Raw genomic sequence first — 72,089 nt, forward strand, 5'->3', positions numbered from 1 at the left:
AAATACAAATTAGCTGTAAAGTACATTTAATTTAAATTTGGACTATAGATTATATAATCACATCAATGTTAAATTTTCTGATTTTGGTCATTATATTATGGTTATGTAAAAGAATATCTTTGTTCTTATAAAATATGCAATGAAGTATTCAGAAAGGGGGACATGGTAGCTTTAACTAATATTCAATTTGCTCAGGAAAAACTGGAGAGAAAGAGAGGGAGGGAGAGAGAAAGAAATGAGAAGGAGAACTAAAAAACTGGCAAATAAGAAAAGGGTATAGTATTAGGGGTCTCCAGAGAAACAGAACTAATATGATATATAGAGATATAAACAAAGAGATTTATTATGAAATATTGACTCACATGATTATGGAGGCTGAAAAGTCCTATGATGTACCATCTGCAGGCTAGAGGCCCAGGAACACCAATGGTGCACCTCCAGTCTAAATCTGAAGGCCTGAGATCAAGGGTAGTCAATAGTGTAAGTTTCATTCTGAGTCCAAAGGTAGCCAAGAACCAGGAGCACTGATGTTCAAGGGCAGGAGAAGATGGATGGCCTAGCTCAAGCAGAGAGTGCAAATTTGTTCTTCCTCTGCCATTTTGTTCATTTAGGCACTCAACAGATTGGATGGTACCCACCACATTATTGAGGGTGATCTTGTTTACTTAGTCTATTGATTCATATAGTCATCTCTTCCAGAAATATCCTCATAGACACACCCAGAAATAAGGTTTTAGCAGGTATCTGGGCATCCCTTAGCCCAGTCAAGTTGACATATAATATTAACCATCCAAAGTATACAGAGTTTCTTGAACCATTCTTGTGATTGTTATATCAGTTTAAAATTATATGAAATAAGAAGATTTAAAATAAAGACCTTCCAAAATAAGCAAAAAATGCAAAAATCTCAAGAGATTACTTGACTTGTATTGCTTCATAACATTTGGCTATAATTATCTGCACAACACAATAGATTATGTCACATTACTAAATGGATTGATACATATTTTAAACTCTTAAATGTGTTTCTGAGAACTGTCTGTTATTCAAACCTCCAAGTGGTTTGGAGAATAGAAATAGAAAATATCTAAAACCTACTACCATATTTTTACCACTAGAACAAGAATATAAATTCCATAATTCTTAATGTTCACTTTCTTTAGATTATAACACAATAGAGGCTGGCCTGCATGAACCTTTCAACAGCAAGAGTCAAGAAGCACATAAGGTAACTAGTTTATATTGCAAGTATTCCAGATGTATTTTATTTGAGTCAAACACTGGTCCAAGAAATGGCCTTCTGATACTAAACCAAATCTTAATGTAGAGTTGTTTAAGGTATAAGGATTTCCGTAGGTGGGTTAGTAGGGAGGCTCCCTAAAATGTGGTACAAAGAAGAATAAATGCCCTGAAGTTCCTACATTATTTAATAAAACACCCCTCCATTTTGTGAAGGTGTTCAGTAGGACCACAAGAATTACTTCAAGCATTTCTTGAAGTAATAATAATTTCAGAACTGACATATATTAGAAATTTGTAAATTTGTAAGGACTGCAACTTTGCCATCTCTATATCAAAATACTTACAAAAGCCTTGTTATGCCTTATGTTTTATTCCATTCAAGCTTGATTTTTGCTGAGGTCTACCAATAGTGCATTTTTACACAATTTTGACAATGAGGAGTTTCAGGTATGACAAATCAGTGGTAAGTACATCCCACCTACCTTGTCCTCACTGATGAAAGACATTGCCCAGAATTCACAGCACTCTCTGGAGCCAGCTTCAAAACCCTTCCCAGCAGAGGACTCTAGACAGCCAGCCATCATGAGCTGCTATCTACTTACCTTCTTAAGAGTGGGTGGAAATCTGCTCTTATGAAAACTTATTTAGTAAGATTAGTTGAACTATATTGGTAGAATTAAAGTAATCCTTTGCCAGTTTTCTGGACCAAAATTAAGAGAAGATGAGCATCTCTTTGTAAATTTGTCATTGTAAGAGAGTAATTACTAATATTCCAAAGAAGCATGCTCAGGACAGGCTCAAGCCTAGAAGAGATCTCAAATCGTATCAAGTGCAACCTCCTTATTTCCAAATAAGGAAAACTGAAGACTAGAGAAGTGAAGTAACTTACAGAATGAAACACACAGGCATAGGGAGATAGAATACAGGATTCTTCCTTTTTTTGATTCCCAGCCTAGTATTTTAGCCCTTACAGAGTACAGCCTCTGATTTAAAAAAATAATAATAATAAAATAAAATAAACACATTGTTTATTCTTCCTGATGTGTGTGAGAGAGAGAGAAAGGGAAAGGGCAAGGTAGAGGGAGGGAAAGGGAGGGGAGGAGAGAAGGAAAACAGGAAGGGAGGTAGTGGGGGAGAAAGGAGAAAAGGAGAGACAAGAAACAAAAGAGGAACAAAAGAGGAACAAAAGAAAAGAGGAAGAAATAGAAATTATTTACTTAGTTCTTTGTTTGATGTATTCAACTATCCACCTATCAGCTGAATTCACATTGGTAGGACTCAATCATTTAAAAAGAACAGGAAAAGGGAGTAAAATCTATAGCTAATAATGTACCCAATCCTCTTGACCTCTAAAGTTTCCTTAGCTAAGGGGTAACAACCCCGAATGTCATAGGAGGTGGTAACTGCATTTGAGTAATGCTTAAGATCTAATGTAATACTCCTCCACAGAACAGTGGAAAGAGTTAAAATATAGACATTTCAAGATAAGTTTCTCTCTCAAGCAGACTCAAAAAGTCAGAAGATTTGAAAGCTATTAAGACTATGATAGATGATCCTCTTTCAGACACCTTTCTTTTTCACTGACAAGTTGCTGTTAAAAATTAAAGTAAAAAGAAGCCTCCTTTTTTGCTGCACATTTTTAATGGACCTGAAGCCAAAATAAGTCAGACTAAATTATGGGAGTAAATGACCTCCCGGGAAGTATTATACCAAATTCCAAAGTACTGTAAAGACTTTCCTTTGATCTTTTTAGCTTCACAGCCTGAAATTCAAAATCTGTATTTAATTTTAGATTGCACGTACCAGCTTTTAAATTTTCTTTCCAAAATGATATATCATTTTAAATGATAGAACACCTTTAACTTGTATTACTTAAAACTGCTGACTGTCACTTCTTTATTCTTTTACTCTATAAAAACAGATATAGATATAATTAATTGCTAGAAGTATTCGGGGTTGGGTGCTATAATGGATAAACCACTGACCTTCACTTAACAGACAGCACTTTAAACTCAACCTTAGTTCCTACATGATATGACTGATCCAAAATGAAGTTTTTAGTTCACACCTGAGGAAGACACTGAATACAGAAAAAAGAACACTAGAAAGAGATAAATCTTTCTAATTCCTGCTTTTAGGACTATTTTTGGGTAACTGCATCTTATCCTTAATACATCTTTTAGCAGGTTGCAAGCAGGTGCACTCATTTTCAACACAGACCTTTCTGTAGCTCCACACATGCCTTAATTGAGCAGCGTTTCAACAATAATGCATGTCCATTAACACCTGTAAATCATTCTGTATTCTTAAACAGAAACATCGCACTCTGGTAGAGAGACTCTCTTATACTTTTCCTGTACATGCTGACTGCAAATGTCTTTATTACCACCTTTGTAGAGATTAGCATGGCATCTGCTGAGCTTGAGAAAAAGAAAAAAGAGTATACAATAATAGTTTGATTTCATAACTAAAGCTTGTTAAGCTAAGGACAGAATTTAAGTGTCATCCATTAATTTAAGTTCAAGCCTGATGGGTATGGTAGAGGTTAACAACAACAGCAAGCAATAAAGTCAATATGTACCACCCAAAAACAAACAAACAAAAAATTTTCTTTCAGGTCATGGAGTGTGCTGGTTACATGAGGACTGATCTTGTGAAATTTACTTTTACTGTCACTGCTCTAAAGTACTCACAGGGCTTTGATCTGAGTTTTACTAGCATTGCCCATGGTTTTCTGATACTATCCTGCTGGAAACTATATTTTTGACCCAAAAGATAGTGCATCCTACCCATAATTACCAACACTATTTTCCTTTTTTTGTTAGTCTTCTAAGTTTCAATGTGACGTTAGGGAAATTACATTATCTTTCTATGACTGTTACCATGAATCATAAGAGTAAATTTGTTCTTCACACTTCATACGTAGGGCTTAAAGTAAGATGAGTAAGGCAGTTTAGTGCACAAAATTTAAGGAGACACTCACTCCCAGGATTTTACAAGTGCAGGGATTGACTATTATACAACTTTGAGAGTGAGGACTTCCATACTTAGCACAAACTCAGAATTAAGTGCATCACTTACCCCATTCAAAAATGTTCGTTGAACACCAGCTACAGAGCAGGAATAGGGCTGGTTTTCTGATTTAGTTTATTCCAAATTTTTTATCTTCCTGAGTTGAAGTATAAAAGCTGGGCAAAACACACATACACAGAGGGAGAGAAAGGGACAGAGAGAATGCACTACTTGAGAGCATTGGAAAATAACCAAGGTAATAGGGATTTGAGAAGCCTATTTACTAAGAAAAATGGAAATTCATAGGGAAATTTCCTAACATTTACTAATACATTTTCTTCTTAAGACATTCACTGCTGTGCACAGTGGCTCACGCCTGTAATCCTAGCACTTTTAGAGGCTGAGGAGGGTGGATCACGAGGTCAGGTGTTTGAGACTAGCCTGACCAACATGGCGAAACCCTGTCTCCACTCAAAATTCAAAAATTAGCCAGGCGTGGTGGCGCGCACCTGCAATCCCAGCTACTCGGGAGGCTGAGGCAGGAGAATCACTTGAACTCAGCAGGTGGAGGCTGTAGTGAGCCAAGATCACGCCACTGCACTCCAACCTGGGCGACAGAGCAAGACTCCATCTCAAACAAAAAAAAAAAAGAGAGAGACATTCACGATTCACATCAAGGAGAAAGGAGGCCAATGATACTTTTATTAGTAGATATAAAATATAATATGATAAAAAGATGGAGAATTCCATCATAGATTATAAAATCATAATAAGGTAAAAAATAGAAATTGTAAAACAAAAAATACAACTAAAATTAAGAACCTATATATGGATATAACAGCCAATTAATCACAGCAATATAAATAAGAAAATCCAGAATGAAGCACTAAAGGAAAAAAGGATGAGACAGATATAAAAGAACATAAGAAGCATTAAGTCATGGATAAAAGGCCTGAATATATGCAGCTACAGTCTAAGGAGGAGAAAAGCAATAAAGGAGTAGAAGTCATATTTCAAGAAAAACTGGGTAAAAAATTACCCAAACAGCTACAAGAAGGTCTACTAACCTAAGAATAATAATTACAAAGAAAATCACACCTATTAACATCATGTTAAAACTTAAGAATGAAGGACAACAAGAAATTATTAAAGTAGGTGAGAGAAAAAGCCATTACCTGCAAAGGAACAGTAATAAAAATATTTGACTTTTCAACACAAACAATAAAATCCAGCAGAGAAGAAATGACGTCTTAATTTAAAACATCAAAATAGAATTGCTGCCAATCTACAATTACTTATTCTGTACTTGTCTAATAATTGAGCTGCTCAAAAAATTACTTTGGCTGGAAACTCATTTTCATGTTTTATATGTGTGAAGAAATTCTTGAGGAGATATTTCATTTTAAATTTCCTAATTTTTCTTACTGCTGCTTTCTTGTAACTTGTGAGTATTGTGATGAATGCTTAGTCTTATAATGCCCATGTACACAGTGTTCTTTTAGCACAGCTACTGTGTCACTGCTATAAGCCACAATGTTTTGCCATCTAATTAGATTTTAAAATAATAGTCCGCACTTCACTGTGCATTAAAAGCATGATGTTCAAAGTCCACCTTTCTCTTTTTTTTTTTTCTTCTGCCATGGTGGCTAAAGAATTTAAATGCTTTAAAAAATTGTTTTGATGTTGCAGTATGGCAATATGTGTGGCACCTGAAACCCTGTTGAGTTAAAACTGTATCACTACAATTTATAGTAAACCAAGCAGCAGTGCAGTGATGAGAGCACCATATATGGTCTCCATGGCAATGACTGACTCTACTATTGCACTGGGAAAACAGCCATAGAAAATACATAGTGAATGAGCATGGGTTTTTTTTTTTAAATTAAACTTTATTTATGGACAGCAAAATTTAAATTCCATATTATTTTTATATATCTTAAAACATTGTCTCTTTTGATTTTCAGCCATTCACAAATGTAAAAACCAATCTCAGCTCACTCATGTGTCATAAATAAACAAAACAAAACAAACAAGAAAAAAACATGTAGTGGGACTACCAGTTTAGAGTGATGATACGTGGAGTGACAGATCTCAAGCTAACTCACAATCTTAAAACTTTTAAAATTCAAAAAGTTGGAGATTCAAAATGGGACTATCCATTATTTCATGAATTAATAGCATTTTCTATTTCAAGGATCATCTGGAATGTGTAACCTGTGAGGCATATTTGATCTCATTAGCCAATGTGAAAAAAGGGTTTTCTCACCTAAAAATAAAGTGTAAAAGAAAACTTTCATTGTTTTTCCTACTTTTTTTGTACTTTTGACAAAATGTGCATATGGGAGGGGCATAAATTAATAGACCTTTTCTCCATTTAAATATGATGAGGATGCATATACTACATGGATCTTGTAAATGGATTTATAAAAATTTCATACACATTTATTGGTGACTTATTTTGCCAGATTTTTATCACATTAAAGATAAAATGCTTGGTATTATGAAACAGTTACTTGAATTTCTGTGTTTCTTTCCTAATGGTGTCTTGGAATTCTTTTTTCTTGCACTATTTTCTTTAACAGACATTCTGTGTTTTAGCTTTGGGGCTTAATATAAACAATCTATTAATATGAGCAGTGTTCAATGATGCACTGCAATATATCACTGCAAGCAGTGTATCATTGAACTGTTATGGGATCTTCCTAATCTGGTTCTGAACTACTGGGATTATTCTCGGTAGGAAAAACAGTAAATATGATTTAACAGAAAGAAACAGGAGAAAGGGCAAGCAGGAAGAAGAGTAGAAGGAAGAATAGAGAGAAGGAGGGGAGGGGAAAAAGAGAAAGAAAGGGTGAGAGAGAAAGAGAAAGGAAGAAAAGAAGGAAGGAAGGAAGGAAGGAAGGAAGGATAAAAATAAGAAGGGAAAAAGGAAAAAAGAAACTTTTGTTGAAAGACAGGAAACTGAAAATCTTATTAAACATCTTTTATGCAAATAATGTACACTACCCATAGCACTTCTTTCTGGTCTTCCCTGCTTCTGACTGACCAGATTCACTTCACTATCTTCCATTAACATAGATATTTTGTCCTACCTTTGCCTATGTCTCTCTCATCTTCCATCATAGTATTTTCTGAATGCTTGTCTATGTAATACAGGGCATATTCACTTGGATAGATGAATGCCACCTCAAACTCGACAGTCTACAGATAAAGCCATCTTCACATTTTAAACTATCACTTCTATACCATCCAATCAATTGGCAGCCAGATCACTCCTTTTTTCTCCCAGCTTTATTGAAGTATAATTGGTATACCAAAAAATACATATATTTAATATGTATACTTAATTAATATACACAAATTGATGAGTTTGGATATATGTATACGTTTGTATTAACATCACCACAATGAAGGTAATAAATGTATCCATCACCCCCAAAAGTTTCCTTAAGTTCCTTGTTTTTTGGTTTGTTTTTTTGTGGCAAGAGCAGATCACTTATAGTTGTCCAAAGCCAAAATCTGGAAGTCCTCTTTTAGCCTTTGCTACCCTAATTTTATCAAATTTGCTATTATTGAATAATTTTTTTCTTCCACATTTCTTACGGACTTGTCCTTTTATCTCCATCTTTGTTCCCATGCTTTCATCCTGTTCTCACTGTCAATTATATCAGCCTCTTGGCTGGCCTTTCAATTTTACCACTGTGGTAGCCAGTGTGTAAGTTGGCTCCTAATGATCTTCAACTGGTATTCACACCCTTGTATAGTTCTCTTCCACATATTATGAGTTGGTCTTGTGACCAGCAAAATATGGGAGAAGTTAGGTATATGATTTCCACTTTTACATTGTGAAAAGACTTCAGCTTCCATATTGGTTTTTTGCTCTCTCTTTCCTTCTATAAGATCACTCACTCTTGGATGACTAGCTCTGGTGAAAACCAGTTGCCATACTGGAAAAACTTTCAGGCAGTCTATGTAGACATCTAAGTGGCAAGGAATGGAGGCCTCTGGCCAACAACAGCCAGTGAGAAACTAAGGCCTGTCCACAAATACGTGACTGAGCTTAGAAGTGGATTTTTCCTGGCAAGCCTACAGCCCTGGCTGACTGCAGCCTGTAGCTTGACTATAGCTTTGTGAAATAATCTGAGCTAGAACCTTCAGAAACTGTGATATAATAAATGTATGTTGTTCTAATCTGCTAAATTTGTTACACAACAATACATAACTAATACAACATCCATATGGCAGCCATTTACTCATATTATTATCCTACTTAAAGATCTCCAAAGACTTATCATTACCTGTTACTTCAAGTCCAGATTTCTCTGAGTATATTACAGCCCTCATATTATCTGACACCACCCTATTTAACATAAGACCTATGAATAATTACAACTTCTGTGAATCTAACTGCTTTTTCTAATGTTATCCTTTGCTTATATGGCTCTACCCTCCTGAACATCTTCTTTTTTTTAAATCTCTCTTTATCCAATATATTCAAGTACCAGGTCATGAGTAATTACATTCACAAAACCTATTCCAATGGCTCTGTCCCATGCACTGAGTTTTTCCATAGGTTTGACTCAATTTTGCTAGAATTATTTCATATAAGTTGGTTCACCAGAGTTCATTTCCCTAAATCCATTCTCCAACCTCCACTACCTTCACAATGTTTGTCTCATCTCACCCAGTTTCCAGAAAACCACTAATTAATTGGATATTTAATCCTGCCATCATTCATCCTTGTAAGGCATTTTCCCCAACAATGTTAAATCACAGTGTCATTTTGAAACCAATGCTTGTTTCAGTGATCCTGATGCTGCTGTTATTATTATCTCATCTAATTGTTCAAATGCTTAAAAATGTTATTAATATCTTATAATGAAGGAAAGTAGTCAGTAGATTAAAAGCACACCAGTGGAAGTCTGCAGAAGATACAGTCTAGTGGCCTTCTTAACAACACAGGCAATTTGAAATAATGACAAGAGGAAAATATTTTAAAAGAAACGCTGATAGATATATTTACGTTTTAATACTTAATTCATGTAAAATCTAGAAGAAAAGTTGAAAAGAATCAGGTAATCCAATAAGACAACTGTATTGAAGTGACTAGATGATACTATCTGAATCCTGTGAAGTTCTTTCACTGAAATTAGTAGACATTCACTGCATTAAAATAGTCCATTGCCATTGAATCAATTTTTTTTCTTTTTAACCTACACTACAGTGTCTAAGTCGGGGGGGTCCTTGGAATTATGTAGCAGAAAGGCAACTGCAGGTTCTTTTTTATGGAACTGCTTCGTTTATTTGGGATTGGTTTTTTTGGGTCAGGGTTACAATCTTTTTATCTGCTTCATCCGACAGTGCAATATCATATTTGTACTCCTGTATATTTGTATATTGAAGCTAGGAAATCCCAAAATAATTTTAAAAAGGAAGAGGTTTGTATCTCTCTGAATTTGTAGAAGGACTCTTGGAAGTGAATAAAAAAATGTCTACAAAACAAATGAAACCTGGAGCAAAATAAATTTAGCTCTAAAATCTGGTCCAAACTATTCTGTCTTAAAATAATTTCTTAGATAAAGAAATCTACCAGAGAACAATGATTTGGGACTTTTGAGACCTAGCTAAGCTTTTTTCCCACCAATCCTTTGTATAATTTGTAAATAAAATTATATTAAAGGAAGATCCATTTTAAGATAACTATCAATGTGTCTTTATTCCAAATAGAAATAACCAATGTCATTATACAGGGAAGTATTTTCTAAATCCATAAAGAGTTTTGAAATTCTAAATAAATAAATAACTGGAAATTCCAGATGAATTTAGGAAAAACTAGAAGCAACAAAGAAATCTCAGAACCAATGTGAAATGTCACCTTTTCAAAGTGAAATGTTTTATTAGGATGCTGGGAGATTTCATGCTCAATGGTCAGGCAGGGATGCTTTTGGTGAAATGAAAGTCCAAGGAGACAAAATAGACTTAGGACTGGTTTTATAAAGGCTAGATGTTTGCTGGAAAGGCTCATTTGCTCTTCATTTATTAATTCAAAAAAATTATAAAGAGCCAATAATCTCCCCAACACACACAATCATCCAGGCACTCATACACACACACACACACACACACACACAGAGAGAGAGCAAGAGAGAGAGAAAAAGTATATATTTTTTAAATGGCAAAAACCATAGTTACCTTTGTACCAACCTAATACATATGTAAAATCTCACAGTAGTACATTCAAGGTATGAGTAAGGTACCACAGGTGCACAGAGGGCCTAGTATTTAACCCAATCTGAAGACATGGAAGGAAGAAAAATGGAAGCCTGATGAAGAAAATAAAAAAAAAAATTGAGCTGAGTAATGAGGAATGAGTAAGAATTTCCCAGGTAGGCAAGAGGCAAGGAAGGCACTGAAGCAAGCAATAGCATGGTTCCTCCCAGGGAATGAGAATAATTATTCTAGATTGGAGCACAGAGTGCCAATGTGGATAATGCAAGGGATAGGGCTGGAGGGAGAGCCAGGGGCTAATCATCAAGGGAAGCATTTCCCATACTGAGACTTCTAAACCTAACAGTGATGGAGAGCCTCTAAAGAATTTTAACACGGGGAGCAATGGGGTTTGCACTGTGAAAATGCAACTCTAGCTGCGAAGATAAATTGGAGTGGGGGTGGCCTACGAAAACAGATTAGAGAAGTAAAGATAATCCTAGTAAGAAATTACAAAGTCCTGACCTGATGTAGTAGAATGGTGAAGGGGACAGATTTGAATTAGAAACTTTTTAAGGAGGTGTAGTGGCACTTAGTGACCAATTAGATATATAGACTTAGTAATTCTAGGATGACTCCCACATTTCTGAATTGGGTGCCCAGGTAAATGTTACTATTCTGAACCAGATCATGGTTGACAGAGACAAGGAGCCAGCAGCACACTGTTATTTTGATCTGATTATGGTACAATTTGGTGAAAATAGCCAGTAGACAATTAGATATTTAGCTCAGACTGGCAAGAAAGAGGCCTCAGTTCAAGCTATAGGTTTGAGTGACACCAACATAGCTAATAGTTAGATAAGATGTCCAAGGGACACTTACTATAACATAGTTGCCATTTTTAAATCAACAGGGATAATTTTTCAAACTCTACATATCCAGGTCTCTATGCTAGGCACTTTCATATATCCTTCAGGAACTATCATAGAACCTTCAGACAGAAATGATACTTGAGATGGAACTGATCATTTGACCAAATGACTGAGCTGACTGGGCTGGAGATGGGGGCACTGATGAAGATAGAATTTGGTCAATAATAGATCATGAGAAGTTTCAGTGGAGGGATAGGAAGAAGGGAAGAAAGTCAGTAGTGCATTAGGAGCAAAGTGAATGTAGGAAGTGCATTGAGAGTGAGGAGAAAGGAGGAGGTGGAAATCATCACTATTTCAAGAAGTTTAGTTGTGGAGGGAAGGAGATAAATAAGTTGGTAGACAGGGTACTGAGAAGAACATATATTTGAAAATGTTTATAGGCTGAGAAATGGAAACTGCCAACAAAGTTTTTAACCTACATTAACTATTGACTCTTGAAGTAATCAACCAAATAGAGAAAAGAGTTGTTTTCAGGAATTGTCAGTCTAGCTACTCAATTGCCCAATGGCCAATCACTACCCAAGTTTATTATTTGGTTGGCATCCTTTGAATATTGCCTGTTGATTTGCTTTCAAGATGAACTGTACAACTGGAAATTTTCACATACATTTTGGAAGGGAAGGATTTTACCAATTCTGTGTTTATTCAAAATATTCACTATAATTTAATTAAGTTTTACTAGATGTTCATCTCTCTCAAACAGCTAGTGGTCCAACCATATACTCCTCATTAAATTGTTGGAGGTGGGGGAGTGGTGAAAAGATGGCAAAATAATTTATTCTCAGATTGCAAACAGCAGCAAGAGAATCTGTTATTTTTCCCCAGGGATGAGAGAAGGAAGAAGAGAAAGAAGGAAAGAAGCAGGAGAGTAGAGACATAAAGAGACTTTTTTCCCAAACAGTATAGTTTTTCTAATGTCTAGAAATAAACAAATTCAATAAAAAGAAACCCCTAAAACATTAGTTGTTCACATCTGAGACCTATTTTTTGCTTTGGGAAAGGAAAGACCCTAATTTCTGAAAATTACATTCCAAAGTTCCAAAGAATGAGTTCTTAAAGCCAAATATCTTTACATAAGAAAATAATTAATAAATAAGTTTATAAAAGAATATGGACATTTCAAACTTTAAAGTTGATTTTAAAGTTGGTGAAATCAAGAAAAATATATTACAAATTGGTTTATTTCAGTTTTCACTTTCTAGGAATCCTGTTAGGATTTCTGAAACAAAGCTTTGATCTAGCTGTATGAGAGTATTTACATATTCTTTACACAGTGTTTGTGATACCTGATACCTGTGAACAAATGGGAAGTGTTTAATATTTTACATTGTTTGCATTTAATTGAAGGGAAAACAAATCATCAAATATGACAAAGTAAAGGGGAAAAAAAGGATCAGGGTGCAATGAAAGATGTCCTAATCCCTTCCACAGGTGCACCTATTGAATTGTCTGTGTGAGCATCTACCCACATGCTTTGATAATTCAGGGGTCTGGTGGTACCTTGTTGCATGAATGTATCTTCTGTGTTTTCCATTAGCGTTAATGGGGGTTACATAGGCAAAGGAAGAGAAGAACAGATTCCAGAATCTGTCCATGATTAGTAACAACGGTGCTGTTCAATCCTGTGATGTCTTCCTTGGAAAGCAACCTATATTATCCATTTAGTTTTACAAACTAGACTTCACACACTGAAAAGGTAAGGATTCAATCAATCTAAATAATAGAGATAAAAACAGGTTTGCAAAGTGGAGCTAAATGTTCTTCAAGATCCAGTTGTCACAGACCTTGTCAACAGTTGAGGCTTCTGTCACAACATTATAAGTACTAAATGGAACCCTTTCTAGGTTCTGAGGCACTGGGTATCATCTGCATTCACCAATTAATACTCCTTACTAGTGTTTTGGTTGCTTTTTTCCTTTGGGGATGAGTGGGTAGGCAGAGAAAAGGATGTGCATTCGGCCCATGGTAACTTCAATTAGTTGCCAACCAAAGATTTTATCCTAGTAGCAAAACCAGGAGGAAAAAAAAATCTTTTAAATTAATTTGAAGATGCCTACATTTCTAGAATGGCATTGCTTTAACAGGCCTATGCAAATGAGTCCAATTTAGCATCTTGTATTCAGCTGGAAACCATTGCTAAATGATCAGGATAGCCAGTCACAGATATTAAAATGAATTATATCTAATCTGAATTTTAGTCACGCTACATTAACTAATAGAAAGTTATTAACATTTCAAGAGAAAAAAAGCTTTTGCCTGCAAAATTAACAGTGGCTGAGATGTGACCTGTGAGCCATGAAGCCTGATCACTGTAATGACAGTGTAATGGCATATTTACATTAAAATCTCTGCAGCTAATATGGGATTCAGAATTGGACGGTAAGTCGAGGATTATTTAGTCTGGCCTGTTGGCCTTTCTCTAAGTAGTTTTTTTTTTTTTAACTTCAATACAAATCTGAAACTTTTTATTTCATGACTATTTATGTGACCAGTTTCTACAGCTCAGTCTCTCCATCTTTATATGACTCGTGTTCTCTTTCATTTTCTCTCTTCTTTTTCAGAATATTTCTTTCTGTGTATCTGTTTTTCTCTCTTTCTCTCCCTCTCTCTTTTTTCTTCTTTTCTCCCTTTGGCTTGATGAACTTTAAGAAACCAGTGCTCAAATGCAAACCAGTAAAGAGAAAGAAAGCAGTTCCTTAATCATTTTTACAACTATTTGGCTCCAAAAATCAGACAATTTTGATGTTTTTCATTTCCACTTTTAAAATTCACATTAGAAGATGCTGCTTTGCAACAAACACTAATTTGAAATGAGTAACAATGTAGCTATTCTTATCAATCTTGAGAAATGTGGGAGGTGTTCCCATTCTCAGACTGTATTTCCTAAAGTTAGTTTAGAAGTTGAAGATTCAACAATATTATTTGCAAAATCTACAGCACTCATTTACCTTGTAGATTCAAGTCATTGCTGTTGTTTCCTTTCTCTTTCTTTTTTTTTCTTTTACCTACAGATAGAGAATAAAAATACAAATAATAGGAATAACAAAATAATAGGGAAGCTAAAACTGAACATTAATTTTATAATTTTATAGGTGTTTGCAGTTGAAAGAATCTTTTTTTTAAAAAATCAAATCATCTAGAGAATGGCATAGAAATCTAGACAGCAGACAGCTAAGTTTATAAGTTCTCAAATATGTCATTTGTAGACTAGTCTATTTTCTTAACCTGTAAAATTTGCAAATATTGGACTTTAAACAGAACTTTGATAATGAAATTCAATGGAGATGCATTCATCTTTTTTTTTCTTCTTTTTTTTTTTTTTCAGAAGTTTTGCTTTTGTTGCCCAGGCTGGAGTGCAATGGCACGATCTTGGCTCACCGCAACCTCCATCGCCCAGGTTCAAGTGATTCTCTTGCCTCAGCCTCCTGAGTAGCTGGGATTACAGGCATGCGCCAACATGCTCGGCTAATTTTGTATTTTTAATAGAGATGGGGCTTCTCCATGTTGATCAGGCTAGTCTCAATCTCCTGACCTCAGGTGATCCGCCCACCTCGGTCTCCCAAATTGCTGGGACTACAGGCATGAGCCACAGCATCTGCCTGCATTCATCTTATTTGAAAGGAAAGAACAAAAGACAAATAATGAGTTCTTTTAATGCCATTTATGTTTGACACATATTTTGCACCAATTTTGTTTCAAAGATTAATTCAATCCATTCTTCTCTAATCATAACAACAAATAAAGCAAATACATATTTCTAAATTGTAACTTCTAACCATTTAGCATTTTATTGCCTTTTACATTCTTAAAGAGAGTGTTAAATTTCTATTTGTGGTTCTTGGATTTATTTTTAAAGTCTTTTAAAAGAGGACTTTATCTGAAAGCAAATTATCCATTTACACTATGATTCTGTGCGAAAATGTATTTCATCACAGACATGTGTCAATCACAAAGGACATCATGATAAAAATGCCACCTCAGTTCCATTTCCTAATTAGAAGAAGAGTATTAATATGTTGACACTGGTTTGACTGACATGATTCTTTGCTAAATGCCTGCTAGGCTCATATTTATAATAAATACAGGTAGATGCATTTGCAGTAAAACCAAAGCTTCATTCAGTTTCTTGGATTTTTATTAAAATACAGGCATATCATAAATATTGATTGAAGAAATAACTAGAAATTTGATCTGATGTAATATGATGCAAATTAAGTTTAAACAGTTTGAACTTTGATATTTCTAAATGCATTGCTATATTTTGAATATTTTTATAAGAAATGAAAGTGCTAGGCTAAAAGTAACTCACAAATAATGTCTAATTTTTCTTCTGAAACTCTTCTCTCCCTTTTCACTATTGACAAAAGATATTTATTCTGTATGTTTATAGAGAATATACAGACCTACCCAGCTTTGGACATAAATATTAATCACATAAAAGCTTGCTGGCTAAATTAAATGATACAATATTGTTAAAAGAGCAGCCTCTTGGTTAGGCATGGTCACTCTCACCTGTAATCTTAGCACTTTGGGAGGCTGTAGAGGGGAAGAATTACTTGAAGTCCGGAGTTTGAGATCAGCTTAGGCAACATAGCAAGACTGTCTCTAAAAAAAAAAAAAGAAAAGAAAAAAAAATTAGCCAACCATAGTAATGTGACCCTGTAGTCCCAGCTACCCTGGAGGCTGAGGCAGGAGGATGGCTTGAGCCCAGGAGTATGAGACTACAGTTAGCCATGCACTCCAGCCTGAACGACAGAGTAAAACCCTGTCTCAAAAAGAAAAATATGAGCAGTCTTTCTAATTTCTGCATACTTAGTAACACCCTTAATATGCCATGACTCGTATTAGGTATTTATTTTCTAAATAATGTTAGCTAAGTTATCAAGTCAAAAAGTTAACAGCATAAATGCTTAGAAAACAAAACATAAAGAGTATTAGTTAGTAACAAATAAACTATATGTGTCTGCAGTCTACAGCTAAGTCAGTTATAAATTTTAAAATAGATTTCCTGCACATAAACTTCTCGGCTAATAAAACTACTTGAAGGAAACAATATCCAGACTTAGTTTTGCTGTACTTGTTCTAAGAGGCAAGAAGGAACACTGCACAAATTCCTTTTCCTCCTGTAATTTGGGATTTCATTTTAAAAGGAAGAATAGGCTGTGTCTTTTCAAAAGAACCCGGGGGTTTGAAATGCGAGACGGGAGGGTGGTGGCCTAAGAGAGAACACTGGGGATGAGTGAAAGTGACAAAAATATTCCCTTATGTTCTTGACCAAAAGCACCATTAACACCATTTCTGTCTATTCAGAATAGTTGGGAGAAGGGGTAAGCAGGAAGGGACATCAAGGATCCAAAAGTTATGCTGATTTTCTCCTTTGTCTTTCTGTATTAGGTTTTCTTGCCAGCTATAAGCGTGGTCTATGGATTGACAGTTTTGATAAACAAATATTGTGTGAAGCAGGAAGGATAGTGCTCCTAAACAAATGTTATGAAAACCTAATAACTGTACTTTAATTGTAATCATTAAATCATAGATTATCTTTCTGTTGAGTTCTTCAGTTATCTCCACAAATCGTGAGCCTGCAAAGTTAACCCCAGTTGAGTAAATATGAGTGCCCATAACTCAATTATTTTTTTCTGAAAATTTTTTTGTTGCTTACATAAAGAAAGACTTCATTGAACATATGGTAACACAATATGGGATATATCACGAATAACACAAACATATATGTACACACATATATACACACACGTACACACATATATACACACACATACACACAGGCACCACTTGATTCATTGTTGAAACACATTAGAGGGCCAGGAGCAGTGGCTTACACCTGTAATACCAGAACTTTGGGAGGCCAAGGCGGGCGTATCACCTGAGGTCAGGAGTTCGAGACCAGCCTGGCGAACATGGAGAAACCCTGTCTCTACTAAAAATAAAAAAATTAGCCCAGCGTAGTGGCACGTACCTGTAATACCAGCTATTCGGGAGGCTGAGGTGGGAGAATCGCTTGAACCCGGGGGGCAGAGGTTGCAGTGAGCTGAGATCACGCCACTGCACTCCAGCCTGGGAAACAGAGTGAGATTCTGTCTCAAGAAAGAAGGGAAGGGAAGGGGAGGGGAGGGGAGGGGAGGGGAGTGGGAGAAAGAAAGAAAGAAAAGAAGGAAAGAAGGAAAGAAAGAAAGAAGAAAGAAAGAAAGAAAGAAAGAGAGAGAAAGAGAGAAAGAAATCGTCTATGAGAGGCAGTATATCGGTTTGTAGCACAGATTCTAAAGCCAGATTCCTGATTTTGAGTTATATTGGCTTTGCCACAGCCAGCTGTGAGACTTCAGAAAAGTCCCTGAATCTCCATTTCCTCATCTATAAATAAGGATCATGTTTTTTTTTTTTTTTTTACCAAGGTCATGAAGTTATTTTAAGGATCAGATAAGTCCGTAATATAAAGCACTTTTAATAGTGCCTAGCTTATAGTAAATGCTTGATAAATATTCTCTGCCATGCCAAGTATTATTACTACTGTTATTAATAATTATATTAACACTGCCTCTCAGAGATGAAAGACAGAAGAATTGGCAAATTTCACATATTACATCAGTGACTAGACACTTTGTTCTACAAAGAAAAGGATATGAAGCCTAGGGCCAAATGATCAACCCATGCATTTCTAAACAAGAAAGAAGAGACCTATGGGGTGTGGTTTGAGGGATATCACAAGTCTTCTCACTTATATCTGCCACCCTTTCATCATGAACTTGCAGAAGTAATTTAAGGTTTCTGGGACTCAATTTCTACAACTATAAAATAAGAAGCTTGAAGTAGATGATTAATAAACTCTTTCTGGATTCAATGATGTTCTTTTGCAATTATTCAGTAACAATATCTCTTTTTACAACAAACTAAGGCAGGGCTTTTAGATCCTCAACATATAAATGTCTCAAACAAGACATCCATAACTTTTTAGTTTGCACTTTTCTTTCTTGAGCTTTAGAAGAGAGGAGTATAAGAACAGCAATATGGCTTGCATAAAGGGAAGGTGATCAGATTTGCAAAACACAGAGAAGTTATTTTGACACAGAGATGGGGGCCTCTAAATGCAGGCTACACCTGCTTCTCATCAACACTAAGGGCTGGCCTTGCTAGCATTTAAGGATTCTTGGATGTGTAGAAATCTCCTAGCCAACTCACCAAAGAAAGAAAACACCAAGCAAAAAACATTGTCTTCTAGATAACCAACTGTGAAACCTGAGAATCATAATAGTCTCTCTAACTGGATAAAAAATCAAAATTAATAGATGAAGGAATCAGACATTCTTTTCCAGCACCAAATTCAGTTGTGAATAGTGTGTTGTAAAAGACATGGAATAGAAATATCCCATGTTTTTGGCAAAATGAGAAGAGTCAAGCATTTCTGTATAAAGCAGGCCTAATAGTTTGAATATATCACTTGGTTTTCTGAATTACTTCTTGTTGTTTTTCTCTTCCCTAAAGTTTTTCCCTTCCCTAAAGTTTTTCCTTCACTAAAGGTGACTACTCCACACCATAACATCTAATTTCTCTCTATACCAATAGAGTATATATTTATATACTTAATTTATCTCAGGGCGAATACTATATTTTATTCATCACTGTAATTAAAACGGGTACCTCTTTTAAGATAAATATAGATGAAACAATAAAATCTCACACTTCAACTCAGTCATAATGAGAGGTGAAGCTGGCTGGGCTTCTGGGTCGGGTGGGGACTTGGAGAACTTTTCTGTCTAGCTAAAGGATTGTAAACACACCAATCAGCACTCTGTGTCTAGCTAAAGATTTGTAAACACACCAATCAGCACTCTGTAAAAACACACCAATCAATGCTCTGTGTCTAGCTAAAGGTTTGTAAATGCACCAATCAGCACTCTGTAAAACAGACCAATCAGCACTCTGTAAAATGGACCAAACAGCGCTCTGTAAAATGGACCAATCAGCAGGATGTGGGTGGGGCCAAATGAGGGAATAAAAGCTGGCCACACCCAAGCCAGCAGCAGCAACCTGCTTGGATCCCCTTCCACGTTGTGGAAGCTTTGTTCTTTTGCTCTTCACGGTAAATCTTGCTGCTGCTCACTCAACGGGTCCTCACTACCTTTATAAGCTGTAACACTCACCGCGAGGGTCTGCGGCTTCACTCCTGAAGTCAGTGAGACCACGAACCCACTGGGTGGAACAAACAACTCCAGACGCGCCACCTTTAAGAGCTGTAACACTCACTGTGAAGGTCTACGGCTTCACTCCTGAAGTCAGCGAGACCACGAACCCAGACCAACTCCGGACACATCTGAATATCTGAAGGTACAAACTCCAGACACACCATCTTTAAGAACTGTAACAGTCACCATGAGGGTCCGTGGCTTCGTTCTTGAAGTCAGTGAGACCAAGAACCCACCAGAAGGAAACAATTCTGGACACAATAATTCATATTATTATTTATAAAACATATTTTATGGCAATTGAGTAAGGATGTAAAAAAATTGTGAATAGATTATTTTATAGCATATATTTTGGTTAAAAAACTACAGCTACATTTATTTATTTATTTATTTATTTATTTTGAGACAGAGTCTTGCTCTGTTGCCCAGGCTGGAGTGCTGGAGTGCAGTGACACAATCTTGGTTCACTGCAACCTCCACGTCCCAGGTTCAAGCTATTCTCCAGCCTCAGCCTCCTGAGTAGCTGGGATTACAGGTTCCCTCCACCATGTCCAGCTAATTTTTGTATTTTTAATAGTGACGGGGTTTCACCATCTTGGCCAGGCTGGTCTTGAACTCTTGACTTCGTGATCCACCTACCTGAGCCTCCCAAAGTGCTGGGATTACAGGTGTGAGCCACTGTGCCCGGCCAGCTACTCTTTTTTTAAGTATAAAGTTATATGAGTAATACAAACATAATTTATTGTTATGAACCCTGATTTTTGACATACATAAGAGTTTCCTCCAAATGAGATCATTCAACTTTTATTGGGGGTAGTGTGTGAAATATAAAATGAAACTTATTATTCTTGGCTAAATTTTTCTGGACTTAAGTTGTTTTCTTATGATAAATACATGATTTAAGTCAATGCAGTCAACACAAGGGAGGAAACACCAGTCAGATTTGTTAGATTCATTCTATTGGTTGATTCTTTCAAATATTGCTCTAACTGGACCCTAGAGACAGTGAGACAGTGTTAGAAGGGAAATTTAAAACTAGAAATGAAAGTACACTAAAATTACACAGTATCCACATAACACTTTTATGGGAATTATTAAAGGTGGATGATGCCACCCCAAGGGCAAAGGCATGATCAGTTAAGAACAGGCTAGATGTAGACTTCCACTAAGCCCTTCAACCACTCATCTTTGTGCAGTCCACAACTTATGCAACCTCTGCAGTCCACAACTTGTACAGCCCTGAAACATTGTTTTGGTTTAGCAAACAAATGAAAGGCAAAGGTTTTCTTTAAAGGTTTATGTTGTAATTTAATTAAAATGAGCATGGCTGTCTTCTGAATTCATTTGTCAGAATAATAGCAAATCCAATGAGAATTTCAAAATATTTCAAAATTTAGAAGATTCCTTGCCACCTATGCCACTTAGGGGAATGCTTACCTTCACTCAGGCTTTATTTTTTTTTTTTTTAAGAATCAGATATGAGGTAAACTGTATAAATAATGGAAAATTTATCCTTTTTATTATTTCCTCATAATAAAAATAAATTTACTCATATGAAATCCATACCTTTTCTACACTGACATACCATATTGAAAGATTAATTACATACACTTCCACCTGAATTCCAAAACTATAAAAAGTCTATTATGTGTACATACACACATATACAATAGGCATTTCTCTCTTTAGAATAAACAATGTTAGAGAATATTCATCATTCAAATCTAGACTCAGAGCTGAATGATCTAAAAATGATTTATTTCTACATAACATAGACAAGTGTTTAAACAGAAATTAAATATTTTTAGAAGTTTTCAACCTTGCTGCAAATTAGCAAGTTCATGTTTTCATTGTTTCGTATAAAAATGAGTGCAGTAACTCATGAAAAATCGTGCTTCATGTGTGATTAAGCTGATTTATCTCTACTTCTAATTCCATTTACTTTAACAAAATGCTAACATTAAAAGAAAGAAGGGGGCTTCAGAAGCTGACAGGAAGTTTAGTTTTCAAGGAAAATCACAGGATTGGAGTCCATGCTTGTCTACACCATGATCACTGGCATTTACAGGGAGGAATTTGTGCAATGGGCAGGAAGATTATTGCTAACGCTGTCCAGAGATCATGAGGCTTGCATTTAACAAACATAACTTTATGCTTTTCAAGGCCAACCTCAGGCCGGGAGTCAGGATATATCCCCTTGGCAATTAAGCTGGAGAAGCAAATTATTGACTGACGTACCATGAAATACCACCAGGCCTTTGAAGGATAGTTCGCTGAAGAATGTGCTAACTAAATGGATACTTAATTGAGACAATAAGATTTCCATGGCAAATTATAACATGCAATTTGCACCATTCATGTATCTGCTGCAAACATTAATAAAGAGGATTATTCTCTAATACTGAAAACAAATCACAAATTGCTAAATCTTCATGAAAAGTACAGGACTTACCTCTATTGGTGGCCTTTGGAGTTTTGTTCCTTAGACTGGCTTAGCAATCTTCATGCCCAATATTTGACTTCCATTCAATACTTAAGGTGCATACTGATGTTTTTGTATTGGCAGTTCCCTGGTATGACTTAGCTGATAGCTCTTCCTTCACAAGAATGCTTACATGAATGGCACCCGAGTTGGAAGGAAAGTGAGTAATCAAAGTGGTTTACAGAGCTCTTATTATTTGCTTTCTGCCCCATAGGAACTCTTCATTTCACTAACTGATGTCTTCTAGTAACTTGGGAGCAGGGAAGGAAATATACAGATGCCATTTTTACCCCTATCATTACCCCCACTTTGATGCATTCTTAAGCTTATTTCTCACTTCTTATCGTGGCATGAGGGAGTTGAATACATGAAGCTTCTCCATCCCCTCTCTCTACCTTGTTGGCAGACTTACAGAGACACCCAGGACTCTCCCACGGCTAGGCGAAGATTGCAATCAGGCTCATCTCACCATTTTCAGCAAAACTTTCCCAAAGTTTGGGCTCAGAAAGTAATGGCATCATGTTCCCCCTGGCTGAAGAGGGAAGCCTATGGCTATGCCAGGGTCCACCCTAATGGGTCCGGTTCTCACCAAAGGACTCCAGGCTATAGACCTTTCCTTCTTCCTTTCTTATCAAGTTTTCCTCCTAAATCTCATATACCATCTGGGTTCTGATATTAAGCTTGCTAATATCAAAAATTAATTCACACTCAAGTGTTAGGGCTTTACCGCAGTTTATTTTGGTTGAGTGGATGTTTTGATGGCTCCCACTTCTTCTATCATTGTATATATAATAGTTCCGTTTAGTGACCTCCACTCCAAATACTATCCTAAGTCTATTGAAAATATAATCTCATTTAATCAAGCACATAACCACCTCCTTTGCCTACTTGTAAGGTTGATGTTGGCCCAACAACATACACATAGTACTTGTTTCTATGTTTATCTGTCATTATCCTGGGTTACAACATTTATCTAACCTGAGTGGTTTAAGAATCATTCTACAAAAATGCTTTCTGTGCCTGTTACGGCCTAACTCTACGTTTCTGTTGATTTTAAAGTAAATGATACATGATTCCTGACTTCAAGGATTTCATTGTTCAGTAAGAGAGAGAGATATGAATTATTAAGAGGCAGATGATAGAGGGCCTCAATCCAACTTCTCTTCTAACTCTTCCTGCCCGAGTGAAATTGCTACTTTACTTCTGTTTCCTGCCCACCCCCGATCTATTTGTGGCCCAAAATTGTGTCTTAGCATCTTTGTAACTATATTTCCTAACTTCAGGATCCAAAATATGTTAGATAAGAAAAATAGGTATATCATTCCATATTATGGATAGAGAAACTACTCATAGACTTTGAAGGCTTCTTCAAAATCTAAAACTAGAAACATCAGAGTTGGAGTTCAGATCTGAGTCCATTGGCACCCTGTAACATGTTTTTACCTCAACATCCTACCTCCGTTGACATTCCTTTTCAGGAATCAATCCGATAGCAATGTATGTGTAAGCAAAAATACTAAAAGCACGTATACTTATAGTCATTTGTAGTAATCTACAGATCACCCAGGTGTAAATTATCTACTTTGTGGCTTATCTGTTAAAAATGATTGCCACCAGAGTGGCTACCATTTGCCATCTAATACACCTCTGAGCCTTTTCTCTCTCATTATCTCTTCTGCAAGAAATGTAAACTGCTGAGATTCTATTATTAGCTTAGATGCAACATAATTTAAACAATAAATCTGATATACATACCCATTGCCAATTGACAGAATGCCACCTAATTTTAACATAAATGACTTTCAAAAGATGCACCCCTGCATTAACACAGATAATTTCATTTTAATTTACATTCAGAGATTCTGTTTTGGGTAGGGGTAACTGAGAATATTGGTGTGTATTTTTCTTTCTGAGGCCGCCCACCTCCAGGTGATATTTTATTGCTTTACTCTTGGAGGCTCAAAATCTCATGAAATCCTAGAAAGGAAATCTTGGAAATGTAGCCCTCTCTTTTTTAATTGTCATGGAATGACACCATTCCATAGAAAGGATTACTAGTAACCTGCCAAAAGTAAAGCTCCCAGGTGAGCAAGAGCATCTTTTCAAACACAGAGAGTAAATTCAGTCTTGTCATAAGTGGTCATTTACTCAGGAAACCATTCTCTCTAGTTTCTAGAAATTATTTTTAAGCATATAAACTCCCAGGAATGACTGCAAAAGATCAACAAAGATGAAGCTGTAAAAATTAATCACAAACACACACACACACATAGGGAGAGACAGAGAGAGAGAGAGAGAGATAAGCCTCTTGTGACTTTAAATAAACAGACAAAACCAAACTTCCATTCCACTTCTTTCATCAAACTTTTCTTATTCCATCCAGATAGACACCCTAAAGGTAGTAATAGTCTCACCAGGCATAGTGCTACCTACAAACCACTAGTAGAGCTTCCACGAAGATTAGGAAGACACAAAGGTTTTTGTCTCTTCAGAACAAAAAGTACATTGCACTTAATAATGAACCTGTCATTTTAAACGTCCAGCTTTCAATTATATAAGTAATAGAGTTTAGAGATGAACTGTTTGTATAATTTTGCCCAGAATTTAGATTTATATTATGTACTTCTATAGATATTTCCTGAAATGTATTCAAATAGCAAGGTCTTAGTTACATATATTAATATGGCAATTCTAATAGCTATCTGTACAATGCAAACTTTACTAAGCTACTACAGGAATCCCTTTTCATTCAGTACTAGAGACAAACTGGCAAATGTAGATAGTGGCCCAGTTGGTTAATAATTATCTTGCTCTCACTGAGAAAAGTCAGTTATCTCAAGACAAGCACATGCAAATTTGAGGGAATGGGGGAAAGAGAAATGGTGGCGGAATGGAGAGGAAAGAGAAACAGAAAAATAATATAGAAAGTATGTATTCAAAGTTCTTCGTAAGGCTATATGTCTAGGATGAGATAATTGCCCTTCTATTACATGGTTCTGAAGATTACGCAGAAAAGAAAGAATAAATAATCCTAACATATATACTATAATCACATGCAGCAACTTGTATTCATTAATTGGCGAATAGAATAAGTAGAGTACCCAAACACAAAAAAAAAGACAAGAAAGATAAGAAGCATTCATCAAGCAGTATGTAACCGCCATTCATCAAGCAGTATGTAACCGCCATTTACATCATCTGCCTGCAGAAACACTCTAGAGCTAATATTTCAGCAATATAAACAAAGTCATAATTAAAAGTTTCAATGTCAAATCATGGAGCTCTTTATTTTTAATGTAGTATTTGTTCAACTTAGAGAACTAATAATTTTTTCTCTTATTAATGTTTGCAGAAAGATCCAGTGGATCACTTCAGGATTTAGTTTGGCTCTCCCCACACAGGATTTAACCAAGCTGACAGATTCAGCACAGGAAAGTATTTTGATGTAATGATATACCACCACTTCTAGACCCAAAGACAAGATGAAAATCCAAGAGCAGGCATAAAACACCCATGAAGACATGACAGAGCTTGAAGTCAGTGTGAATAATTTCTGAATCATAAATTCACACAGGGAACAGGGAAAAGAAAGGAGAAAAGGAGAAGCAAAGAGGAGGGGGAAAAGTTGAGTAGCTTGTTCCACCCACCTCAAATGCTGAATTTAAGAGCTTTCTGCACATTCATATTTCCCACTGACAGGGCTTCAGGTACATCAAGTGGCCCACAATCGCAGATGCATTAGAAGCTCTGCTTCAATTGTGTTCAGAGGCCAAGTGTGTACCCAGTTAGGTAATCAGACTTTTTCATGTTGACTACAGATATCCTCATCATGTGCGCAGTTGTGCATAATGGAAAACATGTAATGTTCACAATGGTTTCCTTCAAACTTCACTTTCCTTTCCCAGATATCTGCTGCCTGTCTTTGCTCCTGAAGTACATCACCATTTGATGGGAAGCTCTATAAACCTATATTTAGTGCCTGAGAAACACCCTCTTCTCTCTTTACCCTCAGGACAGCTAAGATCAGCACTTCTGTTAATAGTTTCCAGGTTTGAACTCTAAGCAACTAAGCTACCCTTGGAATTTACTTTTTCTCACAGACAAATAAAGATTGAGGAATACTACGAAATCTATTTTTTATTAGCATGTCCAGATAGACATTCTCTTGTATCTTTGGCCACTCCATTTCTTCTTGTCAATGTTAAAACTGGAATTTAGGATGCATATGTTGTTAAAGATCTGGAATTTATTATAAATGTACAAATTGGGAAATAAAGCATAATTATGTACCACTATGCACATCTAAGAGAAAAAGCCTGCAGTATAGCCAAATATGATGTTCCTGTTGGCATGTCTAGCCTGGTGGTCCTTTGCATTACTATGCATGTGATATGTTTACAGGGTATGTCATCACCCTCTTCTTGGCAGTAGAAACCAAGCAGAGTCTAAAACATGGGAGACTTTTAATAAATGCCTACCAAATTACATTGAGAAGTCAGTGGCCTCTAAGCATATTTGGATCTGACTCTACCTTTTTTCAATATGTTTATTATTGTCTGGTTATGAATATCTACATAGATGTGCCTTTCCATCTTTTGAACTAGAAGAGAAATAAATAGGGAGGAAAGAGAATTTCACAACTAATTCCAGCCCACTGACTTCATTCCTACTGGTTCCTAGAAATAGGCCAAAAAATAGGAGTAGGCTACCTCCATGATGACCTGCAAGCTCATTTTAATATTAACTACTATGTCAGGCCATAAGATGACCTAATAAGCACACAATATCTGGAGAGCTAAGCAGAGTTATTCCTCATACCTAAGGGGACTTCTCTCTCTGAATATTTGTATGCTGGATTTGTCTCTGAAGCTAAGCTTGGTATGGGAAAATGGGAAACTATAACTGAAAAGCTATTACTTGTTGAACTGCAGTTGGGGTGACTATAAACAAGCAGAAGAAAACTCAGGTTTAAAGTGCCTTAAGTGCAGCTTGAAACAACATACCTAGAACCCTGAAGTCGGTGCAGCTAGAATGAAGCAGGACTCTGAACAAAACCTTTCCCGTAACTAAAATTTCTATACCTGCACATTTTATTTTCAACACAGTATTCTTGGTAAAGAGTTCTTGAAAGCATCAGATGCCATAAATAATGCTATGTAATCAAAGACTGGATATGAATTAGAGTTTCCAAGTTTGTCATTTTTGCCTTTAAAAAATGTCAGAAATATGGTGTCTGTAGTGATCTCATTTTCTGAAAGGAATCCAATTGCAGACAAAGGAGGCTTTCTCTAGAAGCAAGGGATGTAAAGCTTGAGAAATATGGATTTATAACGAATACTTAGAATCACGTTAAACATTGTTCTCCTGGAAATATCAAGTTAATTATTGATAAACACCCTGATGTCACTATCAGGTTCAATATCTAGGGGTTCAATTTCTGTTTCTTGGTGACCTTCAATATCAACAGCTATTCAAATTTTCAGGTGGCTTCTGTTTTAGGTTTTTATTTATTTTGGTTTGTATTTTGCCTCATTCATAATAAAACACAAGGTCATTCCTACTTACACTGTTCCACAAAGGTTACCTTGCACACATTATAAGCAAGTAGACCGTGAGTCAAATATAGCACATAGCTATGTTTGGTTTGACTCCAACACTGTTTGAAATGTGTGAAATTTTTTAGATATCGATAAATTCTTCCATTCACAATGATTCTTACCACCCGCTATTGTATTTACCCACATATTTACAATTATCTTTTTTAATCTTTGTAGGCATCAGAGTTGGCATGCCCTACCCTAGATTCTGGGCTTCCCCTGATGCAAAAAAAGAAAAAAAAATCTTTATTTCATACTGGGTCAATTCCATCAGCTTGCACTAAATATTTACAGGAGTTCATTTATTAAATGTTTGTTGAGCAGCTTCTATACACTAAATACTATGCTGGGCACTAGTGATACAGTAACTTCATGCAGCTTCCATTCACGTTGGGGATGGGAGGGTGAATTGACAATAAATAAATACATTTCAGGTGGTGATAAATATTATGTAAGGAAAAATAAAGTAGAGGAAGGAGATAGAGTGTGACAGGGGATGCTATTTTCAACAAGTTATCAGGAAACATTCTCTCTGACGAGGCGATATCATAGCAAGCACCTGAATAAAGTGACAGAATGAACAATACAGATATCTGGGGGAAGAGCTTTCCAAGCAGACACAAGCCCCCTCTTAAAGGAAGCCTCATCTTTACAATGGTAAGAGTTTCTACCTCTAGCACACTCTTGATTTCTTGAGCTGAAAATAGAAGAAAATTGCTAGTCATTTTCTCCTTAATTCTCTCAGTGTTTTTTCCACTTGGTTTTTTAAACCAAGTGGAAAATAAATCAGTAATTTTCAAACTCTTCTTTCACTATTACAACTTGATGCTTCTCTTATCACTGAAACAATAATAATAGAATTTTGCTACTCTGGAGGAAAATGTCTATTGGAAAAACTACTTACGGATAACGCTCTCACCAAAAATCCCTAAGTTAGTTCTAACAGCAAGAATAATGAATAATAAGCAAGGGCATGTTTATGTAAAAAAGACCCATATCCCTTTTGCAAGTATTTTTTAAATAATAGAATAAGTGAATATTCTGCCTGCCTTTTTAAAAAAAAAGAGTCTGTAATTAGTGTAAATTAGTAAAGAAGTCTAATTTGTGTTTTTAAAAATAGAAATTATGTCAGAATTTTAAAGAGACCTGAGAGATTATTTTCATCAGTTCTCTCTTAGTAAGGAAACTAAAGCTCTCAGGGTTTAAATGGTTCCAAGGACAAAGAGCCATTTATTGGCCATACTGGAACTAGAAGCCAAGGTTTGTAATTTGTAGACTAGTACTCTTACATTGTGTAGAGCACATTGTACTAGTGAATTTAAAAAAAAAAAAAAAACATATTGGGACTTACTATTTCCCATGTTGTGGGGATTTCAACATTCGGGTAGCCGCCAACCCCCGCCACCCCCATCCCCGGCCTGCGCTACCACCCTCTGCCACCCACCTTGGGTTTTAGCTATGGGAATATGAAAGCATAATCTAACAGGAAAGCTAATTTTCTCCATATTAACATGACTGTGCCTGTCTCTGCCAAACACCCTGAGTCCCAATTTGTGATTATGAAGGGCTGGATTAATGTAGGACCTTCACAACAGCTTTAACAAGGCATTAGTGGGGCCTACTGGATCAGAAAGTTGATTTCCAAGAAATAGTACTCATTGGAGTAGAGTCTAAACTCTCTTCTGGATCTCTCCAGTTGGTGACTATGGGAAAAAAGAACCTAAACATCTGCCAACTCGCTGGATTTATGCAGAATCACTGGACTGATAAATCCATTGAGATCCCCAGCCTTATGTATGTTTATTATACCATTTACCACTGCAAAGCCATTCATTGGTGATTTCTTTGCTCATCTGATTTTTAAGTGAAAAGCATTTTGATGAAGTAATATCTTAAAATATGGTAGGTAAGTGTCAGTTGTGAAACCAGCAATATAGAAATCATTTTACATAGTACATGAAATTGATTTGATTTTCAGGAGTAATGTAAAATAATTTAGATATGTGTTTTGCTTATACCTAAAACCAAACTATTGATCATTAAAAATTCCTAACACTGTGAAACATGTTATGGCAATATGCTATATATATTATTGTCAACATATTAGCATGCTATTACTCTTTACAGTGTTCTCATTAATCCCACAAATTGTTCAAACCATGGGTTTGAATTTCTATATTGCAAATGAGTGGAAATGTATCAGTTGCGGATCTTAGATCTTAGTATAGTTTCAGTTTAGTTTGATGGAGATATATTAACTACCTACTCTATACAAATAATAGATAATTAAACAAATAAGAACTGATTCATAAACTCAAGGAACTTAGACTTAATTTCGTTTCAGTCAGATGTCAGGAGCCTGACAATCCTCTACTTGTTTATTTCTTATTTATATTGCAGTGAAATGTCATCCATTTTCAACTAATCCAACATCAAAGGCCCTGTGTATTAGGTGTATGTTAGGAAACAATATGGTTCCAATCATTTGAAGAAAGTGAAACATGCTAAGTTCTCAGAAGGACATTTGGAAGGGAGAAGCTAGTTTGCACATAGGAGGCTCTCAATAAACCTCTGATAATTGAACAAATGTAACTCAACTCTTTTGTTCCAACTTGGGGCCTAAGGAAGACACCTTCCACAAGGAAAACCCTCCAGCGTAACAGGAATCTCCCTGATGTATCCTGCCTGAAGTCATACCATCCAGCTCCATTCTACAATGGTGGCAGGGGAGCCTGGCACTTCATGGCTGTAGAAGAAACTAGCAAGTGAACAGGATTATATGATGTTTCTAGAAACAGTGAAACCAGAAGTGTCTCGCATTTGTATGGAAGAGACATTTAAAATCAGACATTGCTAATCTGGCAATGGTCTGTACTTAGATTTTGCAAATATTCACAAGATTCCTGTTAAAATTTTTTATGGCATGCACTTTAACCCTTGAAAATCTTGAGAAGCACGATATTACGATTTGATATATGATTTATTCTAGAAATTGAATTGTCAGAAAAACAATCTACTCTCAATTTCTAAAAAGAAAAACTATAACATTTACAGAAGTTTTAAATAGACAAAGCTTAGCTTTGAATATATTTTTTAAACAAAAAGAGCAAAAGTACTAAGAAATTTATAGGATAGTATCTTAAACTGAATAATAGGATGGATGAGAGATGAAATATCCAGTAATGTTCTCTTGTTTTCTTTTGAGGAATTTGTGGCTTGGGGAAAGAAGCAAAATTTATCATTCTCAAATAATTGTTTTACTTTATTAAAATTTTATACATCTTTATTTTGACACTTCTAATAGCAACGTATATGATGGATCTGGTTCTAGTTCATTTATAATAAAAACTAAAATAAATAAGTATAGTGTAAAAGCTATATTTTTGTCCAAATCTAATAATGGCCTACAGATCTGAAACTACAGCAAATATTCGGAAATTTTAGGTCAATTATATGAATATTCAATTAAAATTTGTAAGAAGGAGCTATGGCCTACATACATCCTGCCTGGATACCAGGCTTTTGAACACAGACAAAAATTCAAATATAATATAAAATAATATTTGAAATATTAATATAAATATAAACCAATATAAAATAGTAAAACTTGTTGGAGTCTACAGTTTAGCTGCTTCATTTAAAATTGAAAAAAAAGCCAAGTAGTTTCTTTCATTCACTTTTGCAAGACAGCAGTTTGCTAATAAAATGAAATTTAGCTTTTGCTGATGATTTACCACTAAACTAGGCTACCTCTAATTAGGATACTGAATTTTTAAATAACAGTGATCTACTTATTAGGCTACGCTTAATTGAAAAATAAGAATTTTCTTTAGTCTTTTCTGAAAAGCATTTTTTAAATGAATTAAATGTCAACAGTTAAGGCAAGAGCAAGAGTTTTCCAGAGAAAAGCAAGGAAAGGGAAAGTAGAAAAAAAATTAAATCTACATCAGTATTTTCATCAGTGCTTGACTTCTCAAAAATTTAGCATTTTGTACTCAATTCAGATGTTCTAGCTATGATGCCTAATCCCATTAGGAATTATGATTATCAGTTAGTGGAAAATCCTCTATGTTGATCAAGACAGGATTTTGTGTGCGTGTGTGAGAGTCTGAGTTTTATATCTAGTAGGCATTGTAGAAGATAAGCTAATTTTAATGTGGGAGATTGAATTAAAGTCCATAGAGGTTAGCATATTGAAAGGAAAATGAATTACCCTACTTTGGATGTTGTATACACTTGGCAGCCCTGGAATTTTTAGCCACGACAGACTGCAATGGACAAGGGCGAAAAATCATGATGTTAGATAGCATCTACCAAACCAGCCCTATTGCAATTGATTCTGTTTCTAGCCTCTCTCTGACCCCACTGTTACCCTCAAATCCCACTCAGCTTCCATGCCGAGTTTTTTATTCTGCCGCTGTTTTCTCTCCACATAGTTTCTCTCCAAATCAACATCCATGTTCTACTCATCAACCACCGCTTTAGAAAGCTTCAGGCTGGATGGCCAGGCATGAAGTGCTGGCAGGTGGTGTAGCTGTTAGCCAGCCTTGTGTATCACAAGAGATCTGATGCTATCAAATTCCTTTTCCCCCAAAGACTAAAGAGAGCAAGCCTTTGTGAGCGTGCTGGAGGGGGATGAAAACAGTTTGTCTCCTGAGCAGCCAGCCTTTGTCATATTACAAATGAAATCACTTCGGAAATTTAGAGAATTAATATCATAATGAAGACGGGAGTACCCATTAGGGTGGTCTAATGTTGCTCTGGAGAAATGTGATGGATGCCCAGTGGCTGCAAGCCCTTATTTGCAGAGAGTCACCTCTGCAGTTGCCATTATTAGGAAGATGTCTGAAGCAGAGGATCAGACACAACCATTGCAAGATGAGATAGTGTTTGACTGGTTTCCAGGGAACCGAAGGATACAAGCTTAGTTGTACCTGTCACTATGGCTCCCAGCATTTTTCTCCCTTAATGTCTTTTTTAGCTGTAGGAAGTTTCTCTTTAAAGATTCAGTGCTTTCCTAATGGCATAAAGTGAGTAATGTGAAGCATATAAAAATGTTATATAGATAACAAATGAATTCAGTCTATTTCGAGACAACGTGTGCTAGCCCTAAAGAATGATTTTATTTAGCTTCAGTTTTCTCTTGAAAATAAATTCAGCCAAACATTCTGAAATGAGCACACCACTGGCATCCCCATGTTCATTTTCCCCTCTAGGTAAAACACACCTGGATTTTCACTGCAATATGTGTGCCTACCCAAAATACAATCTGCATCTGATGCTCTTTCATACACTAAAACCTAGGAAACGGTACTTCCAGGAATTATTGTAAAATGTAATTGAATCATCATTCCTGGTACTCAAACCTCTGTGTGTACGTGTGTGTGTGTGTGTGTATTGTAATGCTTTCCAGTGACACTGGTACACATAATAGGAAATGGGAGTTTTCCAAAACCCCACATCCATTCCAAACTAGATAAAGGGGAAGAAGAATTTCCCTGAGAAAATTTTGGAAGGGTGGAAAGGAAAAAAAAAGGCTAAGTATCACCTGGAAAGTAATATTATACCTACTTTTTCTCCACTTTACAACTAATCCTTTTGTCTCTCAGGTTTGAATTTATACAATTTGTATTTCTCATTCCTATATCTGCCATCATCTAAGTAATATTCCTTCTCTGCAGTATTTTTCTTCCCATGTCTGTCCCTTCTCAAGACAGGTTTATAGAGCAGTTCATTCTCTTGATGAATTCAAATACAATTTTCTATTTGAGACTACTGTAAAGATATGATCACCCAGAATTTGTAAATCTTGGTCAATTATAAATGGAAACAACTCAGGAATTATTCCCAGTGCTTTTCCTAGCAAAACAAAAACAAAAACCAAATAGTGAACTTACTAATCAATTAGAGAACAGAGTTGGAGGATGGCAGGATTTGGTTCAGTGAATATGCAGGTTCTTTCTATTGAGCTGTTTTTAATTTCCTATTGTCTTCTGTATTCAAAACCTTTAAGCACAGCCAGCCTAAAGGACCAATCAAATCTGTCTCATATAAAATGATTAACTGGAAGCAGGGTTCACCAAAAAGCTGAGCAAACTACTGTCCAGATTGTCTCTGGTTCCTATTGAAGAATGCACAATTAATTTCATTCATAAAGCCTGATTACCTTTCCAAGACAGGAAACTCATTTTCCAAACACAAAAACTTGCTGATCATCCATATGAATAGTTTGCATATCCATTTTGGTACTAAGTTAATTTCAAATTTGCGTTTCATCACGTATTTTATTAGTCTTTAACTTTATCAGGTGTCCAAGTTATTTTCCCCACCTAGATTTCAATTTCCCTAAGAGTAGTAGATATATATATTCATAGTACCTAATCCAGTGTGACATATATAGTGAGGACTGCATAAATACATACTGAAGGGAATCAAACATATAACAAATGATGTTAACTTTCTAAAACTCAACATAGATAAACAAATCCTACGTGTGAAAAAGAAAGTATGTGGTCACTTCCCCTTATTGTTTCTAATCTTCTTCCAAGCTGACATATATACATTCTAATAATAAAGAAATTCGTCCTTCCTAAAGCAAATAAAAGAGTCCTAATGAAAGTAATGTACCCCACTAGCATTCAGACCCTGAAAACGACAAATGTGATCTTAGAGAAGAATCTAATGAAAACAATCACATTAAACATAGCTCTTCTGTGCTCAGTGCTCAATAAGTGAGCAGCAGGCTCTCTCTGTCTAGCTTACAGAAAACAGGAGGTAGCAGTTTGCAAGGAGCAGCGTTTTAATGTGATTGGACTATAACAGACAATCTATTTACAGCATGCTCTGGGGAGCTTATAAACAAATGTTGAGTAATTTCAGCCAGCAGTAATTACCCTTGCAGCTGACAAGGATAGCATGAGACTTTCTCCTTCACCTTCAGCCCAGTCCAGAAGGCAGTGTACACAATGCCACTTCTAATTATTTCTGCATTTCTATGGCTAAAGACCAAAGTGTGTTATTAGAGAACATTTTAGAAGCTTTTTAAAAGCTTATTTATTAGGACAATTAAAAGTCATCACTATGACAGCAAATAAAAGGTTCCATTCTCAGGAATTCAGTATCAAATGAGCTTCTGCCCACTTACCTTTAAGGCAATGTGGACTCTTGTTGTCTATTGTTAAGAGCTGAGACTAAAGCTTGGTAATAAAAAGAAATAGTATCTGGAATGCATTTGGATTAATTCTGAAATGCGCCCTTTTCTTTTCACAATGTTCAAGCAGTCTAGAGCATGTAACTGAGTTATTTCTCAAAAGGCACAGAATTTTGAAGTGTGTGTGTGTGTGTGTGTGTGTATTGCTTGATTACAGATGCTAATAGAGATAAAATGCATGTGGTCATCCTCTATTTTCTCCTTCTCACAAGAGGCACTGGATTACCCTGGCTAGTTAAAAGATTTTATCTGGAGGGGTCATTCATGTTGCATCAGTTTGACATAAGGAAGATGCTAACAATTCAAAGATCTAAAAATAAAACTTCAGTAGATAAGCTTCTAATGGAGTGCTGAAGGAGTAACACAATTATGCAGAGCAATCACCCTGCGCGTTTGTAATTAACAATCAAATTACTTCCCAGAAGTGTCCAACAAGAGAACTTTTGTTGAACATTTCTATACGTGCCAAACTACCCCAAAGTAATTGGGGAAATCAGTGAACTGTGGTGTGTGTCGGTTCTCAAACACCATGGCCAGTTTGGCGTTCACTGAGCTTCTGTCCGCCTCAGTAAGTTCAGTTCAGATCCTGACCATAGGAATTGACAGCAGATATCTAATCCCACAAAGTATATTATTTACATTTTTTGATATGTTACATTACATTACATTCTGTCATGTTGCATTTCATCACCAACGGACAGAATGTTGCATAACCTCACATGACATGATGACAGGTCTCATTCATTTTCTCTCTCTCTTCCTCCCTCCCTCTCTCTTCTCACGCGTGCTCTTTCTCTCCCCTTCCCTCCATCCTTCCCTCTCTCCATCTCTGTGACACACATACAGACACACACACACACACCACAAGACTTTCAGATCAGGAGGTGAGTCTAAGGAAATATTTTGGATTTTGGCCCCTGTAAGGATCCTGGAAGCCCTCCACTAGTGAGATTTACAACTTCACCAAAGCCATGGTCCTTTTATGACAATAACACCAAATTGCCCTGTACAGAGATGCATAAGCTTACTCAATATATATTTTGCCAGCTGTTTGTAATTATTTTTAAATGTGTCATTATGATGTACAGTGAACCACAAAAGCACATGTTCGGTAATGTAAAACAACAATATGTTGCAAATTAGCCTCCTTTAAAGAAATATTCAAAAAACAAATTACAAAGTTTAAAAATACACCATTGGATGCATGTCTCTACATTACTCTGTGCTCATTTCTGAAATGTGGTTGGCAGAGGGGCAATAATTTGTCCTTGTTCTTGAGACTGGCAGGTGTCACTTTGGCCAGTGTGGGATGTGAGTGACAGATATTTTACTGCTGAAGAAATGAGAATGCAGAAATTCAAGAGTACCTCTGGGATTTGCCTGGTCATTTGTGGGCAGCGCAAGGGCAGGGCGGGCTGCGATGCTAACGTAAAACTGCTTGTTGCAACCGCTGCGGGCAGCTGCCGATTCACGGCATTTTAAATACTACTTCTATTAACAAGGCTATGTTTCTGCTTTGATGGAAGCATGCAGAAAGCTGCTTGCTAGGCTGTCGGCTGTATACTAAACTGCTCTAATTGCTTTCCTATGCTTTATTCAGAAATCTGGTAAAAGCTGAATTTGGTAGGAAATTGCTTACAGATTTAGCATTTTTGAACATAAAGGTTTTCATAGATGTTGATATGATCTATCAAAAAGCGGGAAGCTTATTTTCCTCCTCTACCCAAAAGTATCAAATTATTTTAGTTTTACCAAAAAAAAAAAAAAAAAAGAAAAGAAAAGAAGAAGAAGGAAAAACTCATTGGTAGATATTTAAGTGATGATCATAGAAAATAATAACAAAATAGAAGGCAATTCAGAAAAAAAAGAGCATTTCTCTTTTCTACTTGGACATAATTGGAAACTTACATATTTTTGGCTCTAATTTTAATATAGGTCAAAGAGAAATTGAACATTTAAATTATAAAAAAGCCTCAACTATATTTAAACAATATTTTAAATACACTTTTTAGGTTCACTATTCTCTATGAGATAAAAGAAGAAAGTTTTTAAAAATATAATAATTCAAATACATTGATATACAAATTTTAGGGTGTATAAGGGTTAGAAGAAAAAGTGAAAAAAGTCCAAATATTTTTACAAACAAATATCCTCCAAAATCCATAGGCATATGTTTAAAATAGAAAGATAAAAATCACTTCTTTGTAAAGTATAATGCAAAACTTATAATGCACTTATATTTTCAGTACTCTTTATGGTGTTAAGATTACAAAGAAGTGACTCTCTCTTGTTTTAAGACTGAGTCATCCCTGACATTTACATATTATAAACACAATATTTGAATTGCCCTTTTTAAAAAATACTATATTAGCTATACTAAGTTAATATAGTTTTTTCCATTGAACTTACAGAGCTCATGGGCGTTCACTTAAACTAAACTGACATAGGGAAGATACATTTTAAAAAATCAGAGCTCTCTAGTACGACTGCTTAAAAGAACAGTTATGATATACAAGCAATATGAATACTAGGTTTTGCTTACAAAGATAGTTACCTGCCTTCATTTTCTATTAATTTCCATCAGGGCACTACCAAAATATTACCTGGCAAAATTAAAATGAAAACCATATGTTGATGAGGGAAAACATGTAATGTCATAGCACATTTCAACATTCAGTGAAAGAGTTAACACTGAAAGCTTCTCCAAAGAGAAAGAAGATACGTTGATTCAGATGTATATTAGAATATGTTGTTTAATGTCATTTGCCAAATGTTTCAATTTTTAAATAATTACATTAAACAAATAGAAGCATGCATTCAAATGTGTGATATGAAGTTAATACTTTGCTGTAATTTTAAGAAGAGGGATAAGATTTTCCCCAAAAATGGAGTGAAACTTCTCCATAAAAACCAACAACATACTGAAAAATATACAGTTGCAATTACTTTTTTCCCTACTTAGTAATGCAAAGATAAATTGTTCTCTTTGGAAATCAAATATTTTCCTAACCGCTGTGTTTCTTTAATTAAACTGTATTCTTTATAGTGATCAAACATAATTAGCAGTAACAAATATTTAATGAAAACAAACTGCTACTCCCAAACCTTTACTACATGTTTTGTTTAAATCCCACAGATGCTCCAAGGATTACTATATCTCCGTCACAAGTACAAAAGCATACCCCCTCCCCACTCTGGCCACCCCAATTTGCCAGGAGCATTTAAAACAACAATAAAAACAACAAAAACTTCTGTAATTCCAAGGACTTTAGTTCACATTCAAATCTTGCTCCTGAGCTCAAGGCATCACTTCCAAAGAAGCTTAACACTTAGCCCTTCAAATATTTTATAGATTTGTTTTTCAGAAATCCCACTTGATATCTTCATATAATAAAGCATTACCCTGGTATCTTTGATTATTAGTAAGTGGCCAAAATAGAAAGAAAAGTGTTCATGCTGGACTCATTGACAGCTAGGTGATATAGCAAGTCTTCTGTAATTAATTGTGAGTGAAAGGGGGTTTGGTTTTGCAGCCTCGTAAAACTTTTCCCACATGGCTGAACCCACGGTCAGGAGATGTTAGGCAACATTAACTGCCTGCACATTTCTGCAAGGCTCTAGAGGAACAGCTAGGCACTGGGGCTCCAATCCTGAGAACCCTGGGACATAAGACATCAGCGTCTACCTTTCATCTTAGCTGAGATTTGGAGTGGGTTCAGACCACAGAGGCTCCTTAATTCTCACTAATTCATTTGCTTTCCTGATTCACTTGGCTTGGGATAACCTGAGAATGATAATGAACCTGTGAGGGGAGCTCTTAGTCCCTTGCCTTTGAATGTGCTTGGCATGGATCGAGGGCTTTCTCTGAATCTTGCAAGAGGAAAAGAATCTTATTAGCACTGATTGCTAGTCATGAGGTTTCCTCTAAAAATTGCTCATGTGTTTTAACTCTTGCTGCTTTTTGAGAAGTAGAGTAGTGAGGAGGGAAAAAAAGTTGGGCTTTTTAATACAAATAACGTATGTATCTAGAAGCTGGGGTTATATTTTAGGGGTGTGATTTAAACCAAATCCTAGCTGCCAGCTTTTTCTTGGACTCTGAAAAGCAATCTCAGTGTTTCTCACTGTTTTCTACAACTGATGCTAAGTTCCTTTTCATTTCCTGTAGATAAACACATTCTTGCACTAGAGAGGTGAGGTTTTTCAAAAGAACATCCAAATCCTCTTTTTTTAAAAAAAAAAATCATTTTCAGACTTAATGTACCAGAGGAGTTGTCAAGTTCGCATACATTTCTTGTGGTTTTGGAATTCTGTTGAATTTGGCACTTTTGCTTTTACAATTAGTGTGTTGTGAACCTTTAACTTCTACCTAGGTAAGAATTTGTGCTTGAGATGAAAAAGTCGATAAATGAACTGGGCAAAGTGGTGTATCTTAGTGAAGCAATAAAAAGGGCAATTTGGGTCTACCAGTCTAGCTGAAGGTGGTCATTCTTTAGATTTTGAGATACTAAACTACTGACCAAATTATTCTCTTGTTCAGTTGTAACTGTGCTTTCACATGTTCAGTTGCACAGACCCTCCTGTGCACATGCTAACTGAGGTTATATGCAGCAGCTGCAATGAAATAGATGCACCAAGGGGGAGCAGGAGGCTTGACTCAAGAATTAGAAAGGGACTTCAGTGGCAAGGCAAAATGATAACACATTCTGGTACTTTACAAAAGGTACATGACCTCTGATGTCATGTGCTTATCCCCCATTTGGGGACTCTCTTATCAAGATTAAAAATTTCCTCCACAATCTGAGTGACCAGAGCAACCCATGACATCCATCTGTAATGTTAGTAAATTTGTAGTATAGGTATTGGGGCACCAACCTAAGCCATAAGTCATCACCTCATTTTGAGCATACAGAATACCTGAATGCTAAAGCAGGAGAGATCTTTAGAGTTTATCCAGTCCAACTCATGGGGATTTTAAAGATGACAAAATTGAGAACCAGTAAGTTTGGGAGATTTTTCCAAGGTCAAACAGCTGTTTAATGATAGAAATGTGAAGAGAACTCAGTATTCGTATTTGAAGTTCAGTGCTCTATCTGAGACAATGCACAAAGAGTGCTAGAATTTCCATACAAACTTGTTTGACATTGCAACGTACATGTTCAAGGGTTTAATGCTAATGGAAAGTATTTCAAGAGGTAAATCTGTCTTTTCAAACCTTACCACTGGTCCTCTCTATTGACTTTCTATGGCCTGACACCGTTACCTGTTTCAATTTTTATTTTTTCCAAGGACACCCCTTTTTATTTCTTCCCAGCCAGAGAATGTTTCCACTAATTAAATAAGTGGACATCAGGGATCACATTTTCACTCATTTCCCTTTCTCCATAATCTCACACTATTCCCCTCTGCTCTCTTTCTTCAGCATTGGGGCTATACTTATTTCTGGGCAGCACTTGGCAAATGTTTACTAGAGTAACAGTTTATTTATAATTTATTTCTAATTCTATGAAATCACTAGTTGGTATAATTTCACAACATCTGTGGCTATGCAATTTGAGAAATATTTATGAAAAACACATCAATGCTTTCATCATGGAGGCATGGTCATTTCAAACAACATAGACCAGTGAATAAAAACAGGGCTTTGGGAGCTGACAAATCTGGGCTGAAATCCTGAGCCCCAGTACTTACCATGATCTTAAGCAAGGTATTTAACCTCCCTAAATCTCAATTTTCTTTTTTATAATACATGAGGCTTCAAAGTCTTGCCACAATGCCTGGCATATAGTAGACTCTCAATAAATGTGAGCTACTATTGTTATCATTATTATCATTACTATTATTAGCGACATTGTTTTCCTATTAGTATAAATAATAAAAGATCCATTTATGAAGCATTGTAAAGCTCAAGTAACTGTGGATTGAATGGACTTGTGGGCTCTCCTGGAGAAAAAGGTGAGATATAGAAATGAAATTCTACTTCAAGCATTCCAGCTTGAGAACTTGAAAGTGATGACAATACTTGTCACACCCTAAAAGGGGGAATCTTGGAAGCAGATTTCAGTGAAGTGGCTTTGATAATTGTGGATTTGTGTCAGGTGAGGGCAACAGAGAGCTATCCAGGGAGACAACACTGGAGGCCTGAAAAAACCACGAACTTGGTTATCAATCCCCATGGGAAGGAGGGAAGCCAGTTTGAACTGAGGAGAGAAATTAGAACTCAGAGTCTCCATTGGGCCCAGAAGAAGGTCAAAGGTAGAAGCCAAGATGACTCCAATTCACCAAGCAAGAAAAAGGAGGAAAACAGAGTAGAATCAGAATGGAGTTGGGATAGATAACAGCAGCCACAACTATTGAGATCCCTCAGAAAGCAGTGTCCATAATAACTCTTTGTGATGCAGCAGCTCAGAGCTTCCCAACTGAACCCAGACAGCTGTCACTGGCCTTTGTGAAGGCCATGTTGACTCTGGTCTTTAATATTTACAACTGAGGTAGCAGTGGAAGCATCCAGTACAAATAACAAACCCAAAGAAAAGATGATCAAACTTAGCAGAAAATTCAGGAAACTATTGAGGAAAGCCAAGGAAACTACCATCTATTGAGCACCCACTATGCATTTTGCAGTCTCACTTAATCCTGTCTATCCTATGCACTAGGCATTATTACTTCTACTTCGCAATGAGAAAACTGAGGTTATGAGAAATTTAAAAAATGTATCCAAGATCACATAGCTCATAAATGGAAGGACCAGGTAGAATTAGAATGAATATCTGTCTGATATCAAAGCTCTTCCTATCCATTCCTGCCACTCAGTATTAAAGCCATGAGAATGCATGAGTACTCTGAAGGACCAAACACACACACACACACACACACACACACACACACACGCACACATACACACACAAACACAAAAGAGTCAAAGGAGTCAAGTAAATGTTTAATGCAAGAGTAATTTCAGGAATTAGGACTGATAACACACTTCTGGATTTGGCAATTAGGAAGACGCTAGTGACCTTGGGGAAACGAGTTCCTGTAAAATGATGAGGGTGGAAACCGAAAGCCGGACTGTCAGTGAGGAGTGGTAAGGGGATGGTGGCTAGAATTGTAAATCGCTCTTTGGAGAAACTTGGTAGTAGAAGAGTAGTAACTCTAAGAGTACCACAGCTAGAGACATTTTTTTCTTTTGTAATGGAAGACATGAAAATATTTGTGGGCAGTGATGATGGAGCCACTAGAAATCAGTATACGTTCAAAAGAAACAGGGCATTATTCCAAAGCACCATTATGTAAGAGGGAAAGAAAAGATAGCTTAAAATATATAGACTTATTTGAGTTGGTAAGAATAATACAATTGTAGAGATATTTGGAAGTTAGAGTGTGACAGGAAATAAAACTTGGGTCAGATATCTTTGATCAATCAAGTAAAAGACAAAAGTATCTGAATGAAATGTCTCAAAGTGGATCTTCAAGTGATAAATAAGTGAATGAATGAATAAGTGACATGAGAAAATCTAGTGGCATGCATTGGTTAGTGTCAGAGAAGCAACATAGCAAATAGACAGAATTTCATCATTAAGTGAATTTGGAGTTCTGCACAATCCCAGTATGTGGTGAAAGTTGATGGGCCAGAGCTGTTATAAACTGACCCTTCCAGGTCTATCACAGCCTGCCTAGAAAATGAATCCTACTGCAGCCCCTGTGGGAAACAGATATGCTAATTATATAAGCAACATCAGTCTTTTGAGTTTCTCAGCAGTGATATTTAGTAGTTTGCGTTGAAATCAGGACAGCTAAAAACTGTCCATAACTGCCTTCTTCTACCATATGCAGAGTAAAATGGCTGGTACATCACTTCCATAGTCAGAATACAGCAGACTTCATCTTTGTGCCTAAACTCCCCTGCTAAAACAAAAGCCTGTTCATAAATCCTAATTTTTTAGAAAAAAAATAATTGTTGCAGGACTCACACTGTAAGCATTTAAAACATCTTGACAGGAATGAATATTATGTGTGATAATTTCCTTTAGGGGTTGGAAAACCTGTATAAGGTATAAGCTTGGGAATTAAAAAGATGAGATAGTGTGGGTAGAGTGGGGGTGGGCGTCTGTTATCTTTTTCTTTCATCTTTAAAAATCTATGGCAAATTAACCTCCCTTTATTGGTGGAGTATTATCTAACAACTCAGTCAACATTTAAAGTACATACTTGAACAAGGTAAGAACAGAAAAATACCTTTTACCAGTCTATAACATTAAGTTGCTGGAATTCTAAAATTCAAATCCAACTTTAAGGAAAAAAAAACTTTTTTCTCAGCATTGATGCCACTTATTCTGATGCAATTTGTGTTTCATAAGGTTCTGTTAGCCTGGAATTCTAGAGGCATTCATGAATTCAGAATTTGTTACAAATCCCTCTATAGAGGCACATGTTGATTTAGGAAGTGTCCACATGACAGTAAAACAACCAATCAATTCAGTGAAAAAAAAATCAATTGATTCAATAAAAACATCAAACAGGCTGTTTGCTGTCATGAAGATCAAACTACTGTTTGACAGAACTTTTACGTTTTAATCAATGGTATTGATGTCCGTAAACACTGTCTTAAGTTTACCAGCCCATGTTCATCGTACAAAAGGGGAGCAAGTTGCTAATCGTTAAGTAATTTCACCAAGAGAGCACATAGGAAAACTTAAATTTCAAGGCCAAAATTTCAACTTCTACTTTGTAGCTCTTTCCATGTCTAATTTCTTTCTTAGTGATCTCCCTCCAAAAGAAATTTGTTTTGTAATGTGGTGCCATTACAATACAATATGCCTCAGGCAAAATTGCCATCATGCTGAGGAGCATCTTCTGTGTTTACCCCTAAAACAAAGGTGGTAGATTTTAGCCTTCCTTTCTTTATATGCACCATTCATCTTTCTTGGCTGATATTTCTGGAATTTGTAACATATCCATCATTATCTAACTGCCAACTGCTTTCAGAGGAGCTGTTGCTTTAAGCTCATTATTTCTTCCCATTGGAGAATCTACAGAGCTTCTTTCTACAACTCACAGCAGCCAGCATGGTACGTGTGTACAGATGAATGGTCAGGTTTGTCCTTCAGAGTCCCTTTGTACCCAGCTTTGCCCCAGAACTGCAGCGCGTAATGAGCAGCAAATGCATACTCATGTGCCTTAAAAGTGTACAGTGAAAACTGTAAAAAAAAATGCCAAAATAAAGACCACATTCATAAATAAGCTGTTAGCATAACCACATAGTTCCATAGAGTTTCCTACTTACCTAAGAGTTTGGGGATTATCATGACTCTCCTATAATTAGTTTCCTCAAAACTTCCTTGTAGTCAAGCAGGGTTGATTGGGCAGCTGTCTTTCAAGAAGAGCTACAAGAGCTACACTTTGGGAGATTTCAAACTAAATCTGAGAGTGGATGATGAAAGCACCAACATGCAGATTGTGAGGAAAGTAAGCGAAGACTCTATGAATGCTATTAGTTTAAAGGGCTGTGCAAGTGTATCCACAAGGTACTGAGTTACAATCAGAGAAAAAGATGTGTGTCCCATGTCTCTTTCTATAACTCATTATTTAACAACCCAAGTTAACAGGCATAGATGCTCCAGAGTTACTGAATGCAATTTTCAGAATTTTAAAGATTGGCTGTTACTTGGAAATATTGAAAATGTGAAATTTACCATCTCTGCAGTGATCTTGAGAGTCTATTTTGGGACATGAGATAATGGGGAGTGGATCTACAAATAATTGCTAGGTAACCAAAATAAAGCTTTTTTCTTTTCTCTCTTTTTCCTTTAATATAGGTCAAAGTGAATACACATAACACTCCACCACGATCAGACCCGGTTTTGCGCATTATGTACTGTTATTGTTTTTGTTAAAGCAAAGAAAAGCCAGGAGGATTAGTTATCTCAGCTGTACATATCTGAGTTACAGAAACACAGCTGGAAAGTCATGGTTTCCACCCCTTCCACAGTCTTTCCTATGGCTAAAATCAGCATGGCTCCATTGAGGTCTAAAAGACAAAGATGTATTGTCACTGACTCCTGCCATGCTAACACTCAAGTGTGCCACCTTTAGTGATCTAGAGTCATTTTGGATATTCAGGTATTGATAACAATTATTTATACTCACATGAATGGATTAAAATCATTGTTGTCATGAGAAATATGACTTATCGCCATATTATTTTAGAAAGAATATGAAGAAATCTAACATAAAATAAACAAAGGCATCGAACCCTATGCCATAGGACATTAAAGCATCAGAGAGGACAATCAGAAAATAACTATTTTTAAGCTCCCAGCAGGAGCATATGCTGCCACTGCTAATGGTTATATACATCTCAGAATTGAAAGATGGAAGCTGCTCTAATATTTTAGATTTTGTCACAATATATCATTCTATTTTAAAAATAGATCAGTGGAAGATGCTCTTCCTTTGAAGATATTTCTGTGCTGCTTTATACGCAAATTTTTTTTGTGGATTCTATTTATCCTTTGACCAATTCTTTTCAAGTCTAAAAGTAAGGATTGTCCCAATTTTCTAGGTTCCTATGAAAGAAAGAACAAGCTGTAGTAGTTCAGCCACTTCATGCCATTTTTCTATGAAATTAAAAGGCCGTAGACCAACTAAAGGGTTTGATTGTAGAAACCACCATTTACCAAATGTTTTATTTAGATGCCATATAAAGCAGTGGGTAGTTGAAGATGTGTTGAAAAAAATCTTACAAATATGAATCATTAAGATGATATTTACCTTTTATATTTTAATTAAAAATTTTACTGATATCATTCAAGATTCACATTCACATACATTTGTAAGGAATTATACAGAAAGATCCCCTATTTCCCTACACACTTTGCCCACTTTTCCCCATGGACATTTGCAAAATGATCGTATAATGTCACAATCATGATAATAATATTGATACAATCCACCTATCTTATTCAGATTTCCCCAGTCTTATTTGTACTCACTTGTATGTAATTTTATGTTGTAAACGTTTCAATTTTCCAATATTAGGAACTATCTTCATTAAATTTTGTCAGAGCATGTGATGGGTAGGTGCCATCTGGTGTTTGACCTGGAGCTATCTCCCTAGTTCTGTAAAATTAAGTAGTTAATATGTTTGGTCAAATTGTATTTCAAGAACTGATTTGCTGCAACAGTGATAGTAGCATAGTCCAAGACCAAGACAGATGTTAAACAAGAAGGCATAAAAGCTTACAAGCAACATGGCTAACTTCCCCTCGAAGAGACTAGGTGCTTTGAAGAACACTAAAAATTATATGAGACAGATCTGGAAGTTCACGCCTGTGTGTGGCAATGGGTTGATTTTTGTCATTATTTTTATTGAGTACCCTCTGGGTATACAGTTCTATATGAGTGAAAGGAAATACAGTTTTATGGATAGAGACATATCAGAAGGATCCAAAGCCCTGAATTCTTGGCTGAATCCTACTGCATATCTCCCAAATACAATCCCAAAAATGACAATCTTTATTTTCTTGCTCAGTTTTTTTCATGTATGAGTTAAAAACTCTGGGGTGTGATGAAACACAAATGTATTGGTACAGTAAAATTGAAAAGAATCTTTCAGCTTAGTTTTCTCCTTTGCTTTTAGAACATTCTGTCCTCAGTCACAGTAGCTGTATAACCTAACACTTAAGTATTTACTATATGCCATGTTCTATGCTTTGCCCTGTGCATTTACTACTTAGTTTAATTACTATCATTCCCCAAAGAAATCTAGGATTTAGAAACTGTTATTTCCCCTGTTTTACAGATGACAAAACAGGGGCGTAGGTAATTTAATTTACTTAAAGTCATGCAACCTGGTAAATGTCAAACCTGGATGTGGAATTACAGTTTCTTACCCAATATCTGTGCCTTGTTCTTACCTGCTACGTTATAATGCCTTCCTTTCTGTGGTCCATATATTCTCTTCTACATTGAATCAAAAGGAAAAATAGCCTCCAGGATCTATGGTCCTAATCAGCCGCCAGTCATTGAAATGTCCCTGTATTACAAAAGTGTTACCCAGGGGCCTGAGAATACTAATAATATGAGAAGAATGCCCCCAGTCGCCATTCTTCACTTCTAATCAGAGCAGTAAGAGAGGATTTTTTTCTTTTACTTTTAAGTTCAGGGGTACATGCACAGGTTTCTTATATAGGTAAACTCGTGTCATGGGGGTTTGTAGTACAGATTACCCATCTATTAAGCCTAGTACTCATTAGTTATTTTTCCTGATCCTCTCCCTCCTCCCTGCCTCCACTCCCCAATAGGCCCCAGTGTGTGTTGTTCCCCTCTATGTGTCCATGTGTTCTCATTATTTAGCTCCCACTTACAAGTGAGAACGTGCAGTATTTGGTTTTCTGTTTCTGAATTACTTTGCTAAGGATAATGGCCTCCAGCTCCATCCATGTTCTTGCAAAGGACATGATCTCATTCTTCTTTATGGCCGCATAGTATTCCATGATGTATATGTACCATATTTTCTTTAACGAGTCTGTCACTGCTGGGCATTTAGGTTGATTCTATGTCTTTGCTATTGTGAATAGTGCTGCGATGAACATACGCAGGCATGTGTCTTTATGAAAGAACAATTTATATTCCTTTGGGTATATACCCAGTAATGGGATTGCTGAGTCGAATGGTAGTTCTGTTTTTAGCTCTTTGAGGAACTGTCACACCACTTTCCACAATGGTTGAACTAATTTACACTCCCACCAACAGTGTGTAAGCATTCCTTTTCCTCTACAACCTTACCAGCACATGTTATTTTTTGACTTTTTAACAACTGCCATTCTGACTGGCATGAGATGGTATCTCATTGTAGTTTTGATTTGGATTCCTCTAATGATCAGTGATGTTGAGCTTTTTGTCATATGCTTGTTGGTCATATGTATGTCTTCTTTTGAAAAGTGTCTGTTCATGTCCTTTGCCCACTTTTTAATGGGGATCTTTGTTTTTTTTTTTTTCTTGTAGATTTGTTTAAGTTCCTTATAGATTCTGGATATTAGATGTATGGTTTGCAAAAATTTTCTTCCATTCTGTAGATTGTCCATTTATTCTTCTAATCATTCCTTTTGCTTTGCAGAAGCTCTCTAATTACAATAGATCCCATTTGTCAATTTTTACTTTTGTTGCAATTGCAATTGGCATCTAAGAGAAGACTTTCTTTAAAAAACAAACAAAAAAACCACAAAAATTAAGTTTCTCAGGAGTAACTGAGAGCCTACCATTTTGAAGAAGAGTAACAGTTTCAGTGCCAGTTAAAAAATAAAAATAAAATCCTACCAGGTGGTTAAGTCATTTGCACACTACTTGAAAACCAGCAGCAAGAATGAAAGTAGAGCCTTTTACCAAGAAAAGACCAGAGAGGAACAGAACAGTAGGCACATACATATCCTATACTTCAATCCAGAAGCGCTGAATTTATAAGTCCTCTGAGACCTTTTAAAAGCTGGAAGAAGAATCTAGGCTGGTAGTCTTCAGAGGATACTGTGTAGAGAACAAAGCTCTGATGGCATCAAATCAAGGGACCCACCCCCCCGCTAAGAGGTTGTAAGAAATCTCGGGAGAGACACCCTCACCACCAAATGGATCTTTCTGGGCATACATATAAAAATATCCTCATTCCTAAGCCATCAAAATTCCTGCCTAAAGAGCTTTCATTATAAAGGAAGGTAAGTACACTTCTATCAGACTCACGGACTGGCTGCCTGCAGCCTACAATACTGAGAGCAAGGAGTCCACGCAGCACGGGATGTTTGATGAGTAACTCAGCAGCAAACCTAACCTCATGGTCAGAGCCTGCTGGTGTGCACGCCCCATCGTACAGAGAGACAGATGGAGGTGATGGAGCTAGGGATGGTTTCCAGTGCAGATGGGTGTGCTGGAAAGGTGCCTTGTTAATAATATCACTGCTCCAAGCAACTTCTTGTCAGTAGTCAAAGTTTCAGGATCATGGACTGGTGGCTTCTTGAAAATTGCTGCAGGACTGACATAATTCCTAGTATAATTCCTGGTGTAGTTCCAGTAAAAAAAAAATCAGAAAATTCTTATAACACTCCAAAGGGCTATGGTAAGACCAGTGGTGTGACGTGAATAACATTTGGTGAAATTTTACAGCCAGACATGGTGGCTCATGCCTGTAATCCCACCACTTCGAGAGGGTGAGGCAGATGGATCACTTATGCTCAGGAGTTTGAGACCAGTCTGGGCAACATGGTGAAACCCAAACCCCCATCTCTACAAAAAATACAAAAATTATCCAGGTATGGTGGCACACATCTGTAGTCCCAGCTACTCAGGAGGCTGAGGTGGGAGGATGGTTTGACCCCAGGGGGTGGAGGTTGCAGTGAGCTGTGATTGCATCACTGCACTCCAGCCTAAGCAACAGAGTGAGACCCTGTCCCAAAAAAAAAAAAATTTTACATCATGTCTTGCAATATTTATACTGTTCCAATAATCAGATTTTTTTTAGAGTTGATGTTCACATTAACCGTGCCTGTTTTTCTTTACATTTCACTAAAAACAAACAATCCCAAAACTCTTTTTTATAAAATCTTTTGCTAAGAAGATTTTCCTTGGATGCTGCAAAATAATTTTTGATGTGAGAAAAACCAAGTTTGTAGCTTATTGTAGGACAGATTCGTTTTCAGCCAGGGTATCAGGACAAAGCATCAAAATTTCTACATGAGGTCAGGTGATCTTTACTAAAAATATGATTAGTGGGAAACCAAATAGGATGATTAATTTGGACATTGTTGGAATTTGACAATGTAATTACACACTAGCTTTTTTCCCTCACACTGACACAGAGTATACTCTTACAAAATAATATATTTTTCAAATAACACAAATCGCAATAAACATTTTAAATGTCTTCCTGGGATAAGCCATGATGAGTAAATCTATTCCTAAGACATTTCTTCCTGAGAAAGTTGACAATGAGTATGACAATAACTTGCAACTATTTTATTGATCGTACAAAATGAACAAAACTTGGAGTTAGTTTCTAGAATTGTTCAAAGTGGAGCTTTCTTTTGTCAAAAGTTAGATAGGCCAACATGAGCAGATCAGGAGGTCAAGAGATGGAGATATTCCTGGACAACATGGTGAAACCCAGTCTCTACGAAAAATACAAACTTAGCTGGGCATGGTGGTGCACATCTGTAGTCCCAGCTACTTCGGAGGCTGAGGCAGGAGAATCACTTGAACCCCAGAGATGGAGGTTGCAGTGAGCCGAGATTGCACCACTCGCACTCCAGCCTGACGACAGAGTAAGACTCTTATCTCAAAAAAAAAAAAAATAGATAAATGCTGGTATACATGTATTATTAGTAAATTGTAAAATATATTCCATAGTTTTCCTTTTTCTGCCCATGCTTTCCTGTTTCTGCTACTATCAACCCGAACAAGTGGGTAGTCCTAATAGAATGCTAGGTAGAGGGCCATTGATATCCTCAAGGAAAAGGAAAACCTTAGCTTGAAAATGCTAGAAACTATGTAAAAAGGATGATAAGTCCTTATAATTTTGGTGGAGGGTTCATGTAGACCAAGCACTCATTGGAATGTAAATGTAATGCTCTAACCAAATAAGTCAGTCATTTGAAAATAATATTGTGTATTATTTATGCCATCTTTATTTTTATATGTTATATTAATATTTATATATTTATATTGAATAATATTTATAATTATTTATATCTAATATTAAATGTAAATATAAATATTTATATTTATTGATGTCACCTCCAAATTTATGTCACCTTTCTGCTGTTAAAAAAAATGGTTGGGAAAGTGCAGGGAGGCTGTACACTATATAAGTCCAAAATCACCAAGGAAAATGCTGCCAAATGAGCTAGATAGCTGAATGTGAATTAAACTGTGAAGTGCAATTAAAAGTCACGATGAACATATTTGGATTTTTACTTACTTGAAGACTACCTCAGCTCAGAAGAGGTTAGCTTCAATAAACCCAGTAGAATATGGTTGCTGTTAAAGCTAGAGAAGACAGATATCTACCTGATTTTATTGCTGTAAATATCTCTTTTTTCTACCTGCTTTGCCCTCTGTTAAAATCAATAGGCAGTGATTCTAAAGACCTAAGTTCAAGTCCCTCTTTTATCACATGTATGACCTTGAGTGTTTTTTGAGCTCTTGGAGTTTCAATAATCTCACCTTTAAAAGTCTTGAGATCATTGGAAGGAAAAAGTGAGATAATGGAAATTGCATATCTTTGGTATCTGTAAAGCACTATGCATATACAGATTGCCTGTTATTGCCATTAATATCAAAATTCAGGGTTAAGGTGTTTGTCCCTAGAAGAGGCTATTATGTGCATAAATTTACATAGTAGTATTGATACGTTACTGTCTTAGTACCAATGAGGGTGGACCCTTAAAACCTGTAGAAATGATTCAGTTTTATTAAGTAATATTGGCTGAACACTTCCTATATGCTAGACGTCATAGTAGGGAAGCAAACATAGATGACACTTAGTCACCATGCTTAACCTATGAGATAGTACCCTTATCCCCATTTTACAGATTAAAATGCAAGTGTTCTGAGAAGCTATTTGCTCAAAGCTACTTAAATAGTAGATTTTAACAGGAAATGTCTACAGCTGGAGGCGCCACAAGAAAGCGACAAAATTAAACTGGATACCTAAAGGCAGGCTACACAATCTAACCAACACAGGAGTAATAAGGTGACAATAGAATAGCATATTTTCAAATTGGTCTCATTCTATTTAGGTATAGGACAAATGACAGAAATATTGCTCCCATCTCCAGCTCTGCTTAAAAATTAATGCTGGTAGACAAAGCCACCTCCTAGGGACTGGGTAGAATCACCAGAAGGAAAAGAAAAAAATCTCTCTAAATTATAGTCATGCTCCATACTAGATATTTGCTGGGGGGGGGGGGACTGCAGACAGTCTGTGGGGTTTATGTTGCATGCTTCAGAGGCACAGGGCTTGCAAGCAAAAGTTTAAAAAAAAAACTTAACTAAACATAACCTACTAGGGCATTTGATCAGGCTGTAAGACTAATAGACTTCTTTTTTAAAAGAAAAAACGTTGACATATTTTTCTCTTTCACCTAATCTTTGATTGCCTTTAAGGTGGCAGGGAAGGGGTGACGTTGGAAGTGAGAGCAAAGTGATGAAGGAAAGCAGGCTGAGTCTGTCTTTCAAATATTGCTGCTAATCTGCTCCCTGCTGCCAGTCCTGCCACTCAGCAGAATTCAAGGGGCTGGAGCAAGTGCAATGGAGAGTGAGAAAAGGGAGAAGGGAAGGAAAAAGAGAGAATGAAGAAACTGATGTTGTGTTGGAGGAACAGAGAACAGCAAGTCCTCGTTTGTAGCAGCAGAATTTTCAATATACTCCCCCCAAAATCCCCAATTTAATCATATTTCAACTCAGTGTGAATCTGTTTATGTAGGAATGTAGGTATATAGAGATGCATCTATCATCTATCTGTCATTTATATTGGCTATTTATTTATCAATTATAAGTGACTTTTCATTGAGGTCATTTGGGCTTATTATTTTTCTTTATATTTAAACGTTTCTTTCCAAGCAAGTTAGGTACACATCCATAAACATGCAACAGGCAGACACACTGACACACACTCTAGATGATAAATGAATCAGATAAATCTATTTATAAATAGTTATCGATCTGCTGCTCTCTGCAGTGTTGCCACTTCACATAGTAGAGCCAAATGATCTATTTTTGCCTTTGGACCTTTGGTTTAGCTGAAAGATGACTACAGTGGTGTGTTGCTAGAAGGTAGCCCATTGGGTCTTTGTCCTTAGGACACTGAAGAATAGGAAATAACACCTGGGTGAGCTAGAATCATACTCTTATTTAGGTGCAGAATGCTCATTCCTAGTTTATCTGCAAGGCTCATGGCTGGGACAAATCATCAGACAGCAGTCTTAACTAGGGAAGAACAGCCCAGCAGGTAACACACACAGCCGGTAAGCTGCCAGCTTATTGACAGCCAGTGTGGTGGATTTCATATTCTATAGGGATGTCAGCTTCCAGAGAGTTCAAACAGAAGCCCTAGTGAAGGCAAACTCCAAGACAGTAATTTTGCCTGTCAGGAATGCTATGCCAGACGGATTTAGCAGTGGCCTGACATGTCCAGACTCTAAAGGACATTTTGAAAGGACTAGAAAATCATCCAGTCTTCCTTTTCCAGCCGTTGTCAGCCAGCCTCACCCATCAGAAACCACGGCCTTAAAATCAGGAAGGTCTTAGCAGTAGAATAAAGGGTCACAGGAAGAGAAATTCCATGTGGTAGCGGCAGCCTTTACTCACTTCAAGTTAGCTGTCTTCATTTTGTACCAGAATTCCCTTACCCCTCTAGAGTGCTCCTTATGGCAGGCAAATCCACTCTCACCTAAGCTCACAAGATATTCCACCGTAAATTTGTATATAATGCATAGATTTCTAGAAACCGCTTTTGTCTAAAAGGGGCTGGAAACAAACAAGAAAAGTCTTCCAAATGAAAAGAAAGGGATAATTGCCCTGCACTAAAACTTATATTCACCCTACAAATACAGAAGATATCCTTAGTTTCTTTTACCACCTTGATCATATTTGAGAGTGAGAGTATTTAAAGTGCTTGACTATTAAAAGCAATGAATAAAATTGCAGTGAACAGCCTTGCTTCCCTAGAGTTATTATTGACTTAAAGCTTTTACTTCACTGTGATTAGCAAATAAGAATAACTGTATAAACAGCAATAAATTGGATTTTTCTTCCCTCATAAAGAGAAATTGTCAAATTTGTCATGTAGATGCCAACTTAGTGGAGTGATTGTCCTAGACTTTTTTTTTTTTTTTTTTCTTAGACAGACTCTCACTCTGTCACCCAGGCTGGAGTGCAGTGGCACGATCTTGGCTCACTGCAACCTCTGCCCCCCAGGTTCAAGCAATTCTTCTGCCTCAGCCTCCCGAGTAGCTGGGATTACAGGCGCATGCCACCACACTTGGCTAATTGTGTGTGTGTGTGTGTGTGTGTGTGTGTGTTTTAGTAGAGATGGGGTTTCACTGTGTTGCCCAGGCTGGTCTCGAACTACTGAGCTCAGGCAATCCACCCGCCTCGGCCTCCCAAAGTGCTGATATTACAGGAGTGAGCCACTGTGCCTGGCCTTGTCCTAGACTCTTTATGTAAAGTATCTGCCTTAATCAAATTAACCAAGTTCTGCAAACGTGATCTATCTACTTGAATTTGGAGGTCATTTTCTAATGTAGAAACTTCAATATAATGACTGTAGTTGTTATAAGGCATTGCCAATATATCTATAAAGAGGTGTTTTTTTTTTATTTTGCTATGCAGGTTTTGGGTAGATAGAAACATACTCAGAAAATAGGTAGATGGGCATTGGTAGAGATATAGATATCGCTAGATAGAGTGATAACAATTTCTCATATTTTACATGCCATTAGTATATAGGTACTATATTTGAATCTGGAACAATCAAGTGAGACTATTTGTAACATCAGCCCTGAACACCAGCAGCATTCTATCCTCACCTTTGCAATTACTCACTCTGGCCTTTCTTGTAAGGCATAAGCAATATCATATATTCTCATTCAAATCTTGCCTTCTTTAGAATTTAAACCCTGGAGGATAACAACCTTTTCCCCAAGAGGGCCAGAGGGAGATATGGCAAAAATGTCATGTCACTTCAGGAATTCCATCAAATGGCCCAACTTCAGAGCAGAGGTATTCTAATCTTGATACTGTCTAAGCAACCATGTCCTAAAATGTCCAGTTTGCTGAGAACTATCTTTGCATTTACTTACTATCAATATTTTATTCATGTATTTATTTTTAATGATTGACCCACTGTTCTGTACCTGCATGGAGTCGATGTTAGTTTGTAAATTCCTATAGGTCAGAGAATATGTTATTTTAACTCTATCTTATCCCCATCTCATCTTTCAATTTTGTATTTAAAGAATGAGTACTTAATAAATAATGCTGTCAATGGGTTCAGTAAAATACCTTACTAAGCTTTTGGAGCACACTATATTCTTCTGCCTTAGCTAACTGCCAAAACATTAAACTCTCTTTTTATTTATCTTGAATTGATCATTTCCCCCCATTTCCCATAGCAATCCAAACCCTCACAGAAATAAAATACTTAGCAAAATGCTTGCTAATAGCAAGGGCCCAATATATGTTAATCAGCCTTTTGAGATGGTATCCAGTTCTTGGACTTTAGATTCTGTCATTTCTATATTATAAACCTGACCATATCACTCTTCGTCGTTTGAGCTTGGGCAAGTCATTTAATCTGTCTACAGATAATAGTACATTTTTCATAGCCTTTGCTATGAATTAATGCATGTAAAGCACTTAGCATAGTTCTTGCCACATAACACAAACTTAAAAAAATATACTACCATTCTAATTACTTCTGTCAGGTCATTTGACACTGGCACTCCCTTTGGAGACTCATGCAAGCTTTGCCCTTACTTGGTGCAACCTGGGCTCTTTGCTCTCTTTCTGCCTATGTCCATCCACTGTTATTCTTCTGCACGTATTTTTCTTCCTCCTCTGACTCTTTAAATGTGAATATGCTTCAAAGTTTCTGATCTGAGAATATTATTAGTTTTACAATACATTCTAGACTTAGACTATCTCATTTACTCTCAAAGGTTTGTGCTTCTATCTCATCACTTCAGTGTACGGCATTGCCTCATAATTTTCAGAGCAAAAAAAGAGGCCATAAGGCAGGAATGCCTTCATCTTGCCACTATCAAATCTCTAAATCCACCTGTATCTGTCCTGTCCTCGTTGTTTCACCTCTTTCGCAACATAGGTTGCATCTTTCCTACAAAAACAAAGGCCGATTCCTTCACTTTTACCCCAGATTACCCACTTTACCCCTGTACCTCAGCTTCAGCCTGGTTCAGGACTTTTGTCATACCTGTTTTCCTCTCTTTTCCTACTTAGTCTCTCCCTTTCTGAATTCTTCCCCTAGGCATTCAATATGTTCAACAGTTCCTATATGTAAAACCACATGCAACAATAAGAATGCCTTCCATTTTGCCCACACCTTTCTGTTACTGCTTTAATTTTTTTTTTCTCCCCTTTACAATCAAGCTTCCAAAAGCATTGTCCATGTGCTGTCAATCAAGCTTCCGGAAAGCATTGCCCATCTGCTGTCTTCTCTACTTTCTCATTTCCCTTTCACTCTTCAAGGCAATTCAGTCTGGCTGTGAGTCCCACCATATCAAAACTATTTTCTTTAGAGTCTCCTGTGATATCCATGATTTTATAGCTCATATGTGTTATTCTGCACTCAACTTTCTTGACTTACTGGAATTATGTAAAATATTGGCCTGCATTACTTGTCTTTTATGACACCAGACTCTTGGTTTTCTCTTCCAGATAATTCTAAGTCCACTTTGATTATTATCACCTTGCTCTCTACCCTATGTCTAAATGTTAGTGTTCAACAAGTCTTAGTTCAACTATCTCTTCTCACACTTCCATCTTGTCATAACAATCTCACCAATTGGTATGGCTTTAAATACCTTCTGTGTACTAGTTCTCTATGTGTGTGTGTGCGTATGTGTCTAAATGTATATCTCCATAACTGCCACAGCCTGTATTCTCAGCTTCAGAAATTTGATAAGCTACACACATATTATCTCCAATTGGAATTGCTATAGGCATCATAAACTTCCATCTTCAGAAACTGAGCTTTAAATATTCTTAAATTGTCCCAGTCTGTGACAATGGCACCTCCATCTACTTAGTTGCGACTAGAAAAAGTCCATTCAATTGTTCTTACCAAAAAACGTGAAAGTCATCTCTCATCCCTCTTTCTGTCTTACTTTCCATCTTGATTCATCACCGTCTCTTTCAACTTTGCTTCTGCTTTTCTTTTCCACCAACATCATGCTATCATTGCTCTTTGGTATTATTGATATAATCTCCTAATTATCTATGTCCTTTTTTGACCACATTATCCATCCCACCTCCTAGTAGCCACAATGAAATTCAAATTTTACCATGTCACTTATCTGCCTAAAATTTATCTATAAATTTTCACTGTTTAAAATAAATTCTAAAATCCTTTGCATAGCTTTAAAAGCCTTATATGGTTTGGTCTCTGACTCTCTTTACAATTTTATCTCAAACTTTGTCCTCTTTTTATTCTCTAAGTTTCAGCCACTGTCATCTTTTTTAGTTCCATGAATACTGGCATGCTTTCTCTAATCTCACACATCCAGCATCCTTAACTCGTATAACTCCTTCTTATTCTTCAGATCGCTGCTTAACTTAAACATCTTCAGAAAAAGCTTTACTAAGCCGGGCATGGTGGCTCACACTTGTAATCCCAGCACTTTGGGAGGCCAAGGCAAGTGGATCACTTGAGGTCAGGAGTTCGAGACTAGCCCGGCTAACATGGTGAAACCCTGCCTCTACTAAAAATATAATAATTAGGCCAGGTGCAGTGGCTCACGCTTGTAATCCCAGCACTTTGGGAGGCCGAGGCAGGTAGATCACGAGGTCAGGAGTTCGAAACCAGCCTGACCAACATGGTGCAATCCCGTCTCTACTAAAAATACAAAAATTAGCTGGGCATGGTGGTGCGTGCCTGTAATCCTGGCTACTCAGGAGCTGAGGCAGGAGAATCGCTTGAACCCAGGAGGTGGAGGTTGCAGTGAGCTGAGATTGCACCACTGCACTCCAGCCTTGGTGAACTGGCTCTGCCTGTATGGCTCTGTCTGCATCCTAGCTGTATGACTATTTTCAAACTGCAAAACTTCCATGTGCCTCAGTGTAAAAGGAGAATAATAATAATAACTGCATATGAGACTATGATGAGGGTTAAAAGAGTTAATATACATTACACATGTAGAACTGTGCTTGCACATACTAAGCACTCAATAAATGTTAGCTACTATTATTACATTGTTAACATTAATTTTCTAAAAATTCAGATGAAATCATATCACTTCATATTCATGCCTCCCCATTTCTAACAACAATAACAAAAAATACTCAGACTCCTTTTTAAGATATCTAACAATCTGGACTCAACCTACCTTTATCATTACTCAGCTCAACCTTCTTCAACTCCTGAACTACAAACATCCCCAATTAATTCAGTGTTCCTAAATCACAACATACACTTTCATGCTTCCATGCCTTTGATTATGCTGTTCTTTCAATTTGGAATGCCTACTTCATGTCTCAAACACTTGTAAATTCAAACCCAAGATTATTTTCACAATGTCATCCCCGAGCCTGTTACTTAGAATTAATTACTTTCTTGTATCTCCTATAGCGCCTGTGCCTCTACTGAGCACTAACTTTAGTTTACCTTACACTATCGATAATTGCATACATTTCTGCCTCCTTGCCCCAGTCCCTCACCAACTAACCCCAGTGATGCAATTTGTTTGAAATTTCCATGTCAGTAGCAACTATATCCTCAACACCTTCCTTTAACATAGAGTATCTAGCAGGGTGGTATCGAGCAAACAGACCATCCAATGGCAAACACTCAAAAGTTATTTGTTGACTTTAATTGGGAAAGAATTGAATAGTTTAAGGTTATGACAAAAATAAGACCCTTTTTCTTTTCAGAGATACTAGCTAGCTGGCATAATGATAGAATTGAATTTATTATTGATGCTATTGCCAAATGCTTAATTATAACTTGTATCAGTGGGGAAAACAATTAAGCAATCTGTTACTTATGATGGCTCACACCTGTAATCCCAGCACTTTGGGAGGCCAAGGCAGGCAGATCACTTGAGGTCAGGAGTTCGAGACCAGCCTGGCTAACATGGTGAAACCCTGTCTCTACTAAAAATACAAAAAAGTAGCTGGGCGTGGTGGCGTGCACCTGTCATCCAGCTACCTGAGGGACTGAGACAGGAGAATCGCTTGAACCCGGGAGGTGGAAGTTGCAGTGAGCTGAGATCTCGCCACTGCACTCCAGCGTAGGTGACAAGAGTGAGACTTCATCTCAAAAAAAGAAAAAAAAAAAAAAAGAAAGAAAGAAGTCTTACTTCATGAGATTCAGCTTATCAGTAAACTATTTCCCTACAATAAACACCAGGAATGTGATAGCAACCATTTAAGCATTTTATATTTAAAGAATGACAAAGTAATCTGAACCCATTTTTTTCCCCAAAATAAAAAATATTGTGTTTTTCACTTCCCTACGTGATCTCTCTGTTTACCAAATTTCAGAACAGTGAGAGGTTTGAATTTTTCTTTTTACAGTCAAATTATTAACGTTAGAAAATGCAATATCTTCAGGGGATAGTAATGGAATCCTGAACAAAAACGTAAAATTGCCTAGAGATGTAATGTCAGTTAACTAGAAGTTTTTATTTCCCTTCCGAACTGCAATCTGGCTTCTATATGAAACAGGATCCTTTGTCTTTTTGGCAGCCTCTTTGGCTGAACTTAGATCTAAACATCCAGCGTTCCTTTAAAACAGTTCAACAAGGCCAGGAAAGAAAATTGTGCTGACCAATACACCTATTCCAAGATCTGGGATGCTTGGTTTTTAGACCTAATATCAGTCCAGTCAGGGTATCTCATGGCTAGGATCTCATCTCATTATTTTTTCAATTCATATTGGATTCACTGTTAAGCTATTTTCAGTCATGCACATTGACCTAGATTCTCCCACAGTGTAAGCTACTCCCCAGGAGTATGCTAGGTACTTGAGGAAACTGCATTAACACTTTCAGGGATGCTATAATAATGGGTTTCCTGGCGCCTGAAAAGAGCTGCCTCACAGGATATTAAATGATACCTTCATATACGGAAGAGGATTTATACAACTTCTATAACTATCTGCTGTGCAAACCAGGGGAAACCCAGAAACTAAGAGAAAATGCTTACTAAATAGAAGGAAAACAAATATTTAGATAATAGATTTTTTAAATATTCCAATAGAAATTACAGTGTACAATTATCAGCTGGTTTCTAATTATAGGAAGGTTTTTGACCCAATACCAAGGTTACTAGAAAATTAAAGTGCTATTTTAAAGATAAATGATGACTTTGCCCTGGAGGCTCCTTCTCGCAGTCTCTGCCATTGAATCTAACTCAATGTTCTGTGATCCTTTAGAGACAGTACTTTATTTTCTACCAATTGAGCCTTTAAGGAGGTATCTCTTTAACTACATTGTTAATTTGTAGAAAAATTTAACTCAAACTAGCTTCAGCAAGAGTAGCCAATTGTTCTTGGCTCTTGAAACTGAAAAGTCCAGGGATAGATGTTTGAGGAATGGCTGGATCCAGGGTATCAAATGATACCACCCAGCTCATTTAATCTTTCCAGTGTTTCACTCTTTCTCCATTTCTGCACCTCTCAGCTCTTTCTTCTGTGTCTGACTTCCTTCTCCGGGGACTTCTTTCTTCATTAATGGTGGCACTTGGACTTCCCCAGGCATACCAGCTCAGCAAATCGGCAGAAATAGCATTTCAGTAAAAGTCCCAACAGTGAATCTCATTGGACTGACATGGGTCTTTTTACCTTCAACATTTTACCCATTCACTCACCTCTACATTGGATAGCCTGAGAGGTTGTAAAGCACAGTGGTTAGGAACATGCACTATAGAAGCCACCATGCCTGAGGAATAACCTGACTCTGCCTCTTCCTGACCATGCTAGTGTCTATCCTGGAATAAATCAACGTAGCCAGAGATCATACTGCCCGTGTTGTCAAGGCCTGCATTATGTCCCCACTCTGGCCAGGCGAACGTGGAAGTAAGGTCAGTTCCACCTGCTTCGAGATCAGTGAAGGGAACAAAAACAAGAAGCTGTTCTAAGAAAATTAGCAGGCATAAACCACCAATGTCTATTAAACTGATACATGAAAAATAATTAGCATACATCTTATGGTTAAATACAGAACAAGGGCTAACACAGATGTGGGAGGTACCTACACCACAGCTCTTCTCAGACTGCACTGTTGTTACTTGTTTACAAGTGAGTCTCCCTCAATAAACCTGAAGCCTCTCAAGGTCAGGGGTTGTTTCTGGTGAAACAAGGAGTAACTAGCCTGTGGAGAGATTTAGTGAATCTTTCCTGAATAAGGCAGAAATGGCTCCAGCTTTAAACAAAATACTTTCCACAATATATTTGCAAATATATTTGCACATTTTATTTCACTCACAAGAAAATACACGGCTATAGTTACTTGGAAAGAGACTCTATAATTCAGTAGAATTTACCAACTTCCACATTGTCTTAAAAAAAAAAACTGTTGGAGATTGACACCACTATCTTTGAGTTTACTGCCCATTATAGTACTTTAAAAAAATACTGATGAGGGAACTATGGAGTTGAATTAGAACTTGAATTAAGCTAAGGTTGTTGATGATTCAAATTTATTACCATCAAAAAAAGCTGTTTACTTGCTTCTTTGAAATATGCCAGTGGGTTTAACCCTGTCCCTAAGCTAAAATTTGTTCTCCTCTCTTCACTAGAATCTCTTTGAGCCAGGAACAGAGGTATACACAGAGTTCCATGAGGAGACTTGCACTTGCAGTTTTTGTGGCGTCCAGTTTTTATGCCTCCAAAATAAATTCACTGGCTGGGATTATCAATTCATCTTACGGCTTAACTTCTTTTTAAAAATGACCAAACAAAAGCTTCAATAAATATCCGGTTCAGAAACAGACAAGACAGAAGCAAAATGCACTCTTCTGATGGTGTATAAACTCTTGTAAGCTTTGGAAGAGGTTATTTGCTAAATGTCTAAAAGAGTTAATGATCTTCCAAAAGGGAATAAAGATCAAACCCAGTGTCCTCCAAGCAGCACTAATGGCCCAGTACACTAAATCTTATACTCTTCTCTAAGTGGTTTCAGTCTTTTTCCTTGCCCTATTGAAAGCAAATTTCTACCCCTTTATAAGGGACAAAAGAGGAAACTACTTGTAGATTGCATTAAAACCACATGCTGCCCAGGAAATTCAGCACTAGCAAGCAGTAAATTACACTTTGAATTTGCTTGTTGTTTCTGGGTGTTGCCACAAACATATTACAGTATGTGATAACACTTAGTGGCTACATACCCCATCCATGCCATTTGGAAAATATGTATTGCATTAACGGTGGACTTCAGTTTCAACTCAGTCTTCCCATCTGCCCCCCATAGGCTGGTTTAGATCATAACACATAATTTCCTAAGTATGAATAATAAGCACTTTAGTGCCCAAATTCATTTAGATTCTACCCTCCCTCCATTTTGCGAGGTAAAATGAAAGAGGTTTTTTCTCAGCCTAACTCCCACTGCCCATTAAAGTTGTGTATATAAATAAGCCAGGTTATCTTTTTCCTTGTGAGAAATGCTGTTTTATCTAACAGTCGCTTTCCTAGGAGTTCAGTACTCCACTACTCTAAATTAGGACACTTTATCTTAAGGCTTCATAATCTTACGAGACTATAATTGGAAAGTTTATAAAAAAAAAATCCTGCTTTGTAAGCTTGGCAGCTGAGATAGAAGGAGGGAATGAGAAGGGCTACAGCAGAATTACACCATCACTGCTACCCTGACTCCGCTTGACAGAGCCGTTTAATATTTTGACAAGACAAAATATAAAGCAGCATTTTATTCTGTAGAGACTTCACTAGACACAAGCATGGAAGTGCTTGTGATCAATAAAGTTTGCGGTGGAGAGTGATTTATTTACAGCAGGGTATTATGTAGAGAAAGAGCTGTGATATTTCCACAGGCTTTGACGGCATAATGGGCCCCTCTCAATCCTTACATGGAAGGGTTAGATTGTCATGGTTGCTCAGGCAGTATTCAAAACGTTATCTGATCAGCCTTAAAGACTTCAGAATGAGACAGATGATTAGTTACCCTAAACGATCCTCATCATGCAGAAATTGATGATTTAATATAGTCAATGACAGACGATTCCATTTGTACTAGATAAAGTGTCTGCGGTTTGTATCAATCATAATAGAGTTATTATTGAGCATAAAAGAAAAGCATGTTTAATATCATTAATTCCAGATATGTCGCTTTCCACATCTGGCATTCATCCATAGACCAGAACCACTCCAGGCTATCATTCCTGCCTCTGTGCTGGCGACACCAGTGTTTTTTGTAATTTCAAAATGTTTTTCAGCACCTCCAGCTAGGCGCAATAACAGTTTACAGATTACCTATGTCATCACATTTTGACAAACTTCTCAATCTGATGTGACCTTCATCTTTAGCCATCTGCTTGCCTTTGTTTCTGCTCTTTTTTGATAAACCTTCACAGCTTAAAGCTGTAGTAGTTTGTTCCACACGCTGTACTTCTAGGTCAACATTTCACCTGTGTAAATCCAGAAACACAGACTGCAGTGTAAAGATGGTGACCTGGGTTCAGGTCCCCAGCTACCTGACCCACCCTCACCCCCTTAGTTATATTTTTCATCATTCATGTCAAATGCATTTTGATTGTATGGAGGGGGACGCACACGATCAGAAAAGAGAAGGCATAAGTGGGCACTGGAATGAGGAAAGGGGGAGAAAGAATAATCAGTGAAGCTGAAAAGTTGGGAAAAGCAGGGGGAAATGTAATTTCTATATTTTTCTTAACTGCAAACAATGTAACAATGGGAGAGGCACATAAATAAGAAGGAAGCAGAGTCCCTAACTTTCTTTTAGGTAACATTATAGTTACCTAAAATAAATACTGTTTCTTCTTTATTTTGAAAACTATATGTTGAAACAACCAAAAATGTCCAAGCATCGAATATTGCATATCAAATTTTTAGAAAAGAAAAAAAAAAACTCATTCAGAAAGAAAATGTCTCTCCTATTTAAATTACTTTTACTAACAACTGCTCTCTAGGTTGCAAAACATTTCTTTTATTAAAAAATAATCAATTTGGAGACAATTTTTAAATGTATTTGATATGATTTGGCTCTGTGTCCTCACCCAAATCTCACCTTGAATTCTAATAATCCCCACATGTCAAGGGTGGGACCAAGCGAAGATAATTGAATAATCGGCGGTTTCCTCCATGCTGTTCTCTTAATAGTGAGTGAGTTCTCACAAGAACTAATGGTTTTATAAGGGGTTTCCCCCTTTGCCTGGCTTTCATTCTCTCTCCTGCCACCCTATGAAGAAATGCCTTCTGCCATGATTATAAGTTTCCTGAGGTCTCCCTGGCCATGCAGAACTGTGAGTCAATTAAACCTGTTTTCTTTATAAATTACCCAGTCTCAGGTATTTCTTCATAGCAGCGTGATAATGGACTAATACAGTTTTTATTTAACAAATATTTATTGTGTACCTACTATGTGCTGGCACTATTTAAGCACTGAGAATACATCAGTCAACAAAGCAGACAAAAATTCCTGTCCTCATAATGCTTACATTATTATACTGATCACTAATGTAAAAGAAATTGTGAGAAGTTAGACAATTATAAACAGAACACTTAAAAAATTAAAGACAACCAGCACAAAACAAGGATGCCCTCTCTTACCACTCCTATTCAAGATAGTATTGGAAGTTCTGGCCAGGGCAATCAGGCAAGAGAAAGAAATAAAGGGTATTCAAATGGGAAGAGAGGAAGTCAAACCATCAGTTTGCAGATGACATGATCCTATATCTAGAAAACCCCATCATCTCAGCTTAAATGCAAATTAAGCTGATAAGCAACTTCAGCAAAGTCTCAGGATAGGAAATCAATGTGCAAAAATTAGAAGCGTTCCTATACACCAGCAATAAACAAGCAAAGAGCCAAATCATAAATGAACTTCCATTCACAATTGCTAGAAAGAGAATAAAATACCTAGGAATACAGCTAACAAGGGAAGTGAAGGACCTGTTCAAAGAGGACTACAAACCACTGGTCAAGGAAATCAAAGAGGACACAAACAAATGGAAAAACATTCCGTGCTCATAGATAGAAATAATCAACACTGTGAAAATGGCCATACTGCCCAAAGTAATTTGTAGATTCAATGCTATTACCATTAAACTACCATTGACAGTCGTCACAGAATTAGAAAACACTACTTTAAAATTCATGCAGAACCAAAAAAGAACCTGTATAGCCAAGACAATCCTAAACAAAGCTGGAGGCATCAGGCTACCCGACTTCAAACTGTACTATAAGCCTACAGTAATCAAAACATGATACTGGTACAAAAACAGACATATAGACCAATGGAACAGAATAGAGATCTCAGAAATAAGACCACACATCTACAACCATCTGATCTTTGACCCACCTGATAAAAACAAACAATGGGAAAATGATTCCCTGTTTAATAAACGATGCTGGTAAAACTGGCTAGCCATATGCAGAACATTGGAACTGGACCATTCCCTTACACCTTATACAAAAATTAACTCAAGATGGATTAAAGACTTTAATTTAAAACAGAAAAGTATAAAAACCCTAGAAGAAAATCTAGGCAATACCATTCAGGACATGGACACAGGTAAAGGTTTCATGATGAAAATGTCAAAAGCAATTGCAACAAAAGCAAAAATTGACAAATGGGATCTAATTACATTAAATAGCTTCTGCACAGCAAAAGAAACGATCATCAGAGTGAACAGACATTCTACAGAATGGGAGAACATTTTTGCAATCTATACAACTGACAAAGGTCTAATATCCAGAATCTACAAGGAACTTAAACAAATTTACATCTATTGAGATAATCATGTGGTTTTTGTCTTTGGTTCTGTTTATATGCTGGATTACATTTATTGATTTGCGTATATTGAACCAGCCTTGCATCCCAGGGATGAAGCCCACTTGATCATGGTGGATAAGCTTTTTGATGTGCTGCTGGATTCTGTTTGCCAGTATCTTATTGAGGATTTTTGCATCAATGTTCATCAAGGATATTGGTCTAAAATTCTCTTTTTTTGTTGTGTCTCTGCCAGGCTTTGGTATCAGGATGATGCTGGCCTCATAAAATGAGTTAGGGAGGATTCCCTCTTTTTCTATTGATTGGAATAGTTTCAGAAGGAATGGTACCAGCTCCTCCTTGTACCTCTGGTAGAATTCGGCTGTGAACCCATCTGGTCCTGGACTTTTTTTGGTTGGTAAGCTATTGATTATTGCCACAATTTCAGCTCCTGTTATTGGTCTATTCAGAGTGAACAGGCAACCTACAAAATGGGAGAACATTTTCGCAACCAACTCATCTGACAAAGGGCTAATATCCAGAATCTACAATGAACTCCAACAAATTTACAAGAAAAAAACAAACAACCCCATCAAAAAGTGGGCGAAGGACATGAACAGACACTTCTCAAAAGAAGACATTTATGCAGCCAAAAAACACATGAAAAAATGCTCACCATCACTGGCCATCAGAGAAATGCAAATCAAAACCACAATGAGATACCATCTCACACCAGTTAGAATGGCAATCATTAAAAAGTCAGGAAACAACAGGTGCTGGAGAGGATGTGGAGAAATAGGAACACTTTTACACTGTTGGTGGGACTGTAAACTAGTTCAACCCTTGTGGAAGTCAGTGTGGCGATTCCTCAGGGATCTAGAACTAGAAATTCCATTCGACCCAGCCATCCCATTACTGGGTATATACCCAAAGGACTATAAATCATGCTGCTATAAAGACACATGCACACGTATGTTTATTGCCGCATTATTCACAATAGCAAAGACTTGGAACCAACCCAAATGTCCAACAATGATAGACTGGATTAAGAAAATGTGGCACATATACACCATGGAATACTATGCAGCCATAAAAAATGATGAGTTCATGTCCTTTGTAGGGACATGGATGAAACTGGAAATCATCATTCTCAGTAAACTATCGCAAGAACAAAAAACCAAACACCGCATAGTCTCACTCATAGGTGGGAATTGAACAATGAGAACACATGGACACTGGAAGGGGAACATCACACTTCGGGGACTGTTGTGGGTTGGGGGGAGGGGGGAGGGATAGCATTGGGAGATATACCTAATGCTAGATGACAAGTTGGTGGGTGCAGCGCACCAGCATGGCACATGTATACATATGTAACTTACCTGCACATTGCGCACATGTACCATAAAACCTAAAGTATAATAATGATAATAATAATAATAATAATAAAAGAAAAAAACAAAAACAAAAACAAAAACAAAAAAAAAAAAAGAAGCATGAAAAAAAAAGAAAAAAAAAAGAAGAAAAAAAAAAAAAAAAACAAATTTACAAAAAAAAAAAAATTAAAAAGTGGGCAAAGGACATGAACAGACACTTCTCAAGAAGACATTTATGTGGCCAAAAACATACGAAAAAAAGCTCAACATCACCGATCATTAGATAAATGCAAATTAAAACCGCAGTGATTTGCCATCTCATGCCAGTCAGAATGGTGATTATTAAAAAGTCAAAAAACAACAGATGCTGGCAAGGCTGTGGAGAAGTAGGAATGCTTTCACACTGTTGGTGGGAGTGTAAATTAGTTCACCATTGTGGAAGACAATGTTGTACTTCCTCAAAGACTTAGAACCAGAAATACCATTTGATCCAGCAATCCCATTACTGCATATACACCCAAAAGAATATATATCATTCTATTATAAAGATACATGCATGCATATGTTCACTGCAGCACTATTCCCAATGGCAAAGACATGAGATCAACCCACATGCCTTTCAATCATAGGCTGGATTTTGAAAAGAAAATGTGTCACATATACACCATGGAATATTATGCAGCCATAAAAAAGAGAAAGATCATGTCCTTTGCAGAAATATGGATGGAGCTGGAAGCCATTATCCTCAGCAAACTAATGCAGGAACAGAAAACCAAGCACTGCATGTTCTCACTTATAAGTGGGAGCTGAACAATTAGAACACATGGACACAGAAAAGGGAACAACAGATTGGCTGGCAAAATCGCCGTATAGGAACAGCTCTAGTCTGCAGCTCCCATCAAGATCAACCCAGAAGGCAAGTGATCTCTGCATTTTCAACTAAGGTACCCAGCTCATCTCACTGGGACTGGCTAGAGAGTGGGTGCACCCAAAGGGTGAGCCAGAACAGGGTGGGGCGTCACCTCACTCAGGAAGCACAAGGGGTCAGGGAACTCCCTCCCCTAGCCAAGGGAAGCTGTGAAGGACTGTGCCATGAGGAACAGTGCATCCCAGCCCAGATAATATGCTTTTCCCATGGTCTTCACAACCCACAGAGCAGGAGATTCCCTTGGGTGCCTACACCACCAGGGCCTAGGTTTCAAGCACAAAACTGGGCACCTGTTTGGGCAGACACTGAGCTAGCTGCAGGAGTTTTTTTTCATACCCCAGTGACAGTGGCAGCTGGAACATCAGCAAGACAGAACCATTCACTTCTCTGGAAAGGGGGTGGAAGCCAGGGAGCCAAGTGGTCTAGCTCAGTGGATCCCATCCCAACGGAGCCCAGCAAGCTAAGATCCACTGGCTTGAAACTCTCGTTGCCAGCACAGCAGTCTGAAGTCAACCTGGGATGCTCAAGCTTGGTGAGGGGAGGGGTGTCCGACATTACTGAGGCTTGAGTAGGCAGTTTTCCCCTCACAGTGTAAAAAGGCGCCAGGAAGTTCAAACTGGGTGGAGCCCACTGCAGCTCAGAAAAGCCACTGTAGCCAGACTACCTCTCTAGATTACTCCTCTCTGGGCAGGGCATCTCTGAAAGAAAGGCAGCAGCCCCAGTCAGGGGCTTATAGATCAAACTCCCATCTCCCTGGGACAGAGCAACTGGTGGAAGGGGTGGCTGTGGGTACAGCTTAAATATTCCTGCCTGCCAGCTCTGAAGAGAGCAGTGGCTCTGCCAGCACAGCATTCAAGCTCTGCTAAGGGACAGACTGTCTCCTCAAGTGGCTCCCTGACCCCCATGCCTCCTGACTGGGAGACACCTCCCAGCAGGAGTTGACAGACACCTCATACAGTAGAGCTCCTGCTGGCATCTGGTTGGTGCCCCTCTGCGATGAAGCTTCCAGAGGAAGGAACAGGCAGCAGGGTGTCCTGCAGCCTCCGCTGGTGATACCCAGGCAAATAGGGCTGGAGTGGACCTCCACCAAACTCCAACAGACCTGCAGCTTAGGGCCCTGACTGTTAGAAGGAAAACTAATGAACAGAAAAGAATTACATCAACATCAACAAAAAGGGCATCCACATAGAAACCCCATCCGAAGGTCACCAACATCAAAGACTAAAGGTAGGTAAATCCAAGAACATAAGGAAAAAACAGCGCAAAAAATGCTGGATATTCCAAAAACCAGAATGCCTCTTCTCCTCCAAAAAATCACAACTCCTTGCCAGCAAGGGAACAAACTGGATGAAGAATGAGTTTGACAAATTGACAGAAGTAGGCTTCAGAAGGTGGGTAATAGCAAACTCCTCCAAGCTAAAGGAGCATGTTCTAACCCAATCCAAGGAAGCCTTGAAAAAAAGGCTAGGGGAATTGCTAACTAGAATAACCAGTTTAGAGAAGGACATAAATGACCTGATGGAGCTGAAAAACAGCACAAGAACTTCATGAAGCGTACACAATTATCAATAGCCAAATTGATCAAGTGAAAGAAAGGATATCAGAGATTGAGAATCAACTTAATGAAATAAAGTGTGAAGACAAGATTAGAGAAAAAAGAATGAAAAGGAATGAACAAAGCTTTCAAGAAATATGGAACTATGTGAAAACACCAAACCTAAATTTGATTGGGGTACCTGAAAGTGATGGGGAGAATGGAACCACGCTGGAAAACACTCTTCAGGATATTATCCAGGAGAACTTCCCCAACCTAGCAAGGCAGGCCAACATTCAAATTCAGGAAATACAGAGAACACCACAAAGATACTCCTCAAGAAGAGCAACCCCAAGACACGTAATTGTCAGATTCGCCAAAGTTGAAAATCAAGGAAAAAATGTTAAGGGCAGCCAGAGAGAAAGGTCAGGTTACCCACAAAGGGAGCCCATCAGACTAAAAGCAGATCTCTCTGCAGAAACCCTAAAAGCCAGAAAAGAGTGGGGGCCAATATTCAACATTCTTAAAGAAAAGAATTTTCAACCTAGAATTTCATATCCAACCAAACTAAGCTTCATAAGCAAAGGAGAAATAAAATCCTTTACAGACAAGCAAACACAGATATTTTATCACCACCAGGCCTGCCTTACAAGAGCTCCTGAAGGAAGCACTAAATATGGAAAGGAAAAACTGGTACTAGCCACTGCAAAAACATATCAAATTGTAGAGACCAACAACACTATGAAGAAACTGCATCAACTAATGGGCAAAATAACCAGCTAGCATCATAATGACAGGATCATATTCACACACAATAATATTGACCTTAAATGTAAATGGGCTAAATACCCCAATTAAAAGCCACAGTCTGGCAAATTGGATAAAGCGTCAATACCCATTGGTGTGCTGTATTCAGGAGACCAATCTCACGTGCAAAGACATACACAGGCTCAAATAAAGGGATGGAGGAATATTTACCAATCAAATGGAAATCAAAAAAAGAGCAGGGGTTGCATTCCTAGTCTCTGATAAAACAGACTTTAAACCAACAAAGATTAAAAAAGACAAAGAAGGGCGTTACATAATGGTAAGGGGATCAATGCAACAAGAAGAGCTAACCTAAACATATATGCACCCAATACAGGAGCACCCAGATGCATAAAGCAAGTTCTTAGAGACCTACAAAGAGAGTTAGACTACCACACAATAATAGTGGGAGACTTTAACACCCCAATGTCAATATTAGACAGATCAACAAGACAAAAAATTAACAAGGATATTCAGGACTTGAACTCAGCTCTGGACCAAGTGGACCTAATAGACATCTACAGAACTCTCCACCCTAAATCAACAGAATATACATTCTTCTCAGCACCACATTGCTATTATTCTAAAATTGACAACATAATTGGAAATAAAACACTCTTCAGCAAATGCAAAAGCATGGAAATCATAACAAACTGTCTCTCAGACCACAGTGCAATCAAATTAGAGCTCAGCATTAAGAAACTGATTCAAAACCACACAAGTACATGGAAACTGAACAACCTGCTTCTGAATGACACTACTGGGCAAATAAAGAAATTAACGCAGAAATAAATAAGTTCTTTGAAACCAACGAGAACAAAGACACAAGGTACAAGAATCTCTGAGACACAGCTAAAGCAGTGTTTAGAGGGAAATTTATAGCACTAAATGCCCACAGGAGAAAGTGGGAAAGATCTAAAATGGACACTCTAACATCACAATTAAAAGAACTAGAGAAGCAAGAGCAAACACATTCAAAAGCTAGCAGAAAATAAGAAATAACTAAGATCAGAGCAGAACTGAAGGAGATAGAGACATGAAAAACCCTTCAAAAAAAATCAATGAATCCAGGAGCTGGTTTTTGGAAAAGATTAACACAATAGATGGACCACTAGCCAGACTAATAAAGAAGAAAAGAGAGAAGAATCAAATAGACACAATAAAAAATGATAAAGGGGATATCACCACTGATCCCACAGAAATACAAGCTACCATCAGAAAATACTATAAACACCTCTACGCAAATAAACTAGAAAATCTAGAAGAAATGGATAAATTCCTGGACACATACACCCTCCCAAGGCTAAACCAGGAAGAAGTCGAATCCCTGAACAGACCAATAACAAGTTCTGAAACTGAGGCAGTAATTAGTAGCCTACCATCCAAAAAAAAAAGCCCAGGACCAGATGGATTCACAGTCGAATTCTACCACAGGTACAAACAGGAGTGGGTACCATTCCTTCTAAAACTATTCCAAACAATAGAAAGAGAGGGACTTTTCCCTGACCCGTTTTGAGGCCAGAATCATCCTAATACCAAAACGTGGCAGAGACACAACAACAACAAAAAAAGAAAATTTCAGGTCAATATCCCTGATGAACATCAATGGGAAAATCCTCAATAAAATACTGGCACACCAAATCCAGCAGCACATCGAAAAACTTATCCACTACAATGAAGTCGGCTTCATCCCTGGGATGCAAGGCTGGCTCAACATACACAAGTCAATAAACGTAATCCATCACATAAACAGAACTGATGACAAAAACCACATGATTATCTCAATAGATGTAGAAAAGTCCTGTGATAAAATTCAACACCACTTCATGCTAAAAACTCTCAATAAACTAGGTATTGATGGAACATATCTCAAAATAATAAGAGCTA

The 72,089-nt window shown here is 37.1% G+C and overlaps 1 long non-coding RNA gene across 1 annotated transcript; it reads left to right on the forward strand.

Annotated features, from left to right (window-relative positions):
- The first annotated feature begins 19,387 nt into the window (after window positions 1-19,387).
- LOC129058013 (uncharacterized) lies at window positions 19,388-28,990 on the forward strand. The gene is made up of 3 exons (XR_008522822.2): window positions 19,388-19,733; window positions 22,158-22,233; window positions 25,426-28,990. It is a non-coding gene; the product is annotated as an uncharacterized LOC129058013 (long non-coding RNA).
- The last annotated feature ends 43,099 nt before the right edge of the window (window positions 28,991-72,089 follow it).

Source organism: Pongo abelii, chromosome 11, assembly GCF_028885655.2.
Source record: "Pongo abelii isolate AG06213 chromosome 11, NHGRI_mPonAbe1-v2.0_pri, whole genome shotgun sequence".
NCBI lineage: Eukaryota > Metazoa > Chordata > Mammalia > Primates > Hominidae > Pongo > Pongo abelii.